A 72,089-nucleotide genomic window follows, 5' to 3' on the forward strand; every position below is an offset into this window, starting at 1 on the left:
AAGTGGTCTTGATTTTTCCCTACGACTAGTAAAGAAAAAGTTACAATATAAGCTATTTATAGTAACAACAAAGGGAAGTAATTCTAAAGAAGGGAACTGCGCATGACACTTTGTCTCATGATGGTGTATAATTGTGCCAAGTTACATCAAAATCCCTCCATGCATGAAGAAGAAATGCTTCGGACAAAGTCATTCTTGTATCTGACCTTTGGCCTCTAAGTGTGACCTTGACCTTTGACCTAGGGACCTGGTTCTTGCGCATGACACTCTGCTTCGTAGTGGTGAACATTTGTGCAAAGTTATATCAAAATCCCTCTATGCATGAAGAAGAAATGCTCCGGACAAGGCTTTTATTCTTGTGTCCTTTGACCTCTAAGTGTGACCTTGACCTTAGACCTAGGGACCTGGTTCTTGCGCATGACACTCCGCCTTGTGGTGGTGAACATTTGTGCCAAGTTATATCAAAATCCCTCCATGCATGAAGAAGATATGCTCCGGACAAAGTTTTCTTTCTTGTATCCTTTGACCTCTAAGTGTGACCTTGACCTTAAGACCTAGGGACCTGGTTCTTGCGCATGACACTCCGTCTCATGATGATGAACAATTGTGCCAACTTTCATCAAAATCATGCATGAAGAAGATATGCTCCGGACAAAGTCATTCTTGAATTTGACCTTTGACCTCTAAGTGTGACCTTGACCTTAGACCTAGGGACCTGGTTTTTGTGCATGACACTCCGTCTCATGATGGTGAACAACTGTGCCAAGTTTCATCAAAATCCCTTCATGCATGTAGAAGATATGCTCCGGACAAAGTCTGTGGATGCCGCCCGCCCGCCAGCCAGGGGCGTTCCCATAATACGTCCCGTTTTTCAAACGGGCGTATAAAAATACAGTCTCTATTGCATACACAAGGTTTTTCTTTGATTTGACCTAGTGACCTAGTTTTTGACCCCAAATGACCCATATTCTAACATGACTTAGATTTCATCAAGGCAATCATTCTGACTAAATTTTATGAATATCCAGTGTAAAATGCAGCCCCTATTGCGTAAACAAGGTTTTTCTTTGATTTGACCTGGTGACCTAGTTTTTGAACCTAGATGACCTATATTCAAATTCCTTCTAGATTTCATCCAGACACACATTCTGATCAAAATTCATGAAGATCCGATGTAAAATGCAGCCCTATTGCACACACAGGGTTTTTCTTTGATTTGACCGAGTGACCTAGTATCTGACCGAAGATGACCCATAGTCTAACTTGACCTATAAATCATCAAGGCAATCATTCAGACTAAAATTCATGAAGATCAATTGAAAAATACAGTTTATATCGCGCACACACAAGGTTTTTCTTTGATTTGACCTAGTGACCTAGTTTTAGACCAAACATTAACCATTTTCACACTTGGCCTAGATTTCATCAAGGCAATCACTCTCTAAATCATACACAAGGTTTTTCTTTAATTTGACATAGTGACCTGTTTTTAACTCTAGATGACCCATTTTCAAACTTAAACTAGATTTCATCATGGTAAACATTCTGATTAAAATTTATGAAGATCAATTGAAAAATACAGCCTCTATCGCATACACAAGGTTTTTCTTTGATTTGACCTAGTGACCTAGTTTTTGACCCCAGATGACTCATTTTCGAACTCAGCCTAGCTTTCATCAAGGTTATCCATTCCCACTAGTGGTTACTGAGATACCAGCTTACATACAAAACCTTTACCAAAAATTTCTAAGTCCAAAAAGGGGCAATTATGGAACCTGTGCAATGTAAGTCAGTTTATCACAGTGAATAAGTGTGTGAAGTTTCAATCCATTCCCTCTAGTTGTTACTGAGATATAAGCTTACATACAAAAACTTAACCAAATTGGAACACGGATGCGGACGCGGACACATGGGCGAGTCCAATAGCTCTACTATTCTATGAATAGTCGAGCTAAAAATTGCAGGTCATCCAATTTAAGCATGTATCGCGCTGTTGTATAAGCCCTGCCGTTTTGAAAATTTTGAACTGGCGTGTAAAAAGCAGACAAACTCAACGAAGGCAGATTTAAACCTCCTTCAACATGATCTTATGCATCAATCATATATTACTTGATTTTATTATAAGCTGCTTCAAATTTTATTTCAAATACAGCCGATTTCCCGGGCACTGAGGATGAAAACCGATTCTGTGGACCATATGAAATGTTGTACAAAATATTGCAAAAAGATTCCCAATATGTACAAGTTTGGTATTATTTTCTAAAACAATAATAATTCTAAAATTTGTTGCATAAAACTGGCACCAATAAAAATGAACAAAAGATAAAAAAGGCATCACACCTGATGCAAACTGTTAATCTGTTACCATGACACCTGACAATATGCATTGCAATTTTGAATTTTTCTTGGGACAATTTTTGACATGCATTACATTAATATGCCTGTTGCAAACTGTGTTTGTTAATCCGTAACGGTAGCACCTGCCAATTATGCATTGCAATTTTCTTGTTAATTGAACATCTTTTGATACGCGATAAACAAACACGACAGAACAAACTGTTTTATTCTGCAGAATTAGCATTCTTATATTGCCCAAAATAAATGATACTTATTTTGAAAAAACAGAACTATTCACTAATTTATGAATATTCAAATTTGATTTTCATATTTGAATATTCAGCTGATTTTCGAGCATTCATTCCCATCCCTACTTTTTACACTGAACAACTGGTCAAAGAGATATATAACAATGTGAATGTGACCCTGCTTTGAGATTTAAATTTAATGAGCATTCCAAACTTAAGAAAAATACACTGTTGGAATTTACCTTGTGTTTGTACTGGGTTGAAGAATGGAAAATTTTCACTGCACAGGAATTCAAAGTTGGGATTGCTAAAAGCCCAGATGTAACAACTCTGTTGGTGGGGTATACTTCTCCGGCAATATCAGGTGATGTGGGGTATACTTCTCCGGCAATATCAGGTGATGTGGGGTATACTTCTCTGGCAGTATCAGGTGACTGAATGGTGGTATACTTCTCCGGCAGTATCAGGTGATGTGGGTTATACTTCTCCGGCAGTATCAGGTTGGTGGGGTATACTTCTCCAGCAGTATCAGGTGACTGAATGGTGGGGTATACTTCTCCGGCAGTATCAGGTGATGTGGGGTATACTTCTCTGGCAGTATCAGGTGATGTGGGGTATACTTCTCTGGCAGTATCAGGTGACGGAAGGGTGGGGTATACTTCTCCGGCAGTATCAGGTGACGGAATGGTGGGTTATACTTCTCCGGCAGTATCAGGTGATGTGGGGTATACTTCTCTGGCAGTATCAGGTGACGGAAGGGTGGGGTATACTTCTCCGGCAGTATCAGGTGACTGAATGGTGGGGTATACTTCTCCGGCAGTATCAGGTGATGTGGGGTATACTTCTCTGGCAGTATCAGGTGACGGAAGGGTGGGGTATACTTCTCCGGCAGTATCAGGTGACGGAATGGTGGGGTATACTTCTCCGGCAGTATCAGGTGACAGAATGGTGAGGTATACTTCTCCGGCAGTATCAGGTGATGGAATGGTGGGGTATATTTCTCCGGCAGTATCAGGTGAAGGAATGAAACTGATAATAATGTCTCTGCTCCTACAATTCAATGAAAATATAACTCTACATATTGTGCATCATAATGTTTTTCATCTATCATGCTCAAGGTTTAATTTAATATCAAAATAAAACGTTTTGCATACGCCCTTAATTAATCCTTAGCACGCTGTACTGGATTTGCTCTGCCTTTGTGACCAGTATAGATCTTGATCAGTCTGCATATTAATGCAGTTTCAGATTAATTTTTTTTTAAAGATTACTATGAGTAAATTTCTACTAAAAACTGTTGTGTTCTATCTTCTGATACTTTTAATCAGTGTACACTGGTTTCATGACTAACACTCTCAAGTTTGGAGTTTTATTTCTTGAAAAACAAACAACTTGTTTTGTATAATGCAATTGTCATCAGTTTTAAACCAGAACTGTTTAACTCACCCATCCACTTGTCAGAAACCACCCTGATAAAGAACTGTGGTGCCAAGGGTTCGAATTCAGGTACAAAGAACTTCACATAGTGCTCATCCTTGGCAAACTTACTGTAAACATCAAAAATATTTTTCATATGAAATCTTATATCAATGCAGACCATATTTTTACAAATGTTGCAATTGTAAAGTCTGGCCATAATACCAGCAGTTTGTGAAACTTGCCTTTTATATGCCTGGAAGTTCTATCCAAGACAACATGTACCAATAACAGTAAAAAATCCTAGAAATATAAAACAAGAGCTGTCTGTAAGACAGCGCGCTCGACTTTTCTCAGTGCTTGACTCTGAATTAGAGCTTTGTCAGTAAAAACTTTATAAAACTTTAACCAAAAAATCTTAGTTAAACAGGGACATAACTCTGTCAAAATTCAAATCAGAGTTATGGGGTTTGTTTCTCCTGGTGTAGACTTTGATAGTAAATAACTATTTAAAGTTTCAAGCCAATAGCTTTGATAATAACAGAGATATTTGACTTTATCAAAAACTTTAACAAAACATTTTAAGTTAAAAAGGGGCATAACTCTGTCAAAATTCAAATTAGAGTTAAGGGGATTGTTCCGCCTGGTGTAGATTGTTAGTATATAACTATTTTAAGTTTCAAGTCAATAGCTTTTGTAGTACCAGAGATATTTGACTTCATCAACAACTTTAACCAAAAATTCTAAGTCAAAAAGGGGCATAACTCCATCAAAATTCAAATCAGAGTTAAGGGGATTGTTTCTCCTGGTATACACTTTGATGATAAATAACTATTTTAAGTTTCACAATTTTAGGTCATATGGTGACTTTCCAGGTTTGATTGTGGAGGAAGACCATAGGTTCCCCTCCGTGCATTATTTTAAGTTAATAGCTTTGATAGTATCAGAGATATTTGACTTTATAAAAAACTTTAACCAACGGCGACGGTGAGTGCAATAGCGCTACTTTTTCTTCGAAAAGTCAAGCTAATGATGTACCATTTAATGAAATGCATACATTTGGTAAACTATGAATATATTACATATCTGGGTTTGAAATTAACCTCGCATACTTGCAAATTGACAGTACATTTTGAACAAGAGGGCAATGATGGCCATATATCGCTCACCTCAGTTAAGTTGCTTGCTTGAACAAATTTCTTTGCTAAAGCTTCAAAAACAATAAAGTAGGTCAGTAGGTCATATTCATGGTCACTAAAAGTCAGTTTTAAGATCAGTGTGCAAAACTGTACATGTCATCCAAATTTCAAGGCTATTTTAAAAAACAAGTAGGTCAGTAGGTCAAGGTCACAGTCGGGCAACCCCTTATCACTTGGGGTTATCAGGTAAATATAATTAAACAGTCTAGGAAATATGATCTGATAATATTTGAAGTATTTTTTCCTATATAACTGATATATTACCGGTAAGTGACCCCTGGGGCGGGGCCTCTTTTCACCCAAGGGGTAAAATTCGATAAATCTTGTTAGAGATCAACTAGGCAATGATACCAACAAAATATCAAAGGCATAGGCGTTGAACTTTCAGACAAAGATTTTTAAAGTTTTTTCCCATATGTCTATGTAAAACTTGGGACCCCAGGGCAGGCCTCTTTTCACCCCAGGGGAATAATTTGAACTATCTTGGTAGAGGACCACAAGGCAATGCTACAAAACAAATATCAAAAGCCTAGGTCATGTGGTTTTAGACAAGAAGATTTTTAAAGTTTTTTTCCTTAGGCCCACTATATGATGCTACATACCAAAATTCAGAGCTCCAGATAAGCTGCGTATTTGCATATTTAAGCAATTAAGTTGCAGAAAACCCATTTTAATTCATACAGTGTGCGTACTGAAATGCAGCTGAAATTCCTAATACCCATTTTATTGAAAATCACTTGCGTATCACGTACAAGACTTAACCCTAGACAACAGACTAGTTATAGTACATTATGGCAGAACATGTTGCTATTTATCAGAAAAATCACAGGTCAGTGTTAATTGAACGCTTTGCAGCACAAACTAACAAAATAGAAAAGACAGTTATTCTGTTTGTAATGATATAGTGTCACAGACACTGGACGACATCTTATGGGAAAGCACATATTGCGGTGAACACATTGAGGTAATGTAGATGAATTTATTTCCGACTGCATTCAAAGTGCAAAAAATATGATGGAACAAAAGTATCCCAGAAAACATAAAATAATTTGTTGATGATATATGCTGTAAGTCTGTTTCATCCAGTCCAGTTTAAACTACAGGAAAAACAAGAGGTCCATGAAGGCCTTATATCGCTCACCTGAGTACCATTGCTCAAAATGATATGATCAAGTTTTGACATAAAGCACATAGGCATACACATTAAATATCACCAGGATAAACATTTTCTTGTAACAGTCCCTTTTCCATTGAATTTGAAGCAAAGGGAGGTAATCTGACATAAAATCAGTCCATAGCTATCTACCATGATTGTCTCGGTCAAACTAAAGACAATAATGAAATTTCAAATGAGTTCTATATATTTTTACCGAGATAAGTCCATTTTTATTAAAATCAGGGGAGGTAATCATGCATTGGTATATGCATGTAGAAGATACAGGGTACAAGCCTATACAACAATATATTAGTAAAGTATTAATATCGATAAATGTTCCATCAAGAGTTATCTAATAAGACTATTTCTTACCATGGAAGACATAACGTTTCAAACCAATCTCATTAGAAGCTGCTAAGATGTTTTCATTTAGATAAAAAAGAAAGGCAGGTAATTTGCCATAAATTCAGTCACTATGTATCTTCACTGATTGTCCATCTGTTGACATAAATACAATTTCAGATCAGTGTCTTCATTAATTATGGATAATAACCCATTTTAATTTGAAATAAAGGGAGGTAATTTGACATAAAATCAGTCCACAGTTATCTACCCTGATTGTCTCAGTCCAACTAATGACAAAAATGAAATTTCAAATAAGTACTATAAGTACTTACTGATATAAATCCATTTTGATTACAATCAGGTGAGGTAATCTGATATATTATAATGACTCTTGAACCTTCGACTGGAGCTGACAGATTCGTCATGGGATCCAAGATTTATTGTTGTTGAAGATATTTTGGAAGTTTGTATCAAATCAAACCATAAATGAAGTCTCTATATGGCTGCAAAAGCCAAAATAGCAAATGAACCCATGATAGAATCTGGCCAGTTTAACAAAGGAACCAAGATCTTGTGGTGATATAAGTTGTGTGCAAGTTTAGTTAAAATAATGTCATAAATGAAGCTGCTATTGCTCAGACAAGGTCAAAATAGCTAATTTTGGCCCTTTCAGGGGCCATAACTTGGGAACCCATTATGAGTCTGGCTAGTTCAAGAAAGGAACCAAGATCTTATGGTGTACAAGTTGTGTGCAATTTTGGTTAAAATAAAATCATAAATGAAGCTGCTATTGTGCAGACAAGGTCAAAATAGCTAATTTTGGCCCTTTCAGGGGCCATAACTCTGGAACCCATAATGGGATCTGGCCAATTCAAGAAAGGAACCAAGATCTTATGGTGATACAAGTTGTGTGCAAGTTTGGTTAAAGTCAAATCATAAATGAAACCACTATCGTAGAGACAAGAAATTGTTGATGGACGCACAGACGGACTGACTGACGACAGTCATTCCTGTGAAATTTAGTGTAATTCAAAGTGGTTTTGAAAAAGATTTTTTAGAAATTGCTGACGGACACACGACGGACAACGGACATTGTGCGGTCACAAAAGCTCACCCAGTTCCTTTGGCTCGGGTGAGCTAAAAGTGTTACATTTTCATCTTGCAAAGCAACCTCTAAGAGTGTCGTTTCTTATGTTTTGGGTTTAACATCATTTTTCAACAGTATTTCCGTCATGTAACGGCTGACAGTTAACCTAACCAGTTTTCCTGGATTCTGTACCAGTACAAACCTGTTCTCCGTAGGTAACTGCCAACTTCCCCACATGAATCAGAGGTGGAGGACTAATGATTTCAGACACGATGTCTTTTATCAAATAGTCAGGGAGAACATACCAAGAGTGTCATTTCTGAAATTCTGTTTTCACAATTCACGTGTATATATATTTATATTATGTGTTTATGCAGAAGTTTAACTCAATTTACTTATTTACTGTAAATGATGTAATAACGAACTATTGTAAGATAGTGCCTATAGAAAGTTATTTGTTTTATTTCTTCTATTATTTACAGAAGACAGTATGCAAAAAAAAATGTATATATCACTGGTTGTGGGTTTGGATAGAAATATCTGTAGCCTGGGAAATTCTTGTTACTTCCTTCAAAGTTATCTTCAAGGAGGATGTTCCAATCCATACTTTCTACCAGTGAATGACTTTTGAATTTTGAACTTTTGTTTGGAGATTAATATTATTGATTAGCATGATAAAATCATACCTGAAAACTGCCAGGTTTTTGGTCATATTTGATGAAGTTATGTCTGTCAAGATGACAAGCTGCTGAATGAACGAGATCTTTACGTCGCTGATGTAACAACGGATCATCCTTGATCTGGTCCATGGCTTACACATTACAGTATTGGGTGACGTATCATATGGATATGCAAATATGTGTAGCCTTAAATCATAAAAAGGCAAAAATATATTGTCATATAGTTTTAGCCTTGAACAGAGGATAACTACTACAGACAGGCCAAGACTCGAGTATGTATCTGGATACTGGGAATGTGTAAAAAAACTGTTTACTAATCTCAAAAATAAGTCAAATAAGTCACTGACTGTCTGACTATATATTAATTGAGCACGTCCACATATCTCAGTAGTGACAGCATTGGTCTACAGATCACAGTCGCGAGTTCGATCACCCGGCCGGGTGTATGTTCTCCATGACTATTAAAAAATGGCGTTCAACCCAAAACAAACAAACAGACTTTGCTTAAACTTCTTAATTTGATTTCTTTTAAATTCCTTGACCATACTTATTAAAGTTCTGAAATATATATTTTAGACCTCCTTAAGAAAATCACTTATATACCATCATGCTTAAAATACATGACATCACAACCTCTCTCAGACTGATACCAAGTTCAGAAATTACATGTACATCAATATTATTAGGTCAAAGGTACTTAATTAATTTCAGCGGATTTCTGCAAAACATTGTATGAAAAGTCACACGACTTACCTAACCAATCTACTGCTTTTTTTTACTAGAATGCACTGTTCCAAGGACAACATCTGCATTCAAATTGCCAGCCATTTTGCAAATAAACCGCCTCTTTAATTGATTCATCAATGACAGGTAGTACTGTAACTCACTCTGATTGGTCAACATTATACCCTCAACGAGGTCTTCCGGCATGTCCCAACATCTACAAACACAAATACATGTATATACCACTTAAAACTGGGTAAAAATTTGTCACCGGTTCTGATACCTAAAAAGCTTAGAACTGTAATCAACCTTATCTGTAGCAGACAGAACTGTACAGACTATCTCTAGATTGCTCAGTAAAATCCAGGATTATTCAGTGCAGGGCTCCAGATAATTACGCTTTGAAATAATGCATATATGCATGTCTGATAATTTTTAAGCGTATAAATATGTATATGAAATTACAGAAACATACACAACTTTTTACTAGCATAAACAAAACCTGAATCGTCTGGATGCTTAACGTAACAGAGCACGGTCAGCATTAATTCTCCAACAATGAACATACACATGCATTGAATGGTACTCTATAAACCTAGGTTTAACTATAATATTATACACTCAGTGCGTGTAAATTAAACAGTTGTGAATTATTATATTGATGGTAGTGTATTTTAAAGCGGTGTCCATTTAAAATATCAACTTCCGGTGTGGAGTAAACAACAAAAATGTCTCTTTCTTAGAATGTAAAAAGTGAACAAACACTCTACACATTCTTTAAACCAACAAAAAATTATCCCCAAAACAGTTATATTAGGGATATTGAATATAATTCTACTGGATTCGGTAGTGAGTGTGAAGCTAAAGCAAGCCAAGGGAGAAAAAGAATCAAAAACTTGAATGCTGAATTCATAATTTTAACATTGCGGAATGATACTTATTTCACTTGGGTAATGATTACATTTTACTCGGACTTTATCATGAACTCTCTGTGTAAAATCTCAAACTTTAAACTAAAATAAAGGTATTAAATCCATATAAGATTCCAATGAAACTTAAAAATTTTGTTGTTTGTTGTATCATGATCTGGGGCATATGCAATGAAAAATCTTGATTTCTAAAAGTGTATCTATATTTATTTCTAAAGGAACTATATGTTCATTGTAAATACACTTCGTTAAACCCAAGTGGAAACTGGTAGGTACTCTAAAATGCAGCTCTCTGATTGGTCAGTTAGGACCCCTGATGTACGGTGATGTCATGATAAAGTTATGAACTAAAATTGAACTGCAAACAAATATATGGGTGTTACACCTAAGAAGTATGTTATACAAGAGCTGTCCGTAAGACAGCCAAGCTCGACTATTCGAAATACTGTCACAGAAGCAGGAAATTATTACCCAAAACTTTAAATATCAAAAGAGTTCTAAGTTCGAAAGGGGACATAATTTGACCAAAATGCATATCAGAGTTATGGGACTTGATGCTATCAACTAGTTTTAAAACCCCGAAGAAACATGTTAAGTTTCAATTCAATATCTGCATTAGTTTTGGAGATAGTAACTTGCATGTAAACTTTAACCAGAATTTTCTAAGTCAAAAAGGGGGCATAATTTGCTCAAAATACATGTTAAGAGTTATGGAACTTGACCCAGTGAGGTTGGTAATTGACCTAGAAAAAGAATAAGTAAGTTTCAAAACTATATGCCTTTTGATAATAGCTGTATGTACTTGCACGGAAAACTTTAACCAGGATTTTCTAAGTCCAAAAGGGGGCATAATTTGCCCAAAATACATGTCTGAGTTATGAGACTCGATTCTATCAACTAGTTTTATAACCCCGAAGACACATGTGGAGTTTCAATTTAATATCTGCATTAGTTTTGGAGATAGTAACTTGCATGTAAAACTTTAACCAGAATTTTCTAAGTCCAAAAGGGGGCATAATTTGGCCAAAATACATGTCAGAGTTATGGGACTTGACCCAGTGAGGTAGGTAATTGATCTAGGAAAAGAAAAAATAAGTTTCAAATCTATATGCCTTTTAGCAATAGCTGTATGTACTTGCACGCAAAACTTGAACCAGAATTTTCTAAGTCCAAAAGGGGGCATAATTTGGCCAAAATACATGTCAGAGTTATGGAACTTGACCCAGTGAGGTAGGTAATTGATCTAGAAAAAGAAAAAATGAGTTTCAAATCTATATGCCTTTTAGTAATAGCTGTATGTACTTGCAGGCAAAACTTTAACCAGAATTTTCTAAGTCCAAAAGGGGGCATAATTTGGCCAAAATGAAGGTCAGAGTTATGGGACTTAGTGCTATCAACTAGTTTTATAACCCCGAAGACACATGTGAAGTTTCAATTCAATATCTGCATTAGTTTTGGAGATAGTAACTTGCATGTAAACTTTAACCAGAATTTTCTAAGTCCAAAAGGGGGCATAATTTGCTCAAAATACATGTTGGAGTTATGGAACTTGACCCAGTGAGGTTGGTAATTGACCTAGAAAAAGAAAAAATAAGTTTCAAAGCTATATGCCTTTAAATGATAGCTGTATGTACTTGCATGCAAAAACTTAACCAAGGTGTGACGCCGACGCCAACGCCAGGGTGAGTAGAATAGCTAGACTATTCTTTGAATAGTCGAGCTAAAAACTGATTTCTGTTGTGTTTTTTTTTCCACATTTACAAATTTTCAGCAGTAAAATTACTCCTATTCAATTTCAGATTTTACCATTTTACTCGTTCACAATGATTTCAGACACATTATGTCGTTTATCAAATAGTCACGGAGAACATACGCCCCGCCCGAGGATCGAACTCACGATCCCGCGATCCGTAGACCAACGCTCTACCTACTGAGCTAAGCTGGCGGGCTTTGATTTTTTTTGTATCTTACATAAACAGTATATAATCAATGCATGAATCACTAGTTGTCATTACAGCATGAGAGTCATCTGGCATGGGGGATGCCACTGGAAATTCCAGTCTGGTGGGCAAGAAAAGTTGTGCAGAAATGATGCAAGAAACCATAAAAGATGGACAACAAATGGTAATTGAGATACATACTTATTCATGCCAGCATGATGTATAGCAAAGCTGTGAGGAGGAAGGTCTTTTAGCCCCTAGTTTTTCACATGTTCCCATTCACTACATAATACTTCTGTTGACACAGAGCCTTCCTTAAAGAAGAGTCCGAAGGTATCTTTCTCAAGACATGTGTCTCGTATTGCTCTAGCTGTCTTCCCTGTCTCCTCCTGCAAGTGTACAAATACCAACACCTGAGAATTTAATTAGGACATAATAAGTGAATAAACATAGCATATAGTAGGATGACTGTAGCCAAAAAAGAGGCCTATTTCAAGGGGTAGGTGGTCACACAAAAGTATTACAAAGGATGTTATATACCAAAATCTTGGTAAATGTCTGAAGTTAATGATTCTGGAAAAATGTTGTTGTTTTTTTCAAGTCAGTGCGGGCTGAAAAATCATATTTTTGAATTTGCTTTTCAACTCAAGAGGCTGTAAGAAGCCACTTTTTAATGTAACTAATTCTCTAAACTTCTTATCAGTGTACACTAAAACAAATGATCTGCATAATTTTTTCCATCTCAATACAATTAATGGGGGAAAACATACTTTTTGGAGAAGGGAATGAGATCATAATTGGGCCCCTAAAATTGCCCCAACTAGAGATATCACTAAAGGTGATGAATGTACCCCTCACATGCACTGACACAGTACATTGCAATTTGATGCACACAAGGTTGCATAGTTATGTGGACTGTATGTGTCTATCTAGGGCTGGGACGATTTCAAAATTTTAAAACCGGTTAATCTTTTGTATGAAATCGAATCGAACCGGTTAATCGGCCACCATATTGAAAATGCTGTTTTCTTTTCTGACGAAGGTATCAAGGTACGTCCAGCAGCTGATTACATCAGGAACTTACGAACTTTATCCTTTGCAAACAATGTGATAATTAATAAGTCATATTTTGGTAAATTTTATTTTACACATATCACGACAGGTAAATCCGCGAGACTATTTACTATGTTTTATGTGTTTTAGCGCAAATATACTGCGGTTCTAAGTGCTAGTCAAAGAAATATATAAAGATAAAGTAAAACTTGTGATGTTTATTGTTTGTGAGTGATTAGCGGTTTTGCAAAACTGAAACCGATTTCACCTAGTAAACGAATCAGATCCGATTAACCGAGTAATTGTCCAAGTCCTAATATCGACTGTATGTATACACTATAGTAACAAAAAACAAAGTCCCATAACTATGAAGAATATTTATCTAAAGGAACATAACATGCACCATGCACAACTAGGGTTGGTACTGATCACTTGTATGAAGTTGCAAGGGTTCGGAAGATTAGGCGCGCACAAGATTGCATATGCAGACTGTATGTACATAGTATGATAACCCTTTACCACACAGAACAGAAGCCAAAGTAACCTCTTTTACATAACACTGATAAGTGATAATCAATAATCAATAATCGGTATATGGCTGATAAAGGTGACTGTCTTATCTGAACAGAGGTGTTGGCATTATTTTGTGATTACACACACACATGTTAAAAATGTCATTATTTTAATATTTTCTGTAAGTTTGACATTATTTTTGTTAATATAAAGTTTATAGCAATTTAAATTCTCTTTCCGATGATACAAAATTTATTAGCCCGCCCGCTTAGCTCAGTAGGTAAGAGCGTTGGTCTACGGATCGCGGGGTCGCAAGTTCGATCCTCGGGCGGGGCGCATGTTCTCCGTGACTATTTGATAAACGACATTGTGTCTGAAATCATTAGTCCTCCACCTCTGATAATTCATGTGGGGAAGTTGGCAGTTACTTGCGGAGAACAGGTTTGTACTGGTACAGAATCCAGGAACACTGGTTAGGTTAACTGCCCGCCGTTACATGACTGAAATACTGTTGAAAAACGGCGTTAAACCCAAAACAAAAAACAAAAAACAAAATTTATTGTAGTTTCTCTTTGAGTTTCGAAGATATAAAGTGTTAAAGTACGGAAATATATATTTTTAGGCATAAAATTCTGTTTTGGATTACTTTCACATTGAAATTCATATACAATTTCATTTTGATTTTTGAAAGTTTGATTTATAGTTAATAGACTTATCTTCCGAATCGGAATCGGTAAGTATTTATATATTATATTTATTCTTGTGCTAAAAATTAAATATTTTTAAGATAATATTACGTAATATTTTGATGATCAAACGTCGGTACATCACGGGTGACTTCCGCAGCAATTAACTCTTGGGGTGTCATAAAATATTTGAAAGCCGCGGTCCGTCTGTTTTGATTAACACTTCCCGTTATGTAAGGCCATAAATTCCAAGCCATCGTATACACAAATTGTTGTTTAGGGGAAATCTGCATGTATCACGCGTGACCTTTATGACCTAACACATTTAAAAATACTTTGATGTTAAATGGTTGTTATTAACGGCTAGTTGCAAGCAGTTTCTCAGTAATTTTCCATGACGTAGCGTCGTGCACATGTAGGAAAAAACCCCGGTGTCTTTCTTTGCAAAGTACTCGATAAATTTAAATAGTAACCACATGATCTTTTACGTAAATAATGATGACAAAATCCCATATTTTGAGTTAGTAAACATCCGGAATTTGTTTCTTTAGGAAAAAAACGAAAATAAAGCGATTGATTATAAGACACGGGATAAAACGATTGTGTTCAAATGGCCGTTAATCGGTATAATACGTTTCTATCGGGGAACCGATAGACACGGGTCAATACGTTTCTGTTTGGTAATCGATAGATACTGTGATAAACGTATCCATGTGGGAAAGGGTTAACAAGAAACAAAGTCCCATAACTCTGCAATATTGTTGTTGAAAGAACCTAACATGCCCCATGCACAACTACTGTTGTCACTTGTGTGAAGTTTCACTAAATTTTGTCAAGGGGATGAGGAGAGATGGTGCACACAAGATTGTGTCTATGGACAGACAACCTGAAACCAGTATACCCCCCCTTACACTTCGTTGTAGGGGATACAAAAACACTGTATTATTACCTGATTATTGCCTGCATGCACCATACCCTTTTCATATACAATCTCATTCATTATCTCGAACCTCTTCACCGGTTTCCACACTGTTATATTGACAAACTGTTGTTCTAGTGGTACAGGTCGGAAACTGGTGTCGGAAAAGAGCAGACCTCCAGAGGGTTCCGAGCGCAGGAAGGTCGCTACATCCTTGTAGTTTGGTAGTGTGGCACTGCGACCAACAAGTTGCACATCTTCTTGTGTAGTTTCCGTTTCTGAAAGGTTAACATTTACAATTAAGTTTTAAAATTCATTCATTTTTTTTAATGAGATATTTTCTTAAAAATTTCTGCAAATTTTCAGCTTTTTTATAAACTTTCTGCTTAGAAGTCTGCCATATATAATGCTTATCAGTAGCACTTTTTACATGAATCTCGAACATGTAATCATTTGCAGCACCTGAATTCTATTTTGCCACTTCATTTATAGAATAATCAGTGTTACCAGTTGGAGTAAGATACCTGTCAATAAGAGATTCTAAAACTGGTCCTCCTTCATCAGACAATAAATGAACCTCATCCTGAAACAAAAGTTGGTATTCAATTATCATTAAACCTTAAGCCTGCTGGCAGCAAGTTGTTCCGACTTTGAGACCAGTGCAGAGAAAGATCAGCCTGCACATCTGTGCAGTCTGATCATGGTCTGCACTGTTCGCCATTCAGTCAGTATCTTTTTGGTAAACATCTCTTTTAACAGTTAATGGTATTGTCCAAACTGAAAGATGGACCAGTTCATTATAGAAATTTAGCAAGCTAAGGGTTAATCAAGTACAGTTACAAAAATTGCTTGTTTTGACCAATACAACTAATTTCTGAAACACTGCTAGGTAGCTTTAAAATTTTATGGATAGGATCAATGTGACCATTATTTGTTTGAGTGGATTTAATTTCATCTACTGAAAAACAAAGAAATCCATGAATGTTACAATGAATATCAGACAAAAGAAAGCCATCGTTTTCCAACAATGCTTCCCACTGTATTTCTCACTGCAAGAAATCGTAGTAGTATTTTATAAGACCTACATATTTTTGCAGCTACTGAAATCTGACGAAAACTACATAACAAAACGTGAAAAACTCCATCTAACGTTTATTTCTCATGATATAATATTCCAGTGCACAATGTTTGGTTGAACAACAACTAGTCTAATTAAAATTTTGCCTAATGGTCAAATACGTCAGCTGGTCTCCTAAGACAATTGGTCTTTTCCTTCTTTATAGATGCAACATTTCGTTGATTTCTTTTTTCTGTCCAAAAGAATATCAGATTTGTCTAAATGTTACAGATCAATTTTGTTTACCATATAATGAAGTCCGATTTATTAAAGGTCCATTACTAAGGGAAAGTGAGTTGGCAATTTTTTTCATAGCCAGTGCATAGACTTCTGCAAGACACTAAATAATGAAGATTGGCAGGTCAAAATTTACAGAAGGTCTTTGGAACTCAAAGAAATGTATGTGTATTATGTTGAAATTTCAATGAATCAACAGAATGACCCCCCAGGTCTTTTTAACTTTCTTCATACTTCATAGAAAAATAATTGTACATATACTGCGATTTATTTCGAATTTTTACATACCAACTTTCATTTTCCAATAAAATGAAATAGTTTCTGTGCTTTTTAAAAGAAATTAAAATGTTCACTTTCCTTAGTATTGGACCTTTAAAGCTTGTATTTGTTCACCCATTTCGACTCGTGTTAAGATTTGCTTTAGGTGAGTATATTATGTTTTTGAGTGAAATAGAACTGTTTTTTCGAGTAGTTTTATTAGTTTCGATTACCATGACAATGAAGCCAGATTTTTTTTTCTAAGTTCAAGGGGAAGAAAAAAAGCAAGTTTCAATGGATTTTCCTACTGTACGTTGCTGAAAAGGCACTAGGAAAGGAAAAAAGATTAGCACTATTTATATTTGGACTACTTGTGACTAGACCTGCAGAGGCTCACATTGGATTTGGTAGTGATAAGCCTACAGCTCAATTAAAGTGAAAGTAGTATGACACATTGTTGTGTCTATTTTTGACCATATTTTGACCATTTTTCGAAGAAATAATTATTTAGACTAATTAACATGGTCGCCCTTGTGTCACAGTAAACAAAATTATCATGTAGACCAAATTTTAATTAGACAAAGTGTCTTTTGACCAAACGTCATGGAAGCATAATATTCAGCCATGTATGTCTAAACAACGTACTGTTGATAAAATAATAAGAGTTACATGACAGAACATACAGATGATTTAAAAATCTGTCCACTTCAATGATAGAGATACATTATTTGGTTACCATGGAAACTTACAAAGATCATTAATCTGACAGTTCTCTCCCCTCCTTTCCTAGAGATGATATCCCACTTCTCCGGCGTGCACACGATCTGTGTGGCATTTATCTGTTCCTTGGTCACCTGAGAGCCCCCGTCAACTCCTCAACCTTCATACTATATCACTTCAGTCTCTATAATGTAAATTTGTAAATTTTAAATCATATGTATTATACAAAGTTTGTAATGGAGTAAAACATTTTGTTTTTGACAGAATATTAACCCTTACCCTGCTAGATTTCTATAATGAACTTGTCCATTTTTCAATTTGGACAGTATCATTAACTGTTATAGGGACGCTTACAAAAGATACTGACTGAAGTGCTTACAAAAAAGATACTGACTGAATAGCGGACAGTGCAGACCATGATCAGACTGTATGGATGTGCAAGCTGATCTTGGTCTGTACTGGGCGCACAGGCAGTATCATTTGCTGTCAGCAGACTAAGAGTTAAAATAGTTTCTTTGAAAAGGTTCTGGAAATGAGAATTTTCATAGATCTCTGTAACAGCACATTTAGCATGCCCAAGGATTTAAACTTTATTTTTTTTTACTTTATCAATGCAGCCATTAAGCAGGTAAGTTATGGAATAACCTGAGCCGCGCCATGAGAAAACTAACATAGTGGCTTTGCGACCAGTATGGATCCAGACCGCATCCGCGCAGTCTGGTCAGGATCCATACTGTTCCCTTTCAAAGCCTACTGCAATTAGAGAAACTGTTAGCGAACAGCATGGATCCTGAACAGACTGCGCGGATGCACAGGCTGGTCTGAATCAATGCTGGTCGCAAAGTCACTATGTTGGTTTTCTCATGGTGTGGCTCAGCTATGTTTTAAATCATCTTCAAAATTCTATGAAAGTCTTCTCACTCAGTGATGAAAGACTACTGTATTTCTGTGTAGTTTCAATAAGGCATTAGTAGTAGGAATTGGATGCCTTTCACAGGGACAAATACTGTAAATTCATCCTCATTCAAGGGGAACAACTCTTTGTGGATTACACTGTTGCATTAATTCATGTAGTACCACTGAATTTTACATCTTTTGCATTAAACCAATGTAAGCAGGTTTTTTGCTCATAGAAATTTTATGTAACTTAACTCAAATTTTTTTTCTTTATGCACGAAACTCTAACAAATCTTTCCTGGAAAAATTTTATGTCACTGAACTCGAGCAAATTTTTCAATGCAAACAAATTTTTCAATGATTTCAAATCTTTCCTGCAAAAAATTCATCCATTATATTCCCCTTATGTTATATTACTGCCATGTTATAAACAAGAGGGTCATGATGACCCTGAATCGCTTACCCGAGTAATATGACCCACATGTTTAAAATGACAAACTGATGCTAAAATATTAGAAAGTAGGTCAGTAGGTCACATTCATGGTCACTGAAAGTCAGTTTTAAGATTGGTGTACAAAACTGTAAATGTCATCAAAATTTCAAAGTTGTATCTAAAAAATACAAGAAAGTAGGTCAGTAGGTCAAGGTAACAGTCAAGTGACCTCTAATCGCTTGGGGTCATCAGGTAATTATGATTAAACAGTGTAGGAAATATGACCTGATAATTTCTGAAGTACTTATTCTTATATATCTCATAACAAGTGACCCCCAAGGCCTCTTTTCATCCCAGGGGCATAATTTGAACAATTTTGTTAAATAGTGGATCTGAATTTATTTTATCAGTCTTTAAACATTTGTGATATCATACAATATGCATGTATTTGACAATTCTTTTGCATTAAAATGTTTTTTCTGCAATAATCCAGTTATAATAATTATCGGGGATAAGATATTTATCAATGGCTAGACAGGTAGGACTATGTACAAGAGTGAGTAATTAAATAAGAAGTTTCAGAAAACCATCAGTAACATGCTTGAAAATGATCAGATCAAGACTTAAGTTTTACATTTGGTCTTAAATTATATATATAAGCAATCAACGTTAATTTTTTTAATTGTTTTTCATAATTTGAAATTTTAGGTACTATCTCTATTTTATGGCCAGTCTTTGACAATATTCTGTCTATTTTGCAACCCAGTAAATTGAGAGGAAAAACTGGGCTGTTACACCTGCTAAGTTTCTGATACTATTTTCACAGGCCTATTTTTTGGACTTCCTGTTTTCCAACCTGTTTATTATCAAGACTTCAGAATCTGCATACCTTGACATTAAAAGAACATTAATGAGTCATGCCATTAGAAAACCAACATAGTGGGTTTGCGACCAGCATGGATCCAGACCAGCCTGTGCATCCACGCAGTCTGGTCAGGATCCATGCTGTTCGCTAACAGTTTCTCTAATTCCAATAGGCTTTAAAAGCGAACAGCATGGATGCCCACTATGTTGGTTTTCCAATGGCACAGCTCATTTTAATATGCCACTGGGTGGACATCTATAAAAGGATACAGTGGATATTACATTTTATGGCTTAAACAAAGAAATCATAGTTTTTCTTTGTTTGTTCTGGGTTTTGTTCTGTCTTTTTTCAACAGTATTTCAGTTATGTAACAGCGAGCTGTTAACCTAACCGGTGTTCCTGGATTCTGTACCAGTACAATTCTCCGCAAGTAACTGCAAACTTTCACACATGATGAAGGATTTCAGACACAAAGTATTTTATCAAATCGTCACCGAGAACATGCCAGTTTTCCACTACTAAGAAGAACTTCTCATGCAGAAAAAGTTTCTTATTTAGCATATTACACTTACATTTTTAAAGTTATTAAATTATCAGGCCAGAAGAGGCATTTTCTTCACATGCATTACTATTTTTGTTATTTGCAAATTTTAATTGGTTTTCAAGCCACTCTATCATAATTTAGGTCATACGGCAATTTGTCTAGACTTTAATGGTAAAGACACCACATTGCTTCAGGCATACGCCCACACCAGGGTAGAACCACCTACCTATGGAAGTCAGCTAGATGACTTCCTCACATGAGCCGCGCCATGGGAAAACCAACACAGTGGGTATGCGACCAGCATGGATCCAGACCAGCCTGTGCATCCGCGCAGTCTGGTCAGGCTCCATGCTGTTCGCTAACAGTTTCTCCAATTCCAATAGGCTTTAAAAGTGAACAGCATGGAGCCTGACCAGACTGCGCGGATGCGCAGGCTGGTCTTGATCCATGCTGGTCGCATACCCACTATGTTGGTTTTCTCATGGCGCGGCTCACATGATCAACCCAGAATCTTATGAATTTATTATACCCTAAGTAGCGATCTGCATTAATTCCACTTTCGTTTATACCGGAAGTAATTCAGACATTGACGAATTAAGACTAACTAGTCGTTTTCATCGTTTGGTGATCTCTTTGAATATAAAATATTTGTTATCTGCCTTCATCTACATATTATTTATATATAGGTTCTATTTATCTTCTACAAGAATGTAGCCTCGTAAGTAAGATTCATTCCACACAAAAGTCATATTAAACGTAGCTGACTTCCTATCGGATGATCACGTGAAATACTTTAAAAATACAGGTGGCATTGCTTGCATTTTGACAATAGATTCAAGCAATAGCATGAACAATATTTTCAATTAAACAAGGTGTTTTAGACTGTGGAGGTGGGGGAGTCTAATAAAAGATTTATTTTGCTTAACTTTACTCGTTGTCTGAATACTGAGTAAATTCTACTATTTTTACCATACGAAATGCATTTATTGTCAAGTGGATGATCCGTTTAACAAGAGCTGTCCATAAGACAGTGCGCTCGACTTTTCTCTGTGCTTGACTCTGAATTTGAGCTTTGCCAGTAAAAAAAAAATCCAAGTTAAAAAGGGGCATCTCTGTTAAAATTCAAACTATAGTTATGAGAATTGTGTCTCCTGGTGTAGACTTTGATAGTAAATAACTATTTTGAGTTTCAAGTCAAAAGCTTTTATAGTAACAGAGAAATTTGACTTTATCAATAATTTTAACAAAAAAATCTAAGTTAAAAGGGGCATAATTCTGTCAAAATTCAAATCAGAGTTATGGAGATTGTTTCTCCTGGTGTAGACATTTATGGAAAATAAGTATTTTAAGTTTCAAGTCAAAAGCTTTGACAGTATACAGAGATATTTGACTTTATCAAAAACTTTAACTAAAAATTCTAAGTTAAAAAGAGGCATAATTCTGTCAAAATTCAAACCAGAGTTATAAGAATTGCGTCTCCTGGTGTAGATTTTAATAGTAAATAACTATTTTGAGTTTCAAGTCAAAAGCTTTAATAGTAACAGTGTTATGGGGATTGTTTCTCTTGGTGTAGACTTTGGTAGTAAATAACTATTTTAAGTTTCAAGTCAATAGCTTTGATAGTAACAGAGATATTTGACTTTATCAAAAACTAACCAAAAATTCTACATAATTCTGTCAAAATTCAAATCAGAGTTATAGGGATTTTTTCTCCTGGTGTAGACTTTGATAGTAAATAAGTATTTTAAGTTTCAAGTCAATAGCTTTGATAGTAACAGTGATATTTGACTTTATCAAAAACTTTAACCAACGCCGATGCCGGGGCGAGTGCAATAGCTTTACATTTTCTTTGAAAAGTCGAGCTAAAAAAAAATATTCAACACTTTCAGCATTTTCTTTTTTTACTCAAATAATCTGAAATTGAATTTGAAATCCGAGTCATTAGATCAAGTGCTGTCTGATGATTTTTAATTATATGCGGTTCGCACCTACCGAAAACAAGGCGATTTGTAATTTATATACATCAATTTGGGACCAACAAAATTTTCTAAAGGTAAGCAATTAGTGGTACTTACTACAGGTACCGATGTCATCACAAAGCGAGGTACAATCTCGGCATGCTAATATACAAAATGACACGTCTGACAGCGACAGAAGCCTTTTTCGCACGTATTTATAATGAAGGCAATTAAGATAAATGAACATACTGGTTCTTTCATTTGTTTTTTTTTTTTATTTCTTATCTTATACATTTTCCCGAATATTCAAATAGTGAAACAGTACTGGAATAGTCATGAAGGAATATTCGTTGCCATCCCTAGTTTTTTCCTATATAAGTCTATGTAAAACTTGTGACCCCCGGGTCATTATTTGAACAATCTTGGTAGAGGACCAAAAGGCAATGCTACATACCAAATATCAAAGGCCTAGGTCCTGTGTGGTTTAAGACAATAAAATTTTTAAAGGTTTTTCCTATATAAGTCTATGTAAAAATTGTGATCCCGCCTGGATGGGGCCTCTTTTCACCCCAGGGGCACAATTTGAACAATCTTCATAGAGGACCATGAGATGATGTCACATGCCAAATATTAAGGCTCTATGCCTTGCGGTTTTGGACAAGAAGATTTATAACGTTTTTCCTTTTGGTTGCCATGGAGTTTTGTTGCATGGAATTCAATTCTTTGAACAATTTTGAAAGAGGGCCACCCAAAGATCATTCCTGTGAAGTTTGGAGTAATTCTGCCTTGTGGTTTTCAAGATTTTTTTAGGAAATGTTGACAGACGGACGGCGCATGCCGGACACTGATCGGTCACAAAAGCTCACCATGAGCCTTTGGCTCAGGTGAGCTAAAAATTATAACAGTATTGCATAGTACCTCATCTGAATCAAAGGGTTGTGGTTAGTGCTGGAACAAGTACTTCCTCATATCCTTTCTTCTGTTTCCTGAACGAACCGTCCGGCAACTGATACTTCTTGTTTGCCATTAAGTAACTGAAATGTGTGAAGGACAGGTCCTCAAGGTCAAATTTACTCACAAACCAAAGCTAGCTCCTGTAAATATTTAGTAAATGCATGTGTAAAAGCATACATGTGATACATCCCGGATTGTCTGGGATTGTCCTGGAAATTACATACTCGTCCTGGTGTCCCGGACAGGGTTGAAATGTCCCGGAAAAAATAAAAATATAGGAACAAATAAAAGTAATCCCAAAAGAACTTGTTTTAAATTGTTCAATTTTTACACAATAAACAGTCCGCGGTGTCACATTGTTTATTCCTAATCAGTTTCATGCCCTTGAGCGGGGCACGTGTTGATTAAGCCCGCTTTGATCATGCGACGATCTTTTGATGATACTGATTAAGTTACAGTCAGTTATTATGATGACACTGATTAAGAACTGACAGGATTATGCAATCAATAACTGTTTTATGAATTTATGATAAATTAGGAAGAAAAGTCGTAAATCTCTGTTTTTAGCACGTTGGCGGTAAAGCTACATGTAGCCTTTATGGAAGAGATTATTGAAAACGGTCAATTAAACGATAATTATTTTAAAAGGTTGTAATCATTTAAGATCTAGATCGATTGTCACACATATTCTAAATTAAAATGTTGAATGCTTTTGCCGACCGACCGATGAATATTGACCCGACTCCATATATTTTATATTGTCGATTTTTATCTACAAAATTTTTTTTATTCCTTTAAGGATTCAATTTAATTATTAGATAAATGTTTAAGCTTTAGAATAATACCAAATTAGCTAGAATCTAAATCACGATGACCTGGTTGATTCTACATATACAGTAAGTCTCGTAATTCTGTTCACCTTGGGAACGCAATAAATTCCCGTGCCGAACTATAGATGTGTATTACCTGTACATGTATTTACCTCCCTTAGAAAGCTAGACGACATTTGTAGCAAATAAATACAAGCGAGTAAACATTGTTTATCTCAGGAAACTTCATGTAATAGTATGATATTTTTGCATGAAACACGAATACCAATGTCACGGTGTATGTCCCGGACAAAAGGTAAAAATCCCGGAAATTTTAACTCAGAATCCCAGGAAACGTTCTGAAAAATTATGGCATGTATGGTAAAAGGTAAAATACATAATTTTGAAAATACTCTCTGAATGGTCTATACAGGTAAAGTTTGCATTTTGAAACTATGTTTGTCAGACCCAAAGTCCATTCAGTAATAATAGAGATAGAGTGAAAGTGCATCAAAACTTTAATCTGAAATTCTAAGTAAAAAGCTGGTACTGTGCAGACAAGGTCAAAACAGCTAATTTTGGCCCTTTCAGGGGCCATAACTCTGGAAAAATACTGGGATCTAGCCAGTTCAAGAAAGGAAACAAGATCTTCTGGTAAAACAAGTTGTGTGCAAGTTTGGTAAAATAAAATCATAATGAAAGCTGCTATTGTGCAGACAAGCAATTGTTGATGCAAAAAAACAGCAAATTCTGGCCCTTTAAGGAACAATAACTCTAGAACCCATGATGGGATCTGACCAGTTTTCGAAAGGAACCGAGATATCATGCCAATACAAGTTTTGTACAAGTTTGATCAAAGTGCTTGCAAAATGTGGTCTCTATTGTGTTCACAAGAAATTGTGGATGGCCGGCCGGACAGACAGATGAATGACGGACGCAGGGCGATCACAAAAGCTCACCCTGTCACTATGTGACAGGTGAGCTAAATAAAAAAATATACCAAGGTTGGGACGTAGAGGCTGATGCCAACACCCGGTCGAGTAGGATAGCTCTCCTTATACTTAGTATAGTCGAGCTAAAAAAACCATTTTGGCCTTTGACTTCCAAGTGCGACCTTGGCCTTTCAGCTAGAAGTCTGGGTTTTGCACATGACACAGGATTTCATTCAGGGAAATATTTGTGTTAACTGATATATTAATCCTATTTTGCATGACAAAGTTACAGACCAGACAAGAAAAAAAATTCTATCAAATTTTGAAGTGTAACCTTGACCTATAAGCTAGGGTTCTTGGTGTTGCATATAACATCATCTCGTCAAGGTAAACATTTATGTTGAGTAATATTGTAATCCCTTGATGGATAGTTATTGGCCGGACAGGAAAACAAGAGCTGTCCGTAAGACAGCCAAGCTCGACTATTCGAAATATTGTCACAGAAGCAGGAAATTATTACCCAAAATGTGAAATATCAAAAGAGTTTTAAGTTAGAAAGGGGACATAATTTGACCAAAATACATATCAGAGTTATGGGACTTGATGTTATCAACTAGTTTTATAACCCCGAAGAAACATGTTAAGTTTCAATTCAATATCTGCATTAGTTTTGGGGATAGTAACTTGCATGTAAAACTTTAACCAGAATTTTCTAAGTCCAAAAGGGGGAATAATTTGCTCAAAATACATGTTAAGAGTTATGGAACTTGACCCAGTCAGGTTGGTAATTGACCTAGAAAAAGAATAAATAGGTTTCAAAGCTATATGCCTTTTGGTAATAGTTGTATGTACTTGCACGCAAAACTTTAACCAGGATTTTCTAAGTCCAAAAGGGGGCATAATTTGCCCAAAATACATGTCAGAGTTATGGGACTTGGTGCTATCAACTAGTTCTATAACCCCGAAGACACGTGTGAAGTTTCAATTTAATATCTGTAGTAGTTTTGGAGATAGTTACTTGCATGTAAAACTTTAACCAGGATTTTCTAAGTCCAAAAGGGGGCATAATTTGCCCAAAATACATGTCAGAGTTATGGGACTTGACCCAGTGAGGTAGGTAATTGATATAGAAAAAGAAAAAATAAGTTTCAAATCTATATGCCTTTTAGTAATAGCTGTATGTACTTGCACGCAAAACTTTAACCAGAATTTTCTAAGTCCAAAAGGGGACATAATTTGGCCAAAATACATGTCAGAGTTATGGGACTTGACCCAGTGAGGTAGGTAATTGATCTAGAAAAAGAAAAAAATAAGTTTCAAATTTATATGCCTTTTAGTAATAGCTGTATGTACTTGCACGCAAAACTTTAACCAGAATTTTCTAAGTCCAAAAGGGGACATAATTTGGCCAAAATACATGTCAGAGTTATGGGACTTGACCCAGTGAGGTAGGTTATTGATCTAGAAAAAGAAACAAGAGCTGTCGGAGGACAGCAACGCTCGACTATTCAACAGCCTTGTCAATTGAATGAATACAAAAGTTGAAAAAGGGGCATAATTTTGTAAAATGCAAAGTAGAGGTATTGAACCTCTGTACTGCATGTCATATCATGACAGTGAACAAGTGTGTGAAGTTTCAATCCTTTCCAATTTGTGGATACTGAGATACCAGCTTACATACAAAAACTTAACAAAAAACTGCTATGTCAAAGGGGCATAATTTTGTAAAAATGCCAAGTACAGTTATGGGACCTTCACAGTGCATGTTAGATCATGACAGTGAACAAGTGTGTGAAGTTTCAATCCATTCCAATTAGTGGATACTGATATATCAGATTACATACAAAAATTTAACCAAAAACTGCTAAGTCAAAAAAGGGGCATAATTTTGAAAAAAAAGAGAGTAGAGTTATGGGACTTGCTTAGTGCATGTCAGATCATGATAGTGAACAAGTATGTGAAGTTTCAATCCATTCCCATTAGTAAGTACTGAGATACCAGCTTACATACAAAACCTTAACCAAAAATTTCTAAGTCGAAAAAGGGGCATAATTTTGTAAAAAAGCAAAATAGAGTTATGGAACCTGTGCAATGTAGATCAGTTCATCACAGTGAATAAGTGTGTGAAGTTTCAATCCATTCCCACAAGTGGTTACTGAGTTACCAGCTTACATACAAAACCTTAACCAAAAATTTCTAAGTCGAAAAAGGGGCATAATTTTGTAAAAAAGCAAAATAGAGTTATGGAACCTGTGCAATGTAAGTCAGTTTGTCACAGTGAATAAGTGTGTGAAGTTTCAATCCATTCCCACAAGTGGTTACTGAGATACCAGCTTACATACAAAACCTTAACCAAAATCGGGACGCGGACGTGGACGCAGACGCCGACGCCGACGCATGGGCGAGTGCAATAGCTCACTATTCTATGAATAGTCGAGCTAAAAATAAGTTTCAAATCTATATGCCTTTTAGTAATAGCTGTATGTACTTGCATGCAAAACTTAAACCAGAATTTTCTAAGTCCAAAAGGGGGCATAATTTGGCCAAAATGAAGGTCAGAGTTATGGGACTTGGTGCTATCAACTAGTTTTATAACCCCGAAGGCACATGTGAAGTTTCAATTCAATATCTGCATTAGTTTTGGAGATAGTAACTTGCATGTAAAACTTTAACCAGAATTTTCTAAGTCCAAAAGGGGGCATAATTTGCTCAAAATACATGTTAGAGTTATGGAACTTGACCCAGTGAGGTTGGTAATTGACCTAGAAAAAGAATAAATAAGTTTCAAAGCTATATGCCTTTAAATGATAGCTGTATGTACTTGCATGCAAAAACTTAACCAAGGTGTGACGCCGACGCCGACGCCAGGGTGAGTAGAATAGCTAGACTATTCTTCGAATAGTCGAGCTAAAAACCCTGTTGACCTTTGACCCCTAATATTGACCTTGACCTTTGAGCTAGGGCTTGTGAAATACTTGTGCCAAGTAATATTTAAATTCCTTAATGAATGACAGAGTTATGAACTGGACACATCCTGTTTATGCCACGTAAACATTTGACTGCCAAGTGTGAGCTAGGGGTCTCAAAGTTGTGTATGGTACAATATATATTGGAAGAACATTAACTGATTTAATCAAATTGCAGGTACTTTTTGAAACAGTTGATATAAGAGTGTTTTGTAAAGAAGTAGCTTAATTAGATACTTTTGATTTTTAGATGGATTATATAGTTAAAGGTAAACAAAATGTCAACATTTTTAGTTTTAATCTCAGTATTTATCAACAGATTTATAATCTTGATCAAATAAGTTTCATTACAACAATGTTAATTACTAAATTTATTTATTTACCGTCTGATTTGTTTGACATTACGTGTTTTACAGTTTAAATAATTGATTGTTTATTATTATGAGGTATATTTGTGCCAAGTAATCTTTTCATGGGTGGCAGAGTTATGAACTGGACAGGAAAAAGGCCCTGCTAACCTTTGACCCCCTATTGTGATCTTGACTTTTGAGCCAGGGGTCTGTCATGTGCATGATATGTTGTCTCATCATGGGGAACATTTGTTCCAAGTAATATTAAAATCCCTTCACAAATGACAGAGTTATGGACCAGACACTAAATTTTGAATGGACAGACAGATGGAAAAGTGCATTCCTATAGTAGGGGATTAATAATTCAATGCATCAAATGATTATGGCAGATGCAATTTTCCAAATATCAAACAAAACCTTTGTATTTCTATGACTGAACCATCTGTCTTCTCCTAAGCTTGCCCTTTGTTTTATCACCTTGTGTTATAAATCTATGTATCTGCTTATTTCGTTTAATTCTTCCCACTGCTCTGCCAACATATCCATCATTAACCTCTTACCTATGTGTCATCTGTATACATGGCCTCTATGTCTGCCGCTGCTTGACTTTTCCTTGCATGATCTCTCCTGGACCTCTCCCTCTTGATCTATAGCCTGAAGGGCTTGTAGAATCTTCAATAGTTGTGGTTTATTCTCAATCTTCTCTTTCTCATTCTGTGCCTGAGCCAGTCATGAACAGCAAAGGACTGAAAAAGAATTGTTTCAATCTCAGTAAAAAACCAGTTCTGAGCCAAGGGACAATGTGAACTTTATCTAATGATAACAAATGATCATTCAACAGCTGTATAACAAAATTAAGAACCTAGATGTCTGTATACCAAAGTTCATTTATCAGCTCAGTCCATCATTTCAATCTACTCATTTTTCTTGCAACTGGCAGACCAATTAATGTGACAGGAATACTCACACAACTGGTATACACCAAATGCACTGTTAATGCAGCAATTAAGCAATTCCAGTAATGAATGAAATACCCAGAAAGTTAGATTATGGTTACTTACTCATTCCTCTGTACTGTCTGAGGACTTCAATAAAAGCGAAGGCATCCACACCCAGCAGCATGACTAGTTGCTTCTCTGCTTCCCTGTAATCACAAGATGCCTGTAATATAAAATTCAAACATTAACCAATCAGAGCCAGAATCCAAACACAGTAACATGACTAGTTGGTTCTCTGCTTCCCTGTAATCACCAGATGCCTGTAATATAAAATTCAAACATTAACCAATCTGAGCCATAATCTAAACACAGTAACATTACTAGCTGGTTCTCTGCTTCCCGTAATCACCAGAGGATCTTCCCTATCTACACTCTGCTTCCCGTAATCACCAGAGGATCTTCCCTATCTACACAATTTAATTCCCTATCTACCTAGATGAGAAAGGGGCATCTAAGAATGGCTCTGCAGAGTTCCCTATCCAGGGGCATCTATCTAAGAGTTCCCTATCCAAAATAAAAACAATACTGTTTTGTAGCTTTAGTTTTACACTTTGAAGGACAGCAAGATCAAACGATCACAGGTTCAATCCCAGCGCAACTGGTAGGTTCGATCCCAGCCAAAGAGGTAGGTTCTGTGCCAGGCTACGGTCAAAGGTTGGATCCCAGCAAAAAGCGGTAGGTTCGATCCCAGGCCAAGTGATAGGCTCTCTGCCGGGATACAGTCACAAGTTCGATCCCAGCGAAAATTGGTAGGTTCGATCCCAGCGAAAAGCGGTAGGTTCGATCCCAGGCCAAGTGGTAGGCTCTCTGCCGGGCTACGGACACAGGTTCGATCCCAGGCCAAGTGGTAGGCTCTCTGCCGGGCTACGGTCACAGGTGCAATCCCAGCGAAAAGCGGTAGGTTCGATCCCAGGCCAAGTGGTAGGCTTTCTGCCGGGCTACGGTCACAGGTTCGATCCCAGCGAAAAGCGGTAGGTTCGATCCCAGGCCAAGTGGTAGGCTCTCTGCCGGGCCACAGTCACAAGTTCGATCCCAGCGATAATTGGTAGGTTCGATGCCGGGCTATGGTCACAGGTTCGATCCCAGCGAAAAGCGGTAGGTTCGATCCCAGGCCAAGTGGTAGGCTTTCTGCCGGGCTACGGTCACAGGTTCGATCCCAGCGAAAAGTGGTAGGTTCGATCCCAGGCCAAGTGGTAGGCTCTCTGCCAGGCCACAGTCACAAGTTCGATCCCAGCGATAATTGGTAGGTTCGATGCCTTGCTATGGTCACAGGTTCGATCCCAGCGAAAAGCGGTAGGTTCGATCCCAGGCCAAGTGGTAGGCTCTCTGCCGGGCCACAGTCACAAGTTCAATCCCAGCGATAATTGGTAGGTTCAATGCCGGGCTATGGTCACAGGTGCGATCCCAGCGAAAAGCGGTAGGTTCGATCCCAGGCCAAGTGGTAGGCTCTCTGCTGGGCTACGGTCACAGGTTCGATCCCAGCAAAAAGCGGTAGGTTCGATCCCAGGCCAAGTGGTAGGCTCTCTGCCGGGCTACGGTGAAAGGTTCGATCCCAGCGAAAAGCAATAGGTTCGATGTCGGGCTATGGTCACAGGTTCGATCCCAGCGAAAAGTGGTATGTTTGATCCCAGGCCAAGTGGTAGGCTCTCTGCCGGGCTACGGTCACAGGTTCGATCCCAGCGAAAAGCAGTAGGTTCGATCCCAGCCAAAGTGGTAGGTTCTGTGCCAGGCTATGATCAAAGGTTCGATCCCAGCAAAAAGCGGTAGGTTCGATCCCAGGCCAAGTGATAGGCTCTCTGCCGGGATACAGTCACAAGTTCGATCCCAGCGAAAATTGGTAGGTTCGATCCCAGCGAAAAGCGGTAGGTTCGATCCCAGGCCAAGTGGTAGGCTCTCTGCCGGGCTACGGACACAGGTTCGATCCCAGGCCAAGTGGTAGGCTCTCTGCCGGGCTACGGTCACAGGTGCGATCCCAGCGAAAAGCGGTAGGTTCGATCCCAGGCCAAGTGGTAGGCTCTCTGCCGGGCTACGGTCACAGGTGCGATCCCAGCAAAAAGCGATAGGTTCGATCCCAGGCCAAGTGGTAGGTTCGATGCCGGGCTATGGTCACAGGTTCGATCCCAGCGAAAAGCGGTAGGTTCGATCCCAGGCCAAGTGGTAGGCTCTCTGCCGGGCTACGGACACAGGTTCGATCCCAGGCCAAGTGGTAGGCTCTCTGCTGGGCTACGGACACAGGTGCAATTCCAGCGAAAAACGGTAGGTTCAATCCCAGGCCAAGTGGTAGGCTCTCTGCCGGGCTACGGTCACAGGTTCGATCCCAGCGAAAAGCGGTAGGTTCGATCCCAGGCCAAGTGGTAGGCTCTCTGCCGGGCTACAGTCACAAGTTCGATCCCAGCGATAATTGGTAGGTTCGATGCCGGGCTATGGTCACAGGTTCTATCCCAGCGAAAAGCGGTAGGTTCGATCCCAGGCCAAGTGGTAGGCTCTCTGCCGGGCTACGGACACAGGTTCGATCCCAGGCCAAGTGGTAGGCTCTCTGCCGGGCTACGGTCACAGGTGCGATCCCAGCGAAAAGCGGTAGGTTCGATCCCAGGCCAAGTGGTAGGCTTTCTGCCGGGCTACGGTCACAGGTTCGATCCCAGCGAAAAGCGGTAGGTTCGATCCCAGGCCAAGTGGTAGGCTCTCTGCCGGGCTACGGTCACAGGTTCGATCCCAGCGAAAAGCGGTAGGTTCGATCCCAGGCCAAGTGGTAGGCTCTCTGCCGAGCTACGGTCACAGGTTCGATCCCAGCGAAAAGCGGTAGGTTCGATCCCAGGCCAAGTGGTAGACTCTCTGCCGGGCTACAGTCACAGGTGCGATCCCAGCGAAAAGCAGTAGGTTCGATCCCAGGCCAAGTGGTAGGTTCGATGCCAGGCTACAGTCACAAGTTCGATCCCAGCGATAATTGATAGGTTCGATGCTGGGCTATGGTCACAGGTTCGATCCCAGCGAAAAGCGGTAGGTTCGATCCCAGGCCAAGTGGTAGGCTCTCTGCCGGGCTACGGACACAGGTTCGATCCCAGGCCAAGTGGTAGGCTCTCTGCCGGGCTACGGTCACAGGTGCGATCCCAGCGAAAAGCGGTAGGTTCGATCCCAGGCCAAGTGGTAGGCTTTCTGCCGGGCTACGGTCACAGGTTCGATCCCAGCGAAAAGCGGTAGGTTCGATCCCAGGCCAAGTGGTAGGCTCTCTGCCGGGCTACGGTCACAGGTTCGATCCCAGCGAAAAGTGGTAGGTTCGATCCCAGGCCAAGTGGTAGACTCTCTGCCGGGCTACAGTCACAGGTGCGATCCCAGCGAAAAGCGGTAGGTTCGATCCCAGGCCAAGTGGTAGGTTCGATGCCGGGCTATGGTCACAGGTTCGATCCCAGCGAAAAGCGGTAGGTTCGATCCGAGGCCAAGTGGTAGGCTCTCTGCCGGGCTACGGACACAGGTTCGATGCCAGCGAAAAGCGGTAGGTTCGATCCCAGCACAAGTGGTAGGCTCTCTGCTTGGCTATGGTCACATATTTGATCCCAGCACATGGTAGGTTCTCTGCATGGCTACACAGGACAAGGCAGTCTGAAAGACAGCTTAATCCCCCGCCACTGTTATCCTTCAAATAGTTTAGTGGTGGGGGATTAAAAATGTTTTTCTGAAATCAAAACAAACTTACAAAATGCATATAAATTCATCAACAACAATACATGCAGTTATCTTTTTTGGTTTGGAAATTAGTCGTGTAGCCCAAAGTCAGTGTAATGTAGGAGACCTGTCAAGTTGTTATGTCCAGAAAGTATATACCTAGTAGACTCAGGTTTTTCTTACTTACTTATTGCTAGATATGCAAGTCTTGCCTACAAAAGTTATTAATTCAAACATAACAAAAATTTAAAGATAAACATGAATGTACTTAATTAATTTCTGAAACTTAGTCCTAATGCTCTAGCAGTTCTGGAAATTCAAAAATTTAATGATAGAAACAAATGTACTTATTAATTTCTGAGTCTTGCCTATAAAAATTAATTCAAACTTACTAAAAATTTAAAGATAAACATGAATGTACTTAATTAATTTCTGAAACTTAGTCCTAATGCTCTAGCAGTTCAAAAATAAATAGAATGGATTAATGATGGGTGACTCACAGTCAGAAATTATCTATTAAACAATGCATGTGGGGGCATACATCCAATTAATAGATAATAACAAAGGAAAAGGCATCGAATCAACCCAACAAAAACCCAAAATTTTTCAATAGTTCTGGAAATTCAAAAATTTAATGATAGAAACAAATGTACTTATTAATTTCTGAGTCTTGCCTATAAAAATTATTAATTCAAACATACCAAAAATTTAAAGATAAACATGAATGTACTTAATTTATTTCTGAAACTTGGTCCTAATGCTCTAGCAGTTCAAAAATAATAGAATGGATTAATGATGGGTGACTCACAGTCAGAAATTATCTATTAAACAATGCATGTGGGGGTGCATACATCCAATTAATAGATAATAACAAAGGAAAAGGCATCGAATCAACCCAACAAAAACCCCAAAATTTTAAATAATATTGAAAATTCAAAAATTTTACGACAGAAACAAATGTACTTAATGAGGAAGATATCCAGTTGGCTTATAGCAGGTTAGTGATTCTACCCTGGTCATCTAGATATAGTCATGTCTAGGTTTGTAGAGGAAGAGTAGAACATATTTGTATATTAGAGTTCCTAATTAACCTTGAAATATCAATTAAAAAGTTATGACACCTTTGATCTGAGTATACATATCTGGCATACCAAGTTTGAAGAGTAAATCAGTATCTTAACATATAACCCTTCTTTGTCTTGTTCTTGACGGATACATTCTGAGCACATCACCGTTCCATTCCCTAAGATACCACCTAAGCAAATCATCAAAATCAGAGACCTGATCAACAACTGGTGGAAACACTGGAGGTTCATCACCATCTGTTGAGAAATACACAGTATACTCATCATTAATGAACGTTCTGTTCAAACACTCCCAAGTGTCAACAGTGAACGTCCTATCTAATCTGTCCTCCAATGACACTAACGTGTACGTGGCGTTCAGACTCTCCTCCACAGAGTCCTCGTTTGTCAACTCTATCACGTACGTAGTGTCCAATCTGCTGTCGTCTCCTACATCAACCAGCTCCGAGATAGTGGTTCGATCCCAAACAACCTGGTCATCCTCTGCTGCAGCTGTACCTTTATACCCAACACAACTCTTACCATCATCCTGCTCCAAATCAGTTTTACCTGTATACCTGCCAGAGTCCCTGTATCCCTGCTCCTCAACATTAACTTGCTCCTTATAGGGGCCAAGGAAGCTGAAAGTCAACGTTGGGAGCAACTCCAGAACAAACACGGGACCTGGCTGCTCTTGCACCATCAAGAGCTGGTCTGTGGTTCTAGGTAGAGCATTCTCTATGGGCTGTGGCTCACTCACAGACGGGAAAACGGGGCATGTCTCCTCCACCACAGCCTGACCAATATCCTGCGACTTGACTTCAACAGCCACCGGGGAAGAAGTCTCAACCGTAGGATAAGAAGAAAATGTCTCACCTACACCTTCATACCTGCCAGAGTCCCCAGCTCCTTCCTCGTCCGCACCAACTAGTTCCTTATATGGGCCAAGGAAACTAACGGTCAGTGTTGGGAGCAGCTCCGCAATGAACACGGGACCTGGCTGCTCTTGCACCATCAAGAGCTGGTCTGTGGTTCTAGGCAGAGCGTTCTCTATGGGCTGTGGCTCACTCACAGACGGGAAAACGGGGCATGTCTCCTCCACCACAGCCTGACCAACATCCTGCGACTCGACCTCAACAGCCACCGGGGAAGAAGTCTCAACCGTAGGATAAGAAGAAGAAAATGTCTCACCTACACCTTCATACCTGCCAGAGTCCCCGTCTCCTTCCTCGTCCTCACCAACTAGTTCCTTATATGGGCCAAGGAAACTAATGGTCAGTGTTGGGAGCAGCTCCGCAACGAATACGGGACCTGGCTGCTCTTGCACCATCAACAGCTGGTCTGTGGTTCTAGGTAGAGCGTTCTCTATGGGCTGTGGCTCACTCACAGACGGGAAAACGGGGCATGTCTCCTCCACCACAGCCTGACCAACATCCTGCGACTCGACCTCAACAGCCACCGGAGAAGAGGTCTCAACCGTAGGATTAGAAAAAGAAAATACCATCCCCTCACAACTTGGCACCGGCTGCACCAAGGACACAACCTCTACTGGCTCATCATCTGTCATCCACTCATTGGCCATGGAAGGAGTGGGCTCCTCACCCTCACCCTGGATCTCACTTCGAGTCACGATGACAGGCATCGGCTCAGAGCCTGAAATGATAAAACACAGCCTTGAACTATAAACAAGAGTGTCATGATGACCCTGGATCACTCACCCGAGTAATATGAGCTACATGTTTCAAATGTCAAACTGATACTAAAATATCAAACAATAGGGTCATGATGACTATGAATCGCTCACCTGAGTAATATGAGCCACATGTTGAAAATGCCAAACTGATGCTAAAATGTTAGAAAGTAGGTCAGAAGGCCACATTCATGGTCATTGAAAGTCAGTTAAGGACTGGTGTGCAAAACTGTACATGTCATTCAAATTTCAAGGCTGTATCTTAAAAAACAAGAAAGTAGGTCAGTAGGTCAAGGTCACGATCAAGTGACCCCTAATCACTTGAGGTCATCAGGTAATTATGATTAAACGGTCTAGGAAATATGATCTGATAATTTTTAAGTATTTATTCCTATATAACTCGTATAACATGTGACCAAGGGCAGTGCCTCTTTTCACCCAAGGGGAATAATTTGAACAATCTTATTAGAGATCTACTAAGCAATGCTACATACCAAATATCAATGTTAAATAGCTTTTCCTTTGATTTGACCAGGTGACCTAGTTTTTGATTCTGCATGACCCAGACTTGAACTTGATCTAAAGATCATCAAGATTAACAATCTGACTAAGTTTCATAAAGATACAGTCATAAATGTGGCCTCTACAGTGTTAACAAGCTTTTCCTTTGATTTGACCTAGTGACCTAGTTTTTCATCCCACCTAACCCAGATTTGAATCTGACCGTAAGATCATCAAGATTAACATTCTGACCAAGTTTCATTCAGATAAGGTCATAAATGTGGCCTCTGGAGTATCAGCTAGCTTTTCCTTTGATTTGACCTGGTGACCTAGTTTTTGATCCCAGATGACCCAATATCGAACTCGTCCAAGATTTTATTGAGGGTAACATTCTGACCAAGTTTCATTAAGACTGGGCCAAAATTATGACCTCTAGAGTGTTAACAGTCAAATTGTTGACGACGCCGCCGACACTGACGGCAGACAAAGGGTGATCACAAAAGTTCACCTTTGAGCACTTCGTGCTCAGGTGAGCTAAAAAAAAAAGAAAGTAGGTCATTAGGTCAAGGTCACAGTCAAATGACCCCTACTTTGGGTCATCAGGTAATTTTAATTAAACAGACTAGGACATATGATCAGATAATGTTTGAAGTATTTTTTTCTATATAACTCATAATGAGTAACACCGAGCGGGGCCTCTTTTCACCCCATGGGCATAATTTGAATAATCTTGGTAAAGGACCACTAGGCAATGCTCCATACCAAATATCAAAGGCCTTGGCCTTATACTTTCAGGCAAGAAGATTTTCAGATTTTTTTTTCCTATATATGTAAAACTTGGGACCCCCAGGGCAGGGCCTCTTCACCCAAGGGGCATAATTTGAACAATTTTGATAGAGGACCACAAGGAAATGCTACATACCAAATACCAAAGGCCTAGGTCTTGTGGTTTCAGACAAGAAGATTTTTAAATGTTTTTCCTATACAAGTCTATGGACGGGGCCTCTTTTCATCAGAGGGACATAATTTGAACAATCCATATAGAGGACCACTAGATGATGTCACATGCTAAATATCAAGGCTCTATGCCTTGTGGTTTTGGACAAGCAAGAAGATTTTCAGAAATTTCCCTATACAAGTCCATATAAACCATTCGATCACCTGGACGGAGCCATATTTGACCCTAGGGGGATAATTTGAACAATCTTGGTAGAGGACCACTAGATGATGCTACATACCAAATATCAAGGCCCAATGACCTGCGGTTTGGACAAGAAGGTTTTTAAGTTTTTCCTTTCCGTTGCCATGGCAACCAGAGTTCTGTATGGAATTAAATTCTTTGAACAATTTTGAAAGGGGACCACCCAAGGATCATTCGTATGAAGTTTGGTGTAATTCCGCCCAGTGGTTTTTAAGAAGAATTTTTTTTTAGAAATTGTTGACAGACGGACGATGGATGACTGATGATGGACACCGCACGACGGACATTGAGCGGTCACAAAAGCTCACCTTGAGCCTTTGGCTCAGGTGAGCTAATAAATATTGAATTCAAGCCTACACTTTAATATCTATGAAATAGGAGCTGTCTGTTGATTGAAGTATGGGGTCAAAATATTACCAGGAAATTTTAGACAAATGAAAATAAGAGGGCCAAGAATGCCCCGTATCACCCACCTGAGTGATACTGGTGTCAGTGGAAGTATATCATATGACATAAACAAATGAACTAGGAATAGGAATGTGTTTGCATTGCAGATTTGCAGAGTGAAAGAAAATCACAGGACATATCAAGGCAGTAGTGTAGAGTAAAAATAATCTTTTACTTTTCACTTTTGGTGTAGAACTGTGTGATAAATTTTGACAGGATGAAAAGTGTCAGAGTTTGAATTTTAAGTTTTTTTCTGGGCTGTACAGCACAGCCACAAAGAGTAAGCATTCAGTGCCAATATCAAAGATCTTTTTATGTAGTGCGGTCATTTCTAGAGTCAAAAACCTATTTGAATTGTCAAAGGTTCTTTTAATTTACCATATTATGCTTAAATACAGTGGCACTTCAATTTCAGGAATGTTTGAAAATGATTATTATCTATTTTAGTATAGCATACTGGTTTCCAGGTCTAAATTTTTTGTTAAGAGCTACACTTGTTGGAGTATAAACATGCACATGCATTTTTTTTTAATAGGGAAACTAATAGGGAAACCCATGAGACATGAGCCATAGTCACATAAAAATAACAAGAGCTGTCAGTGGACAGCGCGCTCGACTATTCTCAGTGCTTGATAGTATAATATAAGCAATGAGTAAAATTTTAACATAATCAGTCAAAATGCTTGATAGAGCTGCCTCCTCCTTTTTACAGACTGGGGTTATGATGGTAAACAAGTATGCAAAATATGAAAGCAATACATGTATCTCAATGGACTTTGAAAAAATATTTGGGGTGGTACGCAAACTTTAACATTTATTCTAAGTCGAAAAGGGGTCATAATTCAGTCAAAATGCTTGACAGAGTTGCCTGCTCCTTTTAACCGACTGGGGTCATGATGGTAAACAAGTATGCAAAATATGAAAGCAATTATATCTCAATGGACTTTGAAAATATTTGGGTGGTACACAAACTTTAACATTGATTCTAAGTCGGAAAGGGGCGATAATTCAGTCAAAATGCTTGATAGAGTTGCCTGCTCCTTTTTACACACTGGGGTTATGATGGTAAACAAGTATGCAAAATATGAAAGCAATATCTCAATGGACTTTGAAAATATTTGGGGCCATATGCAAACTTTAACATTTATTCTAAGTCGAAAAGGGGCCATAATTCAGTCAAAATGCTTGATAGAGTTGCCTCCTCCTTTTTACAGACTGGGGTCATGATGGTAAACAAGTATGCAAAATATGAAAGCAATATCTAAATGGACTTTGAAAATATTTGGGGTGGTACGCAAACTTTAACATTACAATACGCATATTCTTAGTCGAAAAGGGGCGATAATTCAGTCAAAATGCTTGATAGAGTTGTCTGCTCCTGTTTACAGACTGGGGTCAAGATGGTAAACAAGTATGCAAAATATGAAAGCAATATCTCAATGGACTTTGAAAATATTTGGAGAGGTACGCAAACTTTAACATTACAATAAACATATTCTAAGTCGAAAAGGGGCGATAATTCAGACAAAATGCTTGATAGAATTGTCTGCTCCTGTTTACAGACTGGGGTCAAAATGGTTAACAAGTATGCAAAATATGAAAGCAATATCGCAATGGACTTTGAAAATATTTGGGGTGGTACGCAAACTTTAACATTTGTGTGACGCTCAAGCTAACACCGATGCCGGGGCGAGTAGGATAGCTCCCCTATTCTTCAAATAGTCGAGCTAAACATGATAAATAAAGAACATGAATTGACTTTCACTGTTTTTATTCCGTATTTTGTTGTTACACAATACAGGGCAAAACTATCCTGGCATCATGTGTTCTCGACAGTCTAACAAAAACAGGTATATTTAAAAAATAAATAAGATAAATTCATCTTTCAAATTACCATTTCTTCAAAATTTTACCCCGTTCTGATTATCCTGCTTTAAAAAAATACACGTTTTTATTTTCGTTGAGTTCATAGTAGCACATTTTATCAGTGACCTACTTTTTAGTTCCAGGAAGCACCTGTCATATATTCCCGAGCTATATTTAGAAACTGATATTTTTACCATTTCTGTTAAAATCACTGTTGTGAAACTGTGTCATTGCAAAAAGTATATAATTCTGAAATATCACCTGTTTTATAAAAATAGCATTTTTCATTATTTTCTTAATATTTCTAAACTAAAACAATGGGTATGCACAAATGATATGGTTGCCCAGCAACTTATCTGACATTTGAAATAATTCGAAAACCCCAAATTGCTACAGATTTTTCAAAACCTACCCATATCAATATCTAAAGGCTATAGACTGAACTTCTTTTAAAAGTTAGCACTTTTCCTCTAAAATATTTCCTTTACAGATAGCCCTGATTTATATCTTAGAAAATAAATATGTGTTTCAGTACTTTCAGATAATGCCTATTGCTACTTTACGCAGTCCACATCTCTTACAGTTGAAATCAGGCAGATTGATGTCATCATGGTTTATTTTGATTGACTTCCGATGTAGAATTTTTGATAGCAGTAATGATGTTTGATGGAAGATTTATGGATAAATACCAATTTTTAAACCATGTTAAAAGTTACATTATGAATTTCTGACTTAATTACATAATTTGAAATCAGACTGAAACTGTCTTGCTATGACTCGAGGTAAACTGTTTATTTTTTCATTTTTAAAACAGCAGACACAATGTTTACACTCTTGTGTATTTACTTGTGAGGACTATGTTGCATGCAAAAATATACTGGCCGTTTCCATAATAGCTCGAGAATACATGACTTGTATGTCGAGAACACATGATGTCAGGATACAGTTACAGTTCTCAAACAATAATCAATATTTAAAATGTCCCCCAAAATCATGTGAATGTCCCCCTAAAATGCAAACATGTGGGATATCATGTCCCCCAAATGAAAAATCCTAGGGAAAACCCTGGGTCTCCAGGTCAAATCAAAGGAAAAGCTAGTTAACATTGTAGAGGCCACACTTATGACTACCTGTATATCTTAATGAAACTATGTCAGAATGTTGATTTTGATGATCCAGAGCTCCAGATAAGCTGCATATTTGCTTATTTACGCAATTAAAGTTGCAGACAACCCAACTGAATTCATACAGTGTGCGTACTGAAACGCAATTAGAATTCCTAATACCCAATTCATAAAAAATCGCCTGCGTATCACATTTTCCTTATTATAGAACAGGTACAAGACGATAACGCTACAAGACAAGTGACTGCTTATACCTCACCACAGAGCAGGTTGCTATTTATTTGGACGCTTTTTAAACAATTTTTCACGCCAATAAGATTTAAGAGGGGATAAAAGAGGTCGCAAAAAAACACTGCTGCAGCACAAGTGGGATATTTTGCAGTTCAACAAAGGGAGTTATCTGTTAGTGACGATGTAGTGTCGCAGATACTGGATGACATCTTATGGGAGAACACATATTGCTGTGAACATTTGATTGTTTGTTTTGGGTTTTACGCCGTTTTTCAACAGTATTTCAGTCATGTAACGGCGGGCAGTTAACCTGACCAGTGGTCCTGGATTCTGTACCAGTACTAACCTGTTCTCCGCAAGTAACTGCCAACTTCCCCACATGAATCAGAGGTGGAGGACTAATGATTTCAGACACAATGTCGTTTATCAAATAGTCACGGAGAACATACGCCCCGCCCGAGGATCGAACTCACGACCCCGCGATCCGTAGACCAACGCTCTACCTACTGAGCTAAGCAGGCGGGCTATTGCTGTGAACAGGTGAACACATCTGGATATTGATCTCCGGCTGCATTTAAAGTGAAAGAAAAAATCCAGCACTGAACAAAAATATCTGGTACTACAAATTAAAATACAAGGAGCTGCATTCAATAAACGCTTGATGCCCCCAGTGGCATCCTTGTCGATACGAAGCAACCTAAGTTCAAAACGAGGTCAAGGTCAAACTGAGGTCAGGTGATGTTTGAAGATGAGGAATGGTCACAGGTTACATCTGTATTAGTATCAATTCATTCTTGTAAGTGGTATTAATGCTAGACGGAACGGTCCAAGAGATGTCCCATATAAAGCAACCAAAGTCCAAAATGAGGTCAAGGTCAAGATCAAACTGAGGTAAGGTGATGTTTGAAGATGAGGAATGTTCACAGGTTACATCTGCATTAGTATCAAGTCATTCTAGCAAGGGGTATTCATGCTAGACGAAACGGTCCTATTTGGTTAACCAAGGGATGGCCCATATAAAGCAACCCAAGTCCAAAATGAGGTCAAGGTCAAGGTCAAACTGAGGTCAGGTGATGTCTGAAGATGAGGAATGTTCACAGGTTACATCTTCATTAGTATCAAGTCATTCAAGCAAGGGGTATTGATGCTAGACGAAACGGTCCCATTTGGTTAACCTCGTACGGACGGACGGACGGACAGGACGATCACTATATGCCTCCGCATCAGTAGATGCCGGGGGCATAACAAGCATGTAAACAAGAGCTGTCCGTAAGACAGTGCGCTCCACTTTTCGGGGATTTGACAGTAAAATGAATAAATGTCTGTAAAGGAAGATACACCAAGGGGCATAATTCCATCAAATACACAAATTAGAGTTATTATGATTGTTACAACAAATGTAGATGATGATGGTAAAGATAATATTTTGAGTTTCAAGTCATTATCTTATATACTGTAAAATCATTTAATTTCGTGGGCATGAAATTTCGTGGTTTTGGTCAAAATGGCAATTTCGTGGGGATACGAATTCGTCGATATCAACTTTTGAACATAAAATGAATGGGAATTTTACTTGTTCGTTGGAATTAAATTTCGTAGATTGACTCAACCACGAAATCCACGAAAATTAGTCCCCCACGAATATTAATAATTTAACAGTAGTACCAAAGTTATGTCCAGAAAACAAAGTTTGTTAAAAAAATTTAAGTATAAAATCAAATTTGGTCAAAAATACAAATCAGAGTTAACTAGCTCTTCCTTTGATTTGACCAGGTGACCTAGTTTCTGACCCCACATGACCCAGATTTGAACTAGACCTATATATCATCAGAGCTCCAGTTAAGCTTTTGGTGCAACTGGGTATCTACCCATCACTTTTTGTCGGAATTGGGTATAGCACATTCTCTAATCAGCCCCTGTGTCTATTTTTAGAATGACCTGATAAAACCCAGGTTTGTGGTTTTATGATTCGGACAAACATTCAGAGAGATGGTGTTATTTATATAGACTCAATGAATGTTATGTGATGGTTGAATATTGTTTTACACATTATTTTTTCTGTTTAAGAATCGTTGGATAGCAAGGACTCATCAAAAGGCTTTCAGCCTTTAGCCGACTCAAAAATTTAAACTTAATTTTCCGTCTTAAACAAAAGTAGAGATTGTAACAAAATGCAATCCATTTATTATCATTAACAAATATCATCTAATAACATCGTGGAAAATAATAGTTTAAAAGTTGGTCCAGCACCTTTACTAGGTACATTCATTATGTAGCTTAAAATGGGCTATAAAATTACAACCCATTATTTTTTCAAGTTATACTATCGTATATATATAAATCATGCAGATGTTCTTATTTTAACTGCCCATTTCACCAATTATTAAGACATTTTATAAGCATTTCTTTTACAAAGAATAAGTCTCATAAATATGTATACATGATCAGTTATTACATGTATATTCCATTTATGATTATATTAAAAGATATGAACAAAATGCTCCAAATATTCAACCATCTCAGTTAATATGCATACTAGTGCCTTAAATATAAACAAATTTTGCAACACTGGCCAGGTACATCGTTTACTGAGAGATAAGAATGTGCAAATGCAATCCTTACAGTAATTAATGCTATAGAATTCTACTGTCCGAAAATCTCTCTGCCACGTGTGTTTGTTACTAATAATAGGTATGACTGCATTGAGTGTGACATAGTGATACCTGTAATCTGAAAATGTGCTATGGGTAAAATAATATCTTTACCAAGCCTTTTCAGAAGAAATTGGGTATTTGCTAAATTCACCATCTTGCACAAACAATTGAGTATCTTTTCTTGTGGCTTAAATTAAATTGTGCCCGCTTACTGTATACATGGTATATATCACAAACTTGAGGTTTAACTAACAACATTAGATGTTTAAACTTAATGAAACTTGGTCAGAATGTTAATCTTGATGAGCTTTAGGTCAATAGGTCAGGTGAGCGATACAGGGCCTTCATGGCCCTCTTGTTTACTGATAAAATCAGTGATAAGCATAAAATACATGCAATTGTTTTATAATTGAGGTAATAAAATTTGGCCGCATAACCACAGAATTCTTTTTTTTTTTTGATGAGTTTAATGTTGCACCGACACAATCATAGGTCGAACTGTCCAGCTTTGATTGTGGAGGAAGACCCCAGGTCATTGCATAACAAATATAAAACCAGATTTCAAACTGACAAAAATGATGAAATAAAGTTTTTTTCTTCAATTCAATTTCAAAAAGAATGAAAGATGTAATACCACTATATTCTAGAGTAATGAAAAGACATCAAACTAAGTAAGTAAATAATGCATTTTTTTCTTTTCAGTGTATTATAACAAACGTTGTTTTTATTATCTATAATTTTTATTGTATTTGTATTCCATGCTATTCATCTGATCTTGCTTGTGTAACATTTTTCCATTTTTGCAACCAATGATAATAATCTTTATAGTAATTGTTGCAGTGATCAGGTACATGGCTATATACACTTTCTCTTCAGATACTGGCTTTTAAAAGTCATTTAACCTCTCCAGTTCGAGGACAAGGGTCTACAGCTGGAGAATCAATTTTGATTTGGAAATTTCAGGCTTGTTGTCAGCATGACGTCCAATTAAGGTAGTTCTGCACGTTTGATAAACCGGAATTGATGGTGTTACGTCATTTATCCGGAAAATGTTGAATAAAGCCTGAATTCAGCATATGGAAATGAAAATAATTTTATGATTTAATCAAAACCTGTGAGTAAATTTATTACAATGGCACTATTGCTATATTTCTAAAGTCTAAATATGATATTAAAACATATGACACATTAAAAATTTAAAAAAAATGTCTTGAAACTAGCGTGAAATGTCCGGTTCACTTTAATCTTGGTCAAATATCTAAAAAATAAGCACATGGACCTATACATTTTATCTCACCAAATTATAGACCATGTGTTTATTTAGAACTGTGAGAAGTTTCATCAAAATCTACATTGTAGAAAAATTTCTATTCTCGAAAATGTTATGAAAGTTATGATTTTCCCATAGACTCCCATTATGAAATATTGTGTGAGTTTCAAATTTTTCAAATCAGTCTAGCAAAAAATCAAGCACACGGCTCTATCTTTTTTATTTGCTGAATTTTCTAGGTATAGTCTGAAGTTTTGAACAAGAAGCTGCGTTCAATAAACGCTTGATGCCCCCAGTGGCATCCTTGTCGATACAAAGCAACCAAAGTCCAAAACGAGGTCAAGGTCAAAATTAGGTCAGGTGCTGTTTGAAGATGAGGAATGGTCACAGGTTACAACTGTATTAGTATCAATTTATTCTTGTAAGCGGTATAAATGCTTGACGAAACGGTCCCATTTGGTTAACCAAGAGATGGCCTATATAAAGCAACCTAAGTCCAAAATGAGGTCAAGGTCAAGGTCAAACTGAGGTCAGGTGATGTTTGAAGATGAGGAATGGTCACAGGTTACATCTGTATTAGAATCAATCCATTCTTGTAAGCGGTATTCTTGCTAGACGAAACAGTCCCATTTGGTTAACCAAGAGATGGCCCATATAAAGCAACCTAAGCCCAAAATGAGGTCAAGGTCAAACTGAGGTCAGGTGATGTCTGAAGATGGGGAGTGGTCACAGGTTACATTTGCATTAGTATCAAGTCATTCTAGTAAGGGGTATTGATGCTAGATGAAACGGTCCCATTTGGTTAACCTTGTATGGACGGACGAACGAACGGACGGACAGGACGATCACTATATGCCTCCCGCATCAGTAGATGCTGGGGGCATAAAAATCAGAGTTTAATCAAATTCTACATTGTAGAAAAAATTTTGATCCAAACATGCAGAACTACCTTAAGGATCAGATAACTGGCCATCTGATAAGCTTGGAACATGGTACATACCGGGTATGCGCATTAATGTTTTAAAGCAGCTAATTAAGCCTCATTTGCGAATACTCAATAGATTGATCAATTACACCATTTTGTGTATGCGTATTAAAAGTACACCATATACTATATTCCTCACACGATCAAAAAAACTTGAAATCGTCATTTTATGATAACTGTTTTCAAGATTTTATTTCATGTTACCTAAGGTGGCATCTAAATATAGACGATTATGTACAAGAAAATGTAACACCTGACTTCATTGGTCAGTGAATTTCGTACATTTTGGTATTTAGTATGATCCTAGAGTCATACTAATTCAATTGTCTTGAAACTAAATAATATGTCTTTTAAAGGTCCAATACTAAGGAAAGTGAACATTTTAATTTCTTTTAAAAAGCACAGAAACTATTTCATTTTATTGGAAAATGAAAGTTGGTATGTAGAAATTCGAAATAAATCGCAGTATAGGTACAATTATTTTTCTATGAAGTATGAAGAAAGTTAAAAAGACCTGGGGGGTCATTCTGTCCATTCATTGAAATTTCAACATAATACACATACATTTCTTTGAGTTCCAAAGACCTTCTGTTAATTTTGACCTGCCAATCTTCATTATTTAGTGTCTTGCAGAAGTCTATGCACTGGCTATGAAAACAAGAGCTGTCTAATGACAGCGCGCTCGACTATTCGAAGAATTGATTTAAGAATGGGGTCAAAATATTTCCACGGATATTCAGACAAAAGAAATAAATAGATTAGACAAACAATGTTCCTGTATTACTATGATTTCGATAAGTCTTGCACTAAATGGCAATATATGAGCCAATTTCAAAGTCCAAAAACGGCCATAATTCAGTCAAAATAGTTATGTACTCTTGCCTACAGATGGAAATCATAATGATAAACAAGTGTTCAAAGTTTAAAAGCCATATGTCAAATAGTTTTGACAAAACATGGACTTGTATGAAAACAGAACTAATTTCGAAGTCCAAAAAGGGCCATAATTCAGCCAAAATAGATGACAGAGTTATTTTCTCTTTCCTACAGATAGAGACTATTATACTAAACAAGTGATAAAAGTTTCAAAGCCATATGTCAAACACTTTACAAAAAATATAAACTGGTACGAAAAACTTAACCAAGATTTTTAAGTCAAAAGGGGCCATAATTCAGCCAAAATCCTTGATGGAGTTATGTACTCTTGCCTATAACTGGACATGGTGATGGTAAACAGGTGTTGAAAGTTTCAAAGCTTTATCTCAAAAGACTTTGTCAAAATATGAACTGGTACGAAATATTAACCAAGATTTCTAAGTCAAAAGGGGCCATAATTCAGCCAAAATCCCTGATGGAGTTATGTACTCTTGCCTATAACTGGCCATGATGATGGTAAACAAGTGTTGAAAGTTTCAAAGCTTTATCTCAAAAGACTTTGTCAAAATATGAACTGGTACGAAAAACTTAACCATGATTTCTAAGTCAAAAGGGGCCATAATTCAGCCAAAATCCTTGATGGAGTTATGTGCTCTTGCCTATAACTGGCCATGATGATGGTAAACATGTGTTGAAAGTTTCAAAGCTTTATCTTAAAAGACTTTGTCAAAATATGAACTGGTACGAAAAACTTAACCATGATTTCTAAGTCAAAAGGGGCCATAATTCAGCCAAAATCCTTGATGGAGTTACGTGCTCTTGCCTATAACTGGCCATGATGAATGTAAAGAAGTGTTGAAAGTTTCAAAGCTTTATCTCAAAAGACTTTGTCAAAATGTGGACTGGTACGAAAAACTTAACCAAGGTGTGACGCCGACGCCGACGCCTTGGTGAGTAGGATAGCTCTACTTATTCTTCAAATAGTCGAGCTAAAAAATTGCCAACTCACTTTCCCTTTGTAATGGACCTTTAAGTTATTTCAATTTAGTACGACCAAGGGTCATACTAATTGGAATATGTCCAACCCTGGGTCGTACTAAAGATGGATGCTGTAACTGAGGGTCGTACTAAATCGGAATTGTCTTAAAGCTTATTAGAATATATCTGACCCAGGGTTGTACTAAGGATGGCTGCTGTAATTGCGGGTCATACTAATTTGAAATTGTCTTAATTAGAACTAATTGGAATACGTCCGACCCAGGGTCATACTAATTGTAAGTATGTCCGACCCAGGGTCATACTAATTGTAAGTATGTCCGACCCACGGTCATACTAATTCGAATTGTCTTAGAGCTAAATAGATTTATCTTAATTCAGGGTTGCACTAATTCGATTTAGTATCATACTAATTGAAATTGTCTGACCCTGGGTCATACAAAATGAAATAGCTTTAAGCTAATTCTCAACCAGGGTCATACTAATTGGAGTATGTCCAAACCTGGATCATACTAAATCAAACTGTCTTAAAGCTAAATCGGCATTTTTGATCCTCACAGAAAGAGCTATAAAAACAAATAGACTGGCAATTTGGAAGGTATATAGAGCAAATCTCACCAACATCCCGGGATAACTGAATGAGGGAAGTGAGGCTTTCTCCATGTGCCATTTTGTATGCGAAATCAATTATTCATGGGTATATTAATTATCACAGTATAAACACGCTTCTTTTGATGGCAAGAAAGGTGTACTTTGTGTCTTAAAGACTATTTCACATTAAACTAATGTTGTTTTAGAAGCTAACATGTATAGGAGAGATCGCCGTGACATCACGCGCACCTGATTTATTTATGTAAACACCGCTGGGGCGCAGAAAATCAATACACCATTAGCACTGGCGAGTCAACATAATAAATTGTACAAGTATTCTACAAATAAATTTAAGCAATGGTTCTGGAAGCATGCTCTGACCGAAATCATAAAGTAATCTCTGTCTTGCCGCCAGGGGTAACTTTTTTGCATAATCTGACAGATTAATTTCATCAGATAATGGATCGATTCTTTTACGGGTCAACAAAAGGTCATCCGTTGTTGTTTGTTTTGCCCACCAGCGTCGTGCGCATGCCCGGAAAAGCGTCGGTTTGTTTACAAACATGATCTCTCCTATTTTAAATGTAGTTTTAAAGGTACAAATTGTAACTCCATACTCGATGTTTGTTCTTACTAAAAAATGCCGATTCATGCTATGACACAAGACCACGTGAGATTACAGCCAGTTGCCATTCTGTGTTTTTTTTATATTTCTTTGCCTCATTGCTGGAACAACTGATACAGGGACTGGAATGCGGCATTTATCTTATTTTATGCTGTTGTCCAATCGAAGCGTATGCCGTAGGTTATTCTGCTATTACTCAAACACTTATGCCTTACAGTTAACTCTTCCTTTCAGTGAAAATCTGGGAAAGCATTTGTATTCTTCACACATCAGTTTTAAGATTAAATTTATTTAACTAATTTTTGGAGTTTAAACAATTTCGTTTGAAACATTCTCTGCGTTCAAGAAGAATGATTGTTTTTGTATGTAAAAATCTGACATTATAAACAATAATTATAATTATGGCTCTACAAGATTAAAAAAGTGTCAGCTTTCTTTGTTTTTTCCATTTTATTTATTAAATCCAACAAAAATCGGTCCTTTGATAAAGGTTTGAAGTTACGTGGTAAAATATTTCTTCAGGGAAGTGAGCTCGAGTTAATTTGTGATAATTAAGCATATCACCACATGCAGTCGAATGCTGTGTTTCCTTCAGAATCCCTTTAGATCAATCTTTAATCATCTATTTATCGCCACTTAACATGTGACTGGTAAACACTTTCAACAAAAAGTGTTATAGCTCCATTATTAACATGAGCAGGTCTAGGAAAGTGGTATATTTACAGATTATCTGTAAATTTACAGATAATCTACAAATTTACAGATTTTTCGATCTATAAATTTACAGATCCATGTTTGCAAACTGCTAAAATCATACAGCCCCTGGCTTGCGGATTTTTCAAAGTCCACGCTTCCCAACGATTCGACCCTAGCGCAGACACTTTTATGAGCCGTGGGGATGCACGTTTTTTCCTGCATCCCTGCAATATATTTTACAGCTTCCACTGCAGTGACGTGATATATTTCAATGTTGTTTTAACGCGTGTCAATAGATAAGGGGTTAATTGACAACTTTTGCCGATATCTGATCAGGTTTAAGGAAAATGTTACACGTGGTATGAAATGCACATTTTTTTCCTTATGTTATATTTGTTAAACATTTGAAGTATGTTTCTTTTTTAATTATCATCAACAATAATGATTTATATGCTATATATTTTATAAACTGGATCATATATGTTACCAGTGTAAAGATTAAATTGTGTTCAAATTAAGCTTGATATAGTATTTAATTAATCTATATTTGATATTGGTTAAATTAGTATACATAAGAATCTATTAAATGTTAAAGGCGTATGCTAGAATTCCTTGTATATGAGATGGGCGAAAATTTTCCCAATAACAGAATTTCTTTAAACTTTGGATATTGAAGGACAATCATCTAAGAAACAAAAATATGCAATAAAAATCATAGGTCACCGGTATCGAAAAAGAGTTATCTGCCCTTGAAAACGTCATTTTTGGGGGAAATGCCGTTTTCAAGGGCAGATAACTCTTTTTCGATACCGGTGACCTATGATTTTTTTTGCATTTTTTTGTTTCTTAGATGATTGTCCTTCAATATCCAAAGTTTGAAGAAATTCTGTTATTGGGAAAATTTTCGCACCAAATTCTAGCATACGTCCTTAAGTCCAGAAAAACTACTGAATAACTTTTATGTGATTTGTTTAATTCACATCATAGTCCGTTCTGTATACTTATATGAAAATAAATAAAATACTACTTTTATATACCAAGTATAGTAGCTAACTAATTATAAGGAAATAAACTAGATCTGAATTAACGGCACCGCTTTATTTTAATTCCTATTATAGTCAACATGATTTTCATGATTAATGTAAAATTATCATTTTGAATATTATTGAATTTAAGTTATTAAAAGTGTACTTGATAAAAGTAAAATTTTATAAACTTTAAGATACATTCATTAGCTTTTTAGTCATTTGCAAAAATCGCAGTTGCAAATTATTCATAAAATCATTCGTTAAGTGTATAAATATGCCCCGTAGCCAGCCTTACCTGGATTTCGCGGTGACTGCCAGTGATTCGCCGCGATCCATCACAATTCAGCGCGACCCGCTGAGATTTTTCATTGCGAGTCGCCATGGACACTTTATCTATAATAGATCACGGGGTCTTACAAAATCATTGCGATTTATCACAGTCTTCAGTAGTGATTCAATGAGAAAAATCATCGCGATTTTCCACTCAGGGTAAATATTTGTGCCAGTGGTAACGCGGAAAAAGCAAATTCCTCAAGCCAGGGACTGTACTTGGACTCAAAATCGCAGCTTGAAATTAATTGATTTACTTATGGTACGCATAAATAAAGGCCAATTGTAACTTTCAGTCATTTCCGTTGACATTGATTTTTTTGAAAATGCCAATAACTCTGTCAATAAAAATGGCCGAAACTCACAAATGACGTTAATTTATGCATACTGTAAATAAACCAATTAATTTCAAGCTGCGGTTTCGGGAATAAATGCAATTTCATCAGTTTTCATACACTCAATCTGTAAATTTACAGATCGAAAAATCTGTAAATATATAGATTATTTGTAAATTTACAGATAATCTGTAAATATACCACTTTCCTAGACCTGATGAGGTAATATGCTAATTACACACTAATCGATAGTGGCGGAAACAAAATATCAACCGCTAACTAACCGCTATTTACAGGTATGAATGACAGCATAATACAGATAAATGTATTGATTTATACAGAGTGTGTACTCCCCCGTATTAGACCTTCCTGCTCATGGTACGTCATATTTTGCAAGACAAAATTTGCTTAAATAAAATTCAATCACAAACTCTGAACTAGATCACTAGCAACATCGACCCTGCCACATCCAGAACTTGGCAGGAGAACTATTGATATACCCAGTGCATGACTCCGACCTGCTTATTGTTCCTTCTCTTGAGAACATAATAGTTTGGCAAGTCACACTTGACTGACCTACTGATATCGAAAGCTGTTGTCATTACAAGCTGGCCAGTCAACTGACGTTAAAACTATTCTTTCCTAATTGAGGTGACTCTGACTGAACAAGTCCATGGATTACATATTACTAAACCAGAGGATGGTTGACTGATTCTTTTATTTCCTACATTCTTGAAGAACATAACATATGTACAAACAGATAGACATAATTATGTCAGTAAATTTACACGTAAACAACTAAATATTATCGTTATCTTCAAATGCATGTTTAATATGTGAAAACAAACCACATTGCGACCTTCACGAATCATAACAGATTGACGGGGTCAATGTCTTATCGCCGTATTCACTCAACTGGAAGTGGTAACAGATTTAATTTGTTGTTGGATTTAACAATTTATGTTAAACAAGAGCTCGTCGAACACGAAATGCCCCCCTTGATGCATTTAGTAATTGCACAAGGAACAGAAATTATATGCTTACTGTAAACAAAAGTACTACCATTCTGGTTTAATCTGACCTTGACCTTTAACCTATTAACCTAACAAGAGATTACAGATTGATCTTGGTGCCATCCACTGAGCCATTTTTGAATGTTCCAAATTTCAAGACTAGCTCAAGGTCAAAATCAAAGTCAAATTTCATTTAGGTACAAAACAATGTGTATGTGGTCCAAATTTGAAAGCGGTGGCTTGAGAAATGTGAAAGCAGGTCACTAGATCAATTTCAAGGTAAAGTTCATTTCGGTAAACAGAACTATGCATGTGCTTCAAATTTGGAGGCTGTAGCTTGAGAAATGTGAAATTAGGTAATAGATAAAAATCAATGTAAAATTTCAATTCAGAACACAAAAATATGCATGCAGTCCAAATTTGAAGCCTGTACCTTCAAAAATGTGAAAATAGGTCACTAGGTCAATCTTAAGATCAAAGTTCATTTCGGTACACAAAACTATGCATGTGGTTCAAATTTGAAGGCTGTAGCTTGAGAAATGTGAAAGTAGGTCACTAGGTCAAAATCAAGGTCAAATTTTATTTCGGAACATAAAACTATGCAAGTGGTCAAAATTTGAAGCCTGTACCTTCAGAAATGTGAAAGTAGGTCACTAGGTCAATCTCAAGATCAAAGTTCATTTCAGTACACAAAAGTACGCTTGTGGTTCAAATTTGAAGGCTGTAGCTTGAGAAATGTGAAACTAGGTCACTAGGTCAAAATCAAGGTCAAATTTTATTTTGGAACAAAAAACTATGCATGTGGTCCAAATTTGAAACCTGTACCTTCAAAAATGTGAAAGTAGGTCACTAGGTCAATAACAAGGTCAAAGTTTTTTTCAGTACACAAACCTATGCATGTGGTCCAAATTTGAAGGCTGTAGGTACAGAAATGTGAAAGTAGGTCACTAGGTCAAGATCAAGGTCAACGCATGTCAAGGTTCATCTTGCCACTCTAAACTATACATGTGGTCCAAATTTGAATGATGTAAGTTATGGACATGAAGATTCTAAGTTTTTCCCTATATAAGTCTATATGAACCATTTGACCTCTGGGGCAGGGCCATATTTGACCCGAGAGGGATAACTTGAACAAACTTGGTAGAGAACCACTAAATGATGCTACATTACAAAATACCAAAGCCATAGACTTTGCGGTTTGGACAAGAAGATTTTCAAAGTTTTTCCCTATATATGTAAACCATGTGACAACCAGGGCGGAGCCATATTTGACCCTAGGGGAATAATTTGAATAATCTTAGTAGAGGATCACTAGATGATGTCATATACAAAATATCAAAGCCCTAGGCCCTGTGGTTTTGGACAAGAGGTTTTTCAAATTTTTTTCCTATATAAGTCTATATAAACCATGTGACCCTAGGGGTGGGGCCATATTTGACCCCAGGGAAATAATCTGAACAATCTTGGTAGAGGACCACTAGATTTTGCTACATACCAAATATCAAAGCCCTAGGCCCTATGGTTTTGGACAAGAAGATCAGAAACCATTCAACTGTTCCTGGCCAATGTGACCTTGACCTTTGACCTAATGACCTCAAAATCAATAGGGGTCATCTGCTGGTCATGGCCAACCTAACTATCAATTTTCCTGACACTAAGCCCAAGCGTTCTTGAGTTATTGCCTGGAAACCATTTTACTGTTCCTGGTCACTGTGACCTTGACCTTTGACATACTGACCTCAAAATCAATAGGGGTCACCTGCTGGTCATGACCAACCTCCCTATCAACTTTTGTGACCCTAGGCCTAAGCGTTCTTGAGTTATCATCCGGAAACTGTTTTACTGTTCCTGGTCACTGTGACCTTGACCTTTAACATACTGACCTCAAAATCAATAGGGGTCATCTGCTGGTCATTACCAACCTCCCTATCAACTTTCATGATCCTAGGCCCAAGCGTTCTTGAGTTATCATCCGGAAACCGTTTTACTATTCAGGGTCACTGTGACCTTGACCTTTGACATACAGACCTCAAAATCAATAGGGGTCATCTGCAGGTGATGACCAACCTCCCTATCAACTTTCATGATCCTAGGCCCAAGCGTTCTTGAGTTATCATCCGGAAACGGATAGGTCTACATTCCGACCGACCGACCGACCGACCGACATCTGCAAAACAATATACCCCTCCTTTTTCAAAGGGGGGCATAATAATAACCAGGTCCCAGCAAAGCCACAAATTAGCTATATAGCTAAATCTAGCTATATATAGCTAGAAATAGCTATAAAACCAATAAAAATTGTTCAAAATATGTCAATATCAAATATAAAATAGTTATTTTCCCATTCAAATGGTTTATGAGACAAAGACAATCACAAAGAATGGAGATCTATGCAGTTTTAGGTTCCGTATATGTTGCGAATTTCTGCGATAAGTCTTTTATAAATTTGTCTTATACTACGATGATTATCACAAGTGAAAACTTTAGTAATGATTTGAAGTCTTTTATAAATTTGTCTTATACTACGATGATTATCACAAGTGAAAACTTCAGTAATGATTTGAAGTCTTTTATAAATTTGTCTTATACTACGATGATTATCACAAGTGAAAACTTCAGTAATGATTTATCGCAAAGTACTGCTGCATTTATTGAAAATGTGACTACAAAGACCTTAATTTTGTATTATTGTTTTTCTTCTTGTAAACCATTTGGATGCAATTATGACCATTTTGCATTTGATTTTGACATATTTTGCATTATTGTTATTGGTTTTATAGCTATATATAGCTAGATTTAGCTATACAGTGTGTCAAGGTATTCCGAATCTAAAGCAGTTCCGAATCACTTCAATTTTATCTTCACATATTGCCAATAAAATGTAAATGTTTTGTCAGTTGAATGTCCCTTAGTAACACGAATAATACCACAAACTTTTGAGAAGTTGCGTGTTTTATTGTTCTTGCAGGAGAGATAAATGCTGTTAAAAGTGATTCGGAACTACTCAACTGATTACGGTTGGAAATGACCTCATATAAAATTGAAGGCTTTCTTATTTTCAAAATAACTTTTTGCAAATGGAAATAAATAGTCATGGCTATGTTTTGAAATGTTTATTGGCTTATTTTTCATAATTCTGTATATTTTTCTTTAGAAGGCAATTATTTGCAAATTTTCGACGAAAATTAATATGTACCCTGTGACCAAACTAGTAATCCCAGAAATGAAATTATACCTTTTATTTTTTCATCTTAATTTTGCCACATGAACACTAAACCTCAAAGGACACAATTCTGTTTGACATATTGAACGTTTTCTGTTAGGAGATTCGGAACTGCTATACACACTGTATAGCTAATTTGTGACTTTTCTGGGACCTGATAACTAGCGGAAATCGAATAGCGGAAATACCTACTTGACATTTATTGGCAGTATAAAACAGACATTTCAACAAAAAAATTTTTTATTCAAATTTTACATATACAGTGCAATACAGAAAGTTCAATATTCTATGCATTTTACACTGTTGTACAAAACGAGGTTACAATCTTATATGATTGAGCAATATTGAAATCGGCACTGCAACCAAAATTTTACAAGATGATCATTATATATTTATATAGATGTGCCCTTAGTAGTAGAAGGAACTTTTGCCATGTTTCTTGTTTCTTGTTTATCTTCTCCCCCCTACATAGGGGAACCAAACAGGGTTCGTAGATGATTGCGTTAAATTCCACCACCAGAATCACAGTTATATTAAGTCCACCACCCGAATCACCACAGTACACGTGTCGCGATACACACTTTATACAGCTCAGTTTATGGAAGAAGCGCATTCAATATGGCTGCCGCGCTCCGCCAACAAAGGAAATTAATTTCACCAGTTTTTCTACTAAAAAACAGCCGGGAATAGATACACAATCTCCTCACACCGGTTCTTGATAATTATTACTATTGTTTCAACCGATACTCTTACCACCACAATAAAACATAAACGTTAAAAAGTTATTAAAAATTTAAGAGCGATAAAATTCACGTCCTTTCACCAACACCAACACCACATCTTCATTTTTCATGCTTTAACTTGTCAGAAGGTGGCAATGGGCTGACCACTTTGGGCGGGAACATCGTTACAGGTGGGTGGGGTGTAGGGGTAAAAATTTTAAGAGATTTCTGGCAGCTGAAAAAAAGAAACCATATCAAACTTACTGAGGTCCGTAAGCTCTTCCTGTGTAGAAGGCACTAAGCCACAACAAAGAAAACGGACAGCACGACTCAAGAAACTCATGCAAGACATTTTCAGATTGAATGCGTACCCGACTTTTTAAACTCGTATCATTCAAAGATTTCCGGTCGACAAGCCCCTTATATATAGGCACTATCACGTGACCCAGATTAGCAGTGGCGGCACGGGTTATGTGGATAAATTCACCCCTTTGAAGAAGTCAAAAGCAACTTTCGCAACAATGACGCTGACAAACAAAACCGTGAGCTGAACCGAACTTCATGGACAGGATGCAAAGAAGTGTAAAAGTAAAACCGGAAAAAGACTTCCAGGCATAGTAAGAATATATGACATAGATCTAGCCTGGTTGTTAAAAACAGTAGAATAAAAGAAGGTTAAAAACAACTGCTATATCTAATACTGGAACAGGGCCACTGCCTGCTTTCAAGAAGGATTCAAGATCAGGCAGAGTCGCAGTATGCGGGGGTAACCTGTTCCACAGGAGAATTTAAAGAAGTCCGAGTTGACGTAAATTTGGCGGAGAGTGAGGGGGTGCCTCTGTCTGGTTAACCTGGTTGGGATTTCTAAATAAGTTGGGAGAGGGGTGGCTACATGGTGATAAATCTTGTAAAACATGACCAGTTTGGAGTCTATATATACGTCTCTTCTCAAACTTGTGTGCTCCAGCCTAAGGTGTTCTGTAGGTCCGTTACGCTTGTGTATCGTGAATAATCATTTTTGACCCATCTGACTGAACGTCGCTGGATCATTTCCAGCTTGTGTATGTTAACCTGTGTGGGCGGGGGGCGGGGGACCATACAGATGATGCTTATTCTAATTGTGGTCTGACCAGTGATTTGAATGAAAGTGCTTTGACCTTTTCGTGTTTTGTTTTGGTGTTGCGTTTGAGGAAACCTAGTGTTCTATTTGCATGCATTTGTTGTTATTCTGTTGATATGTGTGTTCCAGTTGAGGTCGTTGCTGATATCGACACCAAGATATTTTGCATCCTTAACTGGGGATAATGTTTGACCATGTAGCTTATAAGGAAACTGGATGGGCTGATTGAAGCAATCAATCTGTATATAGCTCTAGCTCTAGTAAAAAGGTGCTGGAATTATTTTGGGGTCCTGGACTGTCTGTAAATGTTTTTTTTTTAAATAATATATAGGATCATTATTGATCTAACAAATGCGCCGAATGCCTATGCATAAGCCGAACTAATCGTACAGTCTGTTTTATATTGTCACGGGCAGAAAATGTCAGAAATTATATAAAAGACAGTAAGCTATGAGATGGTAATGTTATTCCTTAGATCGTTTCTATGCATCATGTGTTGTAAATATCATTATGCTTTTGGGGAGTTTAGGTCTGCTATCGATGATAAACTTATATACTGGGTTTATAACGATGTCATCAGATGTTTGTCCCCAGTCAAAATCATTATATTCTGTATATATACAGAGGTTATGACTTTTATCCTCTAATATTGAGCGTATTCCGGACCCGCAACTGAAACCCAGTAAATACTTGATGCAATTAACGAATCAAACCATAAAATCGAACAGGTGAGAAGGAAGTGTTGGCTGTCAGATCTGAACTAGTGGAGGTAAAATAATCAAGTGTTTGAAATTACGTTAAAAGTCGATGGCATTGAAACAGAGCAGATCAGCATGGAATCTAGAATTACGGGACTTGAATCTCAGATGGAAAAAAAGTCTTACAGAAATGAAGTTCTTGTATCAGATTTTGAGTCGTTAGCATATAATTATGAGAAGAAATGTGAAGATTTTGATAAACTAGAGTAGCAAATTTATTACTAAAGAGAATCATCGAAACAATTTAAGAATGTTTGGTCTAGGCTGAGGATGGAGAAAAAAAAAGAATTCTTGAAAAGTAAAACTGAAGAAAAGGCTCTGAAAATTGCCTATCCAAAAGATGAGTACGATTCTTTTCCAATACTTAGTGCTAAGAAAATGGGAGCTATCCAAGATGACCAGCCTGGAATGGTGTTGGTAAAATTTTAAAATTTTGAGAATGAAATGAAGCTTGTCACGGTGAGAAACGAACTTAGGAATAATGGTATTAAAATAACAAATGACCTTACAAATTATGAAAAGGATAAGTTGAAAGAACTGGGAATGCGAGGAAAAAGAGAGTGTTTTACAGCTTTTGCCTGACATGGAATAGGATGATGTGCAGAAAACAAGAGTATTTAAAAAGGCATCAAGGAAATCAGATGTGAATCAAGCATCTGACGTACAAATGGATATCACTATAACAGGGGCGTCTTCAAATAATGACTAGGGAGGAGGCCAAAGCTCTGCACGTTTCTATAATAACTTGAACATTTTATTCTGGAATATATGTGGTTTCGTAGAAAAGGTAAATTAATTTGACTTTATTGAGTATCTAAAAACATTTTATAGTATCTGTCTAATAGAAAGTTGGGTTAATGATGCCAGTATTATTTGAATAACTATACTTGTTATGTTTGCAATGCAAAGATGTCGAAAAAGGTGGCAGAAAAATAGGCGGTCTTATAGTTTCTATATTGAAAATATCCTTTCAGCACTATTTAGCCGTTTATTGTAGATGTTATGAATATGGAATATTTTTTTGCGTTGATAAAAAAAAATGTTTTAATTTAGGGGTAGATGTTATTTTTGCGTGTTAATAACCCTGATAAGTACAGAGGCATTGCACTTATAGATACTTTAGTAAACTGTACATAAGCATATTAACTACACGTGTAACTTTTTATTCCGAGGCATTTTCTAAAATTACCGAGGCTCAGGCAGGATTTCGTTCTGGGTATTCAACCATTGACAATATATTTGTATTATATTCTATAGTAAGTAAATATTTATGTATGAAAAGGAAAAAAAGGTATGTCGCATTTATAGATTTCAAGAAGGGCTATGATTCTGTAAATAGATCTAAACTTTAAATGCATTGTTCCATCAGGGAATCAAGGGTAAATTGCTTATGTCTATACAAAGTGTACACAAAACAGTAAAAAATGTATGAGATGTAATAACACAAATACAGATACTTTTGATTGTCCTACTGGGCTGAGACAGGGCTGTAAACTAAGGCCTATACTGTTTTGTTTATTTATAAATGAATTAGATTTCTTTATAAGAACGCCTGTAACGCATGTAGTACAAAAAGCACGAGGCGAAGTTGAAATATTCCTTTTGATGTCTGTTGATGATGCAGGATTAATTTCTGACACCATTGGTGGCTTGCAGTCTCAGTTAAATTCTCAACAGCGATATTGTCTGGAATGGAAGGTAAATGTAAAAGTTGATAAAACATAAATTGTTGTCTTTAAAAATGGTGGTCAGCTCTCTATAAGGGAAACTGAGTGGTTTTATAATGATCAACTTATTGAAACTACAAATGCTTTTACGTATGTTGGTCTATATTTTACTTGTAAATTAACATTGTCTGAACAAATGACTATAAGACTAAAAAGGTATTAGTAATGCTTTTGAAAAATATATATGATTTACTACCAATGTCACATATAACATATTTCAAGATTTTTGACTCGAAGGTATGTTTAATTTTGTTATACGGGTCAGAAATATGGGGCCTGGAAGTTAGGGATTGTATTGAACGGGTGCATATACTTATATGCTTGCAAGAGATTCATGAATGTTTCTTTGAATTCATGCGATGCAGCTGTCATAGGTGATTGCGATAGATACCCGATATATGTATATATTCCTCAAAAAGATGTATTAAATCAAAGAGCTATAAAAATAATTATTTTATACTTCTTTGATTAAATTTTGGATAAGAATTTTTTATATGATTAATGATAGATATATTAAGAAATGCTGTCTTATGCTTAAGCGCTTAGATGAACATGGATATAAAAATCGGGCGACTGCATTAAGACTAAATCTATATAAGAATGGTTTTGGTTATATATGGGAGAGACCAAAAAGTAGAAAACCCAAATCTATTTATTACAACTTACGTTATTAGATTAAAAGACCAATACTGTATATGAAAAGTTGGAGTAACGAATGTTTTGAAAATAGGAAGTTAATGTTATACAGAAACTTTAAAAGCAGTTTTGATTTTGAAATATACCTAGATTGTATTGATATTGTAAACTTCTGGCGTAGTATTGCAGCCTTTAGGCCTTCTTCTCATCAACTGATGATTGAAAAAGGAAGACATATATTTGAATATCAAGAGATAAACTTTTGTTTTCGCATTTTTTAAAAACAAAATCACACTTTAAACTCGCCATAACTGTTTTGTCAGCAACAAACTGTTTTGCTCGCAACCGGTTAACGGCTGTGATAATTGGTTAGTGGTACATGTTCAAATATATCTTCTGACAAAGTTAGTATGACCATCAATCCCTTTATGTTAGATTTATATAAATATAAAGGGTTTTTTTTTTTAATAAAATAGAAATGTTAACTTTCAAAATAATACTCATATCTTGACCAATATGAACAGTTAATTATACATGTGTATTTAATCAAACCAGGATTTTAACTGCCAATTTAGAAAATAGAGAAAAGTGGAAACTATGCAGGTCGCTCAACACGACAAAAACGAAAATGTTGTAGGTTCGGTTTGATTGAGCCTGTTCATGGACCGTAGTGGAAATGCATAGGCAGTCTTTTTCAAGATTTTTGACATGGATACCAGATGACATGAAACCGTCTGTTACAACTGTAAGCATTTAGTTGCAAGATTTCCATAAAGTTAGAAACTATTGCACACCTCAAACGTAGTATTTAATAGACGACTCATTTAGTGTATGACTTGTGTACTACAAGGTTTATACTCCCTCAGTGTTTATTTTGCCGTCCGTTCCAAGGAATACGGTCCAAGAAAAAAGCATGAGTTGATAAAATTGTAAAAGAGAAGAACAAAACATGTGTAAAATGGAAAAAAGTAGAGAGAGAAGGAACGATAAAGAAAATCAATAGAATGGAATAATTTTATTATGCCATAAACATGACAAGATTCATGAGCATAGCGTGATATATCCACATACACTATAACAGCTAGTGGCGAGAAGAGTACTTTACCCACCAGTGAATGGAACAGTGTTGAACAAGAACAGAACAGAACATATTCTTTTATTTCATCCAGGCATTTTGCAATACAACATTAGTATAGCTCTTATGTCATAGTATAAATGCAACATAAACAATAGAATGGTTCCGACACTAGAAATAATGTTAAACAATAATAACAATTATTATTATTATTATTATTATTATTATATACCACATTTATATAGCACTCTTTTCATATAAAAATACGTTCAAAAGTGCTTTACATAAAAACATTTATATAATGTTCAATAAAAAATGGGAATTGAACTATTATAGAAGAAATTAAAATTACATTACGGTAATAAGATACCAAGCATTTTAAATTGGAAGGTAGGCAGATCAAAACATGAAACAAAAATACAATATCATAAAACATTAACTGACCTATCAAAGACACAGGTCAGAGCAGAATAGAACAGAAGATATCTTACATTTTGAACAGACAGAATTAAACAGTATGATGTCTGCGAAATGCATCACAGCATGCAAACCGACCCGGATGATTGGGTCAATCCCTACCTAAACGGTCCGGAGAACATCCATGATACATCCCACAGAAAAAAACACCGCCAACATTATTCTGTCACACTGGAGTTCTTAATTAAAGTAATTAATTGGCCGGCAAAGTACCTACATTATAAATCAGGTAATCAGTGAGATGTTAGTTGCCAAAGAATTGTATGAAATAATGCGTCTTTAGCGCTTTTTTGAAACTTTGCACGGTCTTGCACTCTCTTATGCCAGATGGGAGGGCATTCCATAACCTCGCAGCAGCTGTCTGAAAGCTCCTGTCACCAAATCGTATTGTTCGACATTTGGGCACCACTAGTTTTAATGCATTATTCTGCGATCTCAGATTTCTGGATGGTGTATATATTTCTAGCATGTTCGCTACATAAGCTGGTGATTGATCTTTGAGTGCCTTATATGTATGTGTTATAATTTTGTATTCTACCCTACATTGCACAGGAAGCCAATGGAGTTCACGCAGAACAGGCGTTATATGGTCGTATCTGGATGTTCTGGTTACGATTCTAGCTGCCGTGTTTTGGACATATTGCAGTTTGTTCATTGACCGTTTTGGAATTCCATATAGAAGAGAGTTGCAATAATCCAAACGTGATGTAACAAGAGAGTTGATTAGAGATTTGGTTGCGTTTGCGGTTATATATTGTCTGATGTGACTAATTTGCCGCAACTGTGCATAGGAATTCCTACACACACTATTCACATGTTGCTCCATCCTCATGTTCGAATCCAGGAAAGCACCGAGGTTCCTGACACTGCCTGATTGTTTGATTTCAGAGCCGTCCACTTTCACAGATATGTTTGAAACAGATTGTGTCTTGTGTTCAGATGAAAATATGATTAATTCTGTTTTTTCAGCATTGAGTTTCAACATGTTAGTATTCATCCAACTTACTATATCCTTTAAACAACTTTCAACGCGATGAATGGTCTCCTCAATAGACATTTTATTTATTGGTTTGAAGGATTGATATAACTGCGAATCGTCCGCATAGAAATGATTGTTCAGTCCGTGCTTTCTGCAGATAGCTCCGACTGGTTTTGTGTACATTGTGTAGTTCTTTGGCCCCAGGACAGACCCTTGGGGTACACTGTACTTCATTAGCACTGGTTGTGATAGCTCGCCATCTATGCATACGGTCTGGTAGCGGTCACTAAGGTATGACATCATCCATGCGAGTGGCTTGCCTGTAACACCAAAGTGACGTTCAAGGCGATGAATCAACGTCCCGTGGTCAATAGTGTCAAATTATCAGTGACATATTAACATGTAAATGGAGAGTAGGCCTTCATTTACCCATAAATAGTTAGAAAGTGCTTGTACATCTGATTGATCACTACATCTACTAAAAATTGTCAGCAAAAAAGAATGATTAATAATAAAAAAAGAATGTGTCTATCAGGGGGACATTTAGTAATTGACTGTGACTCAATGCAGACTTGGAGCGCCGGTATAAATTACAGTCTCCGGTACATACCGGATTAACTAAATTTGAACGAAAATATCTTAAATGTATATATTTTGTAACCATGGTGATACTAACCCTAACCTTTAGTCAGTATTTTATGCATATTGTACACTAAATGCATGCGGACATGCAAAAATATGCATATTTTTGCCGTGCGCTAGAACTGATAATCACTTTCGGGCATGCGCAGAAGACCGCTCCAAGTCTGCAATGAGTTACATCGTTTAGTAATTTAGTATAAGAGTGCGTTATATATACGCACCTGTAATAACCTCACAATCAATTCGCCGCGAAAAGTAGTACCTTTATTTCTGAATGTATCTATCTAGAACTATAGTAATATTCTATGAAAACGCTGTAAACATATTACAATTTGAAAAAAAACTTACAACTGTAACAGTTATGTTACATTTAAATGGATTATATGTGAAATATTTGTTTTTAAATGTTTAGGAGAATTGATTAGTTCTGCTCGTGAATTACGGGGATTTCGTGATTACTGTAGTCTACACTCGTGAACATACGACTTCATCATGCATGTCCAGTAAACAGGTCTAGGAAAGTGGAATATTTACAGATTATCTGTAAATTTACAGATAATCTATAAATTTACAGAATTTTCAATCTGTAAATTTACAGATTGTGTGTATGAAAACTGATGAAATTACATTTATCCTCAAAACCGCAGCTTGGAATTAATTGGTTTATTTACAGCATGCATAGATTAAGGTCATTTGTGGGTTTCAGCCATTTTTGTTGACATTGAGTTTTTGGCATTTTAAGAAAAATCAAAGTCAACAGAAATGACTGAAAGTTACAACTGACCTTTATTTATACATACCATAAGTAAATAAACTAATTTCAAGCTGTGATTTTGTGTCTAAATATAATTTTAGCAGTTTTCAAACACTTGATCTGTAAATTTACAGATTGAAAAATCTGTAAATTTATAGATTATCTGTAAATTTACAGATAATCTGTAAATACTCCACTTTCCTAGACCTGGTAAACAACTGACCCAGTGGCTTATCATAATCGGGGCACATAGACAAAACATTCAGCTTTTGACAGAAATTCATGCTGTTGTTTTCTCCATTCCATTGTTTATACACATGCTCATTATGATAGGATGTACAGTACAGAATAGCTTTGGTAATTTTTTTCATAATTAGTTTAAAATTTTACTAGATCTATGAATCACAATAATACCGTATTCAGGTTTAGCAATATCAGAAAACAACAGATAACAGCATCTTGACATGTCCAATACATGTTTTACTGTTTTACTAAAAATGAGTTGTCCCCCTTTAAATAAGAATGCCATTTGTAAACAATCGTCAAATTCTAGTACAGTACACCGGCACGATGTTGCAAATGCATCAAAACGAAGACATGTAACAGCTTTTTTAAAAATGTTGAGTTTTTAAAGGCGCTGAACTTTCCAGAAGTGTGGCCCTTCATGCAGCCCCTTTACGGAATTCAATACATATTATGAGTAAATTGACAATCGTTTTGTAGAATAATATAAATCGAGGGCTGACCGGGAAACTATTGTATCTGACATTTTGACCAAAAATGGTTTTATTGCATTTTCTTAAGCCTTTTATTGTCATACATCTACTGCAAAAATATTATAAAAACGTTCCAATAATTTCTTGTTCTTTTTTTAATAATGTGAAAATATTGTATCTGCAACCAGGAAGGTCTAATACGGGGAGTAGAAACTCCGTATAAATCAGTACATTTATCTGTACTATGCTGTCGTCCATACCTGTAAATATCAACCAGTCGTTAGCGATCGATATTTTGTTTTCGCCACTATCGATTAGCGCGTAATTAGCATATTACCTAATGTTAATCATGGAGCTATAACACTTATTGTTCAAAGGGTTTACCAGTCACATGTTAAGTGGCGATAATTAGATGATCAGAGATTGATCTAAAGGGATTCTGAAGCAAAAACAGCATGCGACTGCATGTGGTGATATGCTTAATTATTATGAATTAACTCGAGCTCACTTCCCTGAAGAAATATTTTACCACGTAACTTCAGACCTTTATCAAAGGGCCGATTTTTGTTGGATTTGAATAAAAAAAATGGAAAATAACAGAAAGCTGACACTTTTCTTAATCTTGTAGAGCCATAATTATAATTATTGTTTATAATGTCAGATTTCTACATACAGAAACAAACATTCTTCTTGAACGTAGGGAATGTTTCAAACGAAATTGTTGTTTAAACTCCAAAAATTAGTTTAATAAATTTAATCTTAAAACTGATGTGTGAAAAATACAATGTATTTAAATTAAAATAACAATATTTTTTTTAAAAAAGGCCGACAACGAAGTTACATTTAGTATTCCGAACTTTTAGATAAAACTGCAGAAAATCATCTAGGTTTAACACGCATTTAAATGGTGAAGAACACAGCAATATCATAAACAAATATTTTCAGGCAACAGTTTACAGTTTTGACTTGCTATTTTCATTAAAATATGTCCTAATTTTTTTATTCTAAATACTCTGAATCAACAAGGCAAATATCATGTAAAAAACGACATCTTTCTCTCTGGGTAAGACAAGTCTAGATTTAGCCATTTTCACAGGGCGAAAAGTAACATTAATGTAGATATTTTCCATTTAAAAACAGATGCAGGCAATAATTTCATGGCAGAACTTTTATTTTCAACAAAAAATTCAACAAATGCTTTCCCAGATTTTCACTGAAAGGACGAGTTAAACTGTAAGGCGTAAGTGTTTGAGTAATAGCAGAATAACCTACGGCATACGCTTCGATTGGACGACAGCATCAGATAAGATAAATGCCAGTTTCCAGTCCCCGTATCAGTTGTTCCAGCTGCAACCATCAACTTCTTAAAAGTTCTTTGACCGGGAAACTATTGTATCTGCCTGACCTAGCACATACAATAGTTTCCCGGTAACTTTTCCTGTTACAGTCTCAATTTGAAAAAACATTATTTGTGATATTATGGTCTGTAATTTAAACACCAAACAAGGAGAAAACTTGTTACTGTTGTTCAGGTTTTATGTGAATATTAAAGAACTAAAATAAATAATAGTTTACATTAACATTTTCACATAATGTGATACAGATACAATAGTTTCACGGTAACTGCAAACACACTGGTTATGAAATACAATGTTGTATGTGCAAACTTGTATGGGGGTGTCAGGTCTTGATTTACTTAGAACAAGTGAATCTTTCATGCAAACAGTGAAGTCCCTAATCATACATCACATTCTGTTGCATCTGAGGTTGGTCTTCAGCGTTTGCCAAAGTCCTCATTCACAGATTGCTAGGCATGAATTGTTTAAACAAAACCTGTCCAGAAATGTTTGTGAGGTGACCCTCTACCAACATGTTTCTACCAAGATATTTCAAGCTGTTCTTAAAATCACCTCTTTTACATACACTAATGTAGGAAAATATTTGAAAATATTATCTAGTCTAAAACCAAGAAGCCAAGAGCTTATACATTTGGTAAATTGGTATCACTGAGGTGAGCGTTTCACGACTCTGTGGATCCTCGTGTTATTTTTATTGTTGGAAAATTGTTACTATTTTTTCAGAAAGAACTTGGCTTGTAAGCTTCAAAGCCAATTTCCCCAATTAATGCTGAATACTATTACATAATTGAGCCATGTCATGCAAAAAAGTGTCTTCATGACTGAGTAAATTTCTGTCAAGACTTACTGTAGATCCAGGCTTTCCTGTGAATTTTAAATAGGATCAGAAAATTGCTTCTTGAAAAAGTTTAATAGGTCTATTGTAACTTAGCAAACACTGTGGGCCCTGATCAGACTGATCTGGGCCCACACTGTTTGCAAAGTCCTGAAGATTACCAAAGGCAGTTGTTAGTGTGACGTGGCTCTATTATCACCATGTTAATTCATACAGTCATGGCTTACATTTTAATGGCTATGGACTTAATTTTGTACATACTTTTATGAAAATATAGAAGACAGAGTTAGCCATGTGTCATTCTGTTATGTGACATAATGGCTTATCTTGTTGCTTTTTCTTGTCCTTTACTTTTGAAAATGGCAGCATGACCAAATTAGGTCAATGTTGCATTACCTTAGTTCCCTTTGTGACTCCTCTCGGATTATGCTATTCTGTCACATGGGAGGGTTGTATGCTTCGGAGAGGGTAAGGACATGACAGAATGCCTAAGTATAAATATTCATTTATCACACATGCGTGTGGTCATGTGCTTGCTTTCTGGCTTTTCATTTTGCTGTCTGTCATTTTTGAAATTTTAGCCTCAAATATTGATAAAGGTGATTAAGTTATTGTAATAAACTGAAGTTCTGTTAAAAACATCTTGTCGGTTTTGTCCTTTTTTATTTGTACTAAAACGATTTAAATTTTTGAGTGTATATGAATACCTTTGTCCAAAAAAGAAAAAGAGACAATGTCATGTAGAAATCTCTGTTTTCAGCAATCTTTTTGTCAAGAAATGAATACAAATAAGGTTATGTCTTTAGAGCACCAATAAGTTCCTTTCTGAAACATCACTGACTATGTTTAAAGCATGAAAATTGCAGTTCTGCAATTTTTTATTAAAAATTTGAAAAAAAAATTCGCTAAGGCCATAAAAACATTAAAATTTTAGGGTCGGACCAACCATTTTGGGTAGGTCGGAATACTGTAAACAAACAATGGAAACAAACAATTTTTTTATGCCTTACACAGTCACTTCAAAAGCAACAGAACTCTGTAACCATGCCACTGCACATCAATATTGGCTATAAGTTAAAACACAAAAGTGCTGTAACATTACTGAAAAAATGACAGTGGAATTCACGGACTGTCCTGAAAAATTAAATTCTTGTTGAAGATTTGGGAGGGGTGAAACTGGTCCAAATTTAACCAACATAGCTGTGCATCTGCGCAGTCTGGTCAGGATCCATACTGTTTACTTTTTGCAATTAGAGAAACTTACAACAGTTAGCAAGCAGTAAAGATTTTGACCAGACTGCACAGATGCGCAGACTGGTCTGGATCCACACTGGTCATAAATGCTCTATGTTGGTTTTCTCATGCTGCAGCTCATTTCCCCCTTGTATAGCTTTATTTTAGCATAAATTAATTTCTTGATTTCATATATGAAATTTATATCCGGATGTAATGAAATGTGTACAGTCAAGTATTAATGCATATGCTTGCAAAGAAACCAAAAAGAAAAACAAAAATAATTTAAGGTAATGATAAACATATTTTTATTTTATTTGACCATTATTACTGGCTTAAGGTATTGTTTAGTTTAATTCATTTACCAATTTATCGATGGAAATACAAAAATTTAAATAAAGATAAGCAATAATTCAATGAGATAATAATAAAAAATGAAAAAATAATTCAAGTGCAGATACAATAGTTTCCCGGTCATTAGAAAGAAAATACTGTATCTAACACTATTTTCATTGTATATTTGTAATTTATATTATTTATAAGTAAAACAATAATTCTATGCTTAAAGCAATATGAATTTTATAAATAATATTTAATGAATAACGCAGAAACAATAGTTTCACGGTAATTTTTTAAATTCAATGTCATTTTGAACGTGAAACTATTGTACGTGACACTTTTTGCTAAATCTTAAAAATAAATTATTTGAGTGCATTTTAAAAGCTAACATATTATTTCTTATTTCAATTGATAATGATTTACTAAGAATGGTAATACTTAGCTGTGTTTTTTTAAGAAATATTCAGTTTTTTCTTTCTCCTGTAAAATTTACAAAAATGCAGATACAATAGTTTCCCGGTCAGCCCTCGAAATGTCTTATATGCTGTTAAATTTTCTTGTAGAACTTTTGTCTCCGAAACATGGACCCATATCTTAATTAAAGTAAACCCTGGGAGAGAAAATATGAAGGTCCCAACTGCGTTGAACCAGCGGCAGGCCGGACCTCAAGATCTGTAGGTGTCCACATCGCTAAAGGGTTAACCAAACAGCAAAGCTGTTGGAAGTGTCCTATAAACCTAATATCACTACACTTCTCCCCCTTTACTTTTCAGAGCTTACCAGCTGTCCAGAATGACACTCCATGCCCACGCATGAGTCCGTCAAACACTTCTGACACCATTAAAGTAAACCCTGGGGGAACCCAAGGTCCCTACTGTGGCTTGAACCCCAGACCTTGTGATCCGTAGGCAGGCACTCAACCACGTCACTAAAGGGTTAACCCAACAGCAAGGCTGTTGGAAGTTAATTATAAACCTACTGTCACTACTGTAACAGTACAGTGAACTCGCCTATTCCGAACCAGTCTATAAATTGACTAAATTCCAAGCTTTTAAGCAGCCGTCGCGCATACATCAAGAAAAACCGTAAGCTATGTTTTGGTTTTATATCTAATGCATGAAACTAATAATTCATTGCTGGTAAATGTTCAAGTTATTCTTACATAATCCATATTTGCAACATTGTCCAAATGCTATATTTTTTCTTATGTGGAAATCTGATGAATGTAAACAAAAATGTCAGATTTAAGAAGCACTTGCGTTCTAATTTTTTAACGAAATGAAACGTGAGGGAGATTCAAAACAAGGAAATTTCACGCACTTTCCAGTCATATATCCCACATTAAAATCAACTTGACCAGTAAGATGCCTAAAAAGGAAATATAGATGGCATACATTGTGCCTATTCCGAATCACACATTTTCAGTTCTGTTCTGTTGCATATTGTTTAAGGATTGCAGAAAAAATGCCGATTCAATGTGTCCAAAATATCAATTTATGTTATTATTTTTACTCATAGCCAGATGTTAAAGAAAAAGGCGGAGGTATTATTATACCATGGTATTATTTTATTCACACGAAGGACAAGTCAGCCTACATGGCTGTTTTAAAACAGCATATTTCAATAGTGCCAGAGAAGGATGTTATGCCTGTCGTTTTAGTCATTTAATTGGCCTTAAATGCGATTATTTCTATTCATAACATACAGTAATATCAGTTTTTGATTCAAGATGGTAGTTTTATGTTGTTGTGGATAGTAGTAAGAAAACCATTTCAGGTCATTTGTGGTGATTCGGAATAGGCGAGTATGACACGGATTACGCACAGTGCCAGTCTGATCAATTACAGAAATCTGTTACAAACAATGTTTTGTTTCGAATTTCTTTTCACGTTATTTTGATCGTGACATATTTGTCCAGCATTTAAGATGAAAGTTATATTTTAAATATAAACTTGATGAAGTAAAACGATAAAAAATTAAAAACTGGTTCGGAAAGGGCAAGTTCGCTGTATTCTCTTCAAAAACATTCAGATCAAATACTGTTCATTTACTGATGTTTTTTTTACATACATGCTGATTGAGTCAGTAAAGTATTGCCTCGATTTTCATTTGATGAAATATGAAAAATACCAAAACAAGCAAACATTTAAAATATATGTCAGAATGTCTGTCTGCATGCCAGGAAAAAAATTATATGAAAATTTATACAAAAATTCAAGTCAAAATACATATTATCAACCTACCGTCTACACCCTAAAATGCGCTATACCCTAAAGCACTGTATTACCCTACAGCATACAAAGAAATCAAATAAAAATGACACTAAAACTATGCCATAAATTGATGTTTTGTTTGTCTCACAGACCTTAAAGGGAATTCCTATAGTTTTTTATGCGCATCTTTCTGCACAGCCGACACTTTCTATGGAAAACTGAACTGAAGTCAACATTTGTTGAAACATGTAACAGACAATCTTAAATATGAGGAATCTTGAATGAAATAACATTTTTGATAAGTTTTATCAGTAATCAAATGTTGATACTGGTTTATGTTGTATTGTCAAGTATCATGCCTGACAGGTATTTTGCTATTTTTGTGGTTGTGTTTTCACATCGCATTTTAGTACAAAGACTGTTGTTCATATAATATAAGACAATTGACTTAGCACTGATAAGACAATATCACCTTTCAGATTATCTAGTATTCAATTATAGAAAGAATTAAGAATTTTTAAAACTTTTTTTTAAGTTTTAGCAGACATACATGTAATCAATTTGGCCAGGTTCATGCCATTTCCGTCCGAACAGGTGTTGTATTCTAGCGGTTTTAACATAAAATTTAGCCTGGTGACCCATACATTTTTAGCCATTTTTATGCTCACAATACAATTACACAAGAAAAACAGGAAAAAATTCTATCAAAGAGTTTTTTCAAAATTAAAAAAAATATTCTTCACTATGGGTATTTTTCGTTGAAAAAAGTTCACAAAAGTAAATATGAAACAATATTTTTTTTTCATTTGTACCCATTATTGTAAGGATAG

At 36.5% G+C, this 72,089-nt stretch overlaps 1 protein-coding gene and 1 long non-coding RNA gene across 5 annotated transcripts in view; both read right to left on the reverse strand.

The window, feature by feature from the left end:
• Positions 1-3,064, reverse strand: part of LOC123537898 (uncharacterized) — a 13,969-nt gene extending 10,905 nt beyond the window's left edge. The window contains exon 1 of the long non-coding RNA XR_008368393.1: positions 2,828-3,064. This is a non-coding gene — a long non-coding RNA (uncharacterized LOC123537898). The remainder of the gene's footprint in view (positions 1-2,827) is intronic.
• A 5,418-nt stretch (positions 3,065-8,482) lies between these two features.
• Positions 8,483-56,817, reverse strand: LOC123537897 (uncharacterized). Of its 4 annotated transcripts, none has more exons than XM_053530321.1 (7): positions 56,662-56,817; positions 29,333-35,646; positions 28,832-29,017; positions 23,179-23,294; positions 12,262-12,449; positions 9,222-9,408; positions 8,483-8,654 (listed from the first exon to the last, which is right to left on the reverse strand). In XM_053530321.1, exons 1-2 carry the CDS (start codon positions 56,747-56,749, stop codon positions 34,106-34,108), a joined length of 1,629 nt encoding a protein of 542 aa, XP_053386296.1. In that variant the 5' UTR covers positions 56,750-56,817; the 3' UTR covers positions 8,483-8,654; positions 9,222-9,408; positions 12,262-12,449; positions 23,179-23,294; positions 28,832-29,017; positions 29,333-34,105. The 4 variants fall into 4 exon arrangements, with proteins under 4 accessions (XP_053386296.1, XP_053386297.1, XP_053386299.1 ...); XM_053530322.1 differs by having other exon boundaries at positions 23,179-23,354; XM_053530324.1 differs by lacking the exons at positions 8,483-8,654; positions 9,222-9,408; positions 12,262-12,449 and adding an exon at positions 15,756-15,814.
• Positions 56,818-72,089: the final 15,272 nt, after the last annotated feature.

This window comes from Mercenaria mercenaria, chromosome 18 (genome assembly GCF_021730395.1).
Source record: "Mercenaria mercenaria strain notata chromosome 18, MADL_Memer_1, whole genome shotgun sequence".
In the NCBI taxonomy this organism is placed as follows: domain Eukaryota; kingdom Metazoa; phylum Mollusca; class Bivalvia; order Venerida; family Veneridae; genus Mercenaria; species Mercenaria mercenaria.

Bases quoted from the DNA above. Each gene is read 5' to 3' on its own strand.
- LOC123537897 (XM_053530321.1), bottom strand. From the start codon at position 56,749: ATGTCTTGCATGAGTTTCTTGAGTCGTGCTGTCCGTTTTCTTTGTTGT. The intron at 35,647-56,661 runs GTAAGTTTGATA...TTATCATTTCAG, and splicing joins GGAAGAGCTTACGGACCTCA to GCTCTGAGCCGATGCCTGTC.